The sequence below is a fragment of the Muscardinus avellanarius genome (assembly GCF_963383645.1).
Source record: "Muscardinus avellanarius genome assembly, chromosome: 5".
NCBI classification, from domain to species: Eukaryota; Metazoa; Chordata; class Mammalia; order Rodentia; family Gliridae; genus Muscardinus; species Muscardinus avellanarius.
In genome coordinates, this window is record NC_137790.1 from 744,248 (window position 1) to 814,743 (window position 70,496).

Below are 70,496 nucleotides of genomic sequence, written 5' to 3' on the forward strand. Positions count from 1 at the left end.
TTCCTCTTAAGGGAATAAGTGGGTTCTGCCTAACTCAGAGGGTTCTGACTGACTGACTGCTGTAATATCCGGTATACCGGTATCCTCCAGTTCTTCAATCGTCCAGGACGATTGCGAGGTGTGTAAAAGAGAAAAGAGACGTCTTCTCTCTGGCACTCCTACTCTGTACCGAACTAGGCAGGGCCCTGGGACGCTGGAGTTTCCTGCCTTTGTTCTCGCCCACTTACAACTCATGGGGGAAGTCAGCCATCTAAGATTGAGATCGATTCTCAATCCCCGCTGGGCCGTGTATTATCTAATCTGCAGGCTCTTGGATTCTCAGGGGAACTGTCCCCAGAGAGACTTATTTCTCTTTGTACTAAGATCTGGCCGACATATAATTTAGCCAATGATAATCGATGGCCTGCCATGGGCACGCTAGACTCTAGGACGCCGATGGCTCTCAGTGAATATTGCACGCGTTCAGCAAAATGGTGTGACCTCGAGTATTTACAGCCCTTCTGGCGGCTGCATTTTCTGTTTTCTCCCTCTACCGGCTCTACTGCTGCCCAGGGCATGCTGGCTGGAGTATCCCGCCAGCCACAGCCGCCATCTTGGACACCACGTGGCAACTCACAGGCGCCACCTGGTGGCCATTCTGGGTCACAGGCTTACAATTCTGCGGACCCACAGCAGCCATCTTGCAATAAAACATGGGGGCCGGGGTCTGACCCAGCTGGGTTACAAGCCCCATCTTCCTCTCTCCTGGCCCCACTTCGCGAAGTGGCTGGAGCAGAAGGGGTGATACGGGTCCATGTTCCTTTTTCCCTTCCTGACCTCACTCAACTGGAAAAGAGACTGGGATCCTTTTCTACCAATCCTTCTGGTTTTATCAAGGAATTCCAGCATATTGTGCAGGCATATGATCTAACGTGGCGGGATTTGCATGTCATTCTAACCTCTTCTCTAACTCCAGACGAACGTGATCGGATCCTGAAGGCAGCCAGAGAGAGGGCTGACCAGAGTCATTTAACAGATCCAGGGCTTCCTATTGGTACGGCTGCAATTCCATCTGAGGAGCCCCATTGGAATTATAATGTAAAGGAGGGAATAGAAATGAGAAATTATATGATACAATGTCTTCTTGATGGTATGCAAGATGCTTCTCATAAGGCGGTTAATTATGATAAGCTCAGGGAAATCACCCAGGGTCCAAATGAAAACCCAGCAGTTTTTCTTAATCGGTTACGAGAGGCCCTTACACGCTATACCCGTTTAGATCCATCCTCTGAGGCAGGCTCGATCATATTGGCCACCCATTTCATTGGGCAAGCGGCTCCTGATATAAGAAAAAAGCTAAAGAAAGTTGAGGATGGCCCACAGACTCCTATTCGAGACTTGATGAACATGGCATTTAAAGTCTTTAATTCCAGAGAGGAACAGGCCGAAGCGGAGCGTACTCTCCATCTTCGTCAGATGGCGGACTTACAGTCCCAGGCCCTGATTGCAGCCCTGAGGCCGGAGGAGGAAGGTCAGCCCTCCGGGTGGCAAGCGCCACCCAGGAGAGGACGACAGTAAAAACAACCACCTCCAGGAGCCTGTTTCAGGTGTGGAGTATATGGCCATGGAAAGGCGAATGTCCTTTAAAAAGCGGTGGACCTCAGGTACCTCACTACAGGGGGTCTACCCTTCTGGACAAGGACCCGCCGCTGGCCCTATTTGGTCTGACCAAGGACTGACAGCTCCTGGAATCCCTCGTCCTCCTTCCTCCATCTTCCTTGCTGGCCCAGGGTAACTGCAGGTACAGGGTAAGCCAGTTTCCTCTTTGGTGGCCTGCTCGATCTTTCAGGCCTTGGTCTCCTTCTCACATCTCGGTTCAGGGTGATGACGGCAGGGACAAATTCTCTTGCACGGTGTTGGGACCCACTAAACTTTGTTTCTCTCGACATAACTCTCTTTGATGTTTATATTTTAGCAGGTCCACTCGTTTACATACTATGGTGCTCTCCCTCCTCGGATGCCAAATTGCCTAAGTATTAAACTTCTAAAATGGGTAACTGATGCTCCCAAGGCAGTGACAGGTGTTTGACCAGACAAATCCATACTCACTCAATGCTGAAAAGAGTGGTGTGGGTCTGCTTCGGGAGTTGCTGCTATTAATAACTCTGGTCTAATGAAAAACTGCTAAAGGGGCGGTAGACGTTCTCCTCAGGAAAATGCTGCTATTTAAGTTAGTAGATCTAGTGACTGCCTTGTGTCTAAAAGGGCTTCTGCCCAGCCTGGGTTCCGTTCTCACAATTTTCTTTTTCTTTAATAGCACCTTGCCTGTTAGTCTCCTCAAAGCAAACCGGTCACCGAGCTCTCCAGGGTAACCTCCAACTCTCGCTGCAACCACAGCCACCTGCTCCCTTCCGGCGGCTCAAATTCCGACTTCTCCCGACCTGGGGCCTTTGACTGGGGCCCTTGATTGACGTCGCCCAGTCTCAGCATGAAGCCGCTAGATGAGCAAAAACCACGCCCTTCTGCACCCCCTTAGTCAAAGCCCTTCTGCACCCCTGAGTCAAAGAGGTCGGAATGTAAAGTTGGGGCAGGGCTGGAAGCTAGGAGGCGGAGCCCTGCGATTCCGGGGACCAGGCCTCCCGCCCCGGAAGAGAGAGTTCAGAGAGGACCCGGAGAGGGAGGGAGGCATTCTCCCGCTGGCCACCGGCCCCCGCGGCCACGCGGGGGCTGGGGGTTGACCCCCCACGAATAAAGCCTCTCGTAACTTATTATGGATCTCGGCGTGTCTCTATGCTACTGGTGGGGCACACCGCATTTCATTTAATCTTACACATAGCTCTGGTGTGGCCTTTGAGATTAAAAAGGGTCGAGGCAGATGTCCTCCGCAGCCCGGCGCTCTCTGCTCACCTGGAGAAGTCTGATCTTTTCTCTAGGCTAGGCTTTTCCATCTACTCTCAGCCTTGCTTAGCTCTATCCGACGGCAAAACCTCGAGTGAGGGTTGCAGGAAAGTATGCCGGGCACTGAATAAGAAGGCAGGGGACGCTGTGGGCAGTCTGGACAACGCATGGCCCTCGTCCTTTCCTGTTGGGCCTCCGGTCACACTATGATCCCACGGTGGACCTTGGGGTACGTGGCGGAGCTTCTGCTGATGACCCCGACGTGCAGAACATCTGCGGACCGCAGCTGTGCCCCTCCAGAATGTGTCTGCCTGTGGGGACTTAATGACCAGCCAGGCCTGTGGGCAGCTCGTATCCTGACAAGCAGAAGTCAGGCCCTGTGGGGATTAGAGATTCCCAGGCACCCCATCACTCCCAAACAGTCAGACCTCAGCACCACCTACTCTGTACTGTGGAATAAAGAGGAAATTGCCGGAGGCCTAAGCCGTCTGCCCAGCACCCCTCGGCAGCACCCCTCCTGGCTCTGCATGAACCTGAGTGGGATGATGACTAGAAAACCCGGAGCATTCGCTGCCACAGCCAACTCTACCCCGCAGGCCGCCACTGCCTGAGCGCTCCTCCGTGATCTCTTGATGAGGCTGCCTCACAACTGTTTAGTCCTAGACTGAAAAGAGGAAAACTGATTAACACACAGCTCGATGGATCCAGGTCTCAGTTTGCAAGGTTACATGAGACCCACTGACATGACCTCTGGAAGGAAGAGGCGGATGGGCCGTGGCTGCCGCAGGGTGACGGCCACGGGCAGAGCAAGGGAGCTTCTCAGGTGGTGGCAGAGCTGCCTTGAATCTTGAGAGGTAGCGTGTTTGTGGAAGCTCACAGAACTGAGCCTCACAGAAGCTGGGGGTGATGACGCACACACCTGTAATCCCAGTACCTGGGAGGCTGAGACAGGAGGATCCCAGGTTTGAGGCCAATCTCAGCAATTTAGAGACCCTACTTCAAAATAAAAAACAAAACAGGACTGGGGGTAGAGCTGAAAAGTAGAACGCTCCTGCGCTCAGTCTCCAGAACCATACACATACATACAACAACAATACCCTAAAATAAAAGCGTAAGCAGTCCATGTCCGGGGTGCGGGTGGGGAGTGGAGGGGCCGCTCTGCACAGCAGGGAATAAGACGTAAAACACGGAGCAAGTGTGAGCCTCCATCACATCCCACTTCCGAAGAGCACGGCTAACCAGGACGTCTGTGAGACCCCGGGGAGAGTCGGGCGTGGGCTGGACACCATGGGGTCGCCAGATTCTTAGCTGATGACAGTACTGTGCTTTTGTAAAGGAGTACCCTCCTTCTCAGGACAGATTCGCACAAGATGTCCTGCAAATCCTTCCAGAGGGGGCGGGGAGGGGAGAAACAGGCAGGAAGGACAAAAGCAGATTTGGTATGGAAGGCATATGGGTGTGTGTTGCACAACTTTTCAAATTTCCCATATGTTTGAAAATTTATAGTAGATAATGTATTAAAGTACCATGGAGAAAATAACTCTAGACACGCCTCCAACATCTGGGACTAAACTTAAGATTCTTAATCCTTGAGCCAAAATAGCACACGTTTCCAACCCTTCCTTCTGAGCCGGGAGTGTGCTCCTGGCTGACGGCACGGCACCGGTTGGGACGTCTGGAAACCAAACCCACGAAGAGCGCTCTGCTCCCAACCCCGCTCCGCCCTAGAGCTGCAGCGTGGGGCTGTGCCGGAGCTCCTGCGGGGCAGTGAGGTCCGGGCGACACCTGGGCAGGGAGGGACGGGGCATCCTAGAGACCGCGAGTCGCTCGGACACTGAGCAGACCCCTCCCCACGCTGAGCGGTCCCGGGGGCTGGGCGGGCACTGGGTGGACCGCTACGCACCACCTCCCATTTGAAGACCCTTCAGCTGGCTCTCATGAATCTAGGATGTTTTCCTTTATTTTAAGTGTTGTGAAAAGGCCAAGGGCTGGGGATACGGCTCGGAGGTAGAATGCCCCGGGTTCAATCCCCAGTACTTTGCTTCACCGGGAAATTGGGCCCAAACTTCCAAGAGTGCGCAGCATGGCGCTGTGGGCACAGGAGGAAGCCCACGCGTCTCACCGTGAGTGTGGAGCTGACCGAAACGTGGCAGAGACGGTGCCTCCCTGAGGTCCAGGCAAACCCTGCAAAACGACGTGGAGAGCAGAGGAGAGAGCACTGAAGGCACCAGAGCCTCGTGCGAGCTCCGTTCAGAAAGAAGGCCGACTCCATCCACAGGCCAGAGCCGGGCCCGCTCCCCGCCCGCGGCCCTGCACTTCTCCCGTGCACCTGCCTGACTGCTGCCAGGGCGTGCGGCGTGGTCTGAGCGGCATCGCCCAGAGGCAGGTGGCGAGGCCCCTGTGGTCTTGACCCCAGGGTGAATTCCTGGAGGCCGACCCGGATGCTCTTCTCTCTCTCCATTGGGTTCCCATTTTCCTGTGTGGTCCCTGGTCGGGGATTTGGCGCAGGACTCAGGCCCCGGGGCTGCGGTTTGGTCAGTGGTGTCTTTCGAGGATGGCACTGAGATGAGCCTCTGTGCTCATGGCAGAGGTCCTGGGTCGACCTGCGCGAGCGGCTTGTGAGCAACCGGGCTAGAGCTTCCTCCGTGCTGGCATTAGCTAATGGAGCCCAGAGCCCTGCGTGGAGCAGTGGGTACAGGCTGAGGGGTCTACGTCTGCTGCAGCTACAAGCACATGGCCATCAGGACAGCTCCAGCAAGCCCACGGTCTGAGGCGGGTGGGGTGCTGGCAGAGGCAGGAGTGTCCTGGGCTCAGGCACCCACAACTCTCAGGGCTGGCACCCCTGTACCTGGCGCACCTGTCCCTGCACTCAGAGGACAGCAGGGTGGGGTGGGGACCTGCTGCCTCCTGGCCAACCTCAGCTGTGCAGATGCCTGGAGGCAGTGGGAAAGGGAGGAGGGCATCCCAGGCAGCACCTGGCTATAGCATCAACAGTCTCCCGCAGCCCTGGGAGGCCCAAGGGGAGCTGCCGACTCCACCCATAAGAAATGGGGACTGGGGTGCTGTGGCTCAGCAAGGGGGACCCTGGGGCTTGTCTTCCTCCTGGGCAGGGGCTCTGGCCTGGCAAGGATTCTGGACTCAGGTGAGCCCACGCAGCAGGGCAGTGGTCCAGCTGCTTGAGGCTGTTCAGGCAGAGGCGGGGTCCACCTGGGTTGTGCGGGGCCGCAGACGGGTCTTGTTCTTCCACCCCCAGGTGGCTCAGGTCTCTTGGGAAGAGCAGGTGCATTTGTCTGTCCCCATGCAGGGCCAGCTGCTAGCCTGTCACCTGTTTGACCTGCCTGGGCCTGGGGGCCCAGCGGGACTGCAAGGTCTGATGCTCCTAAACCTAGTCCCTTCTCTCCTGGCCGAGCCCTCGGCATGCCTAGTGGACCCTGCAGGTCATCCTGTCCAACTGTGAGGACGGTCTCCCCTCGGCCTCCCTCCAGCCTCAGGGACCCGCCAGTCCTCAGATGCGGCCTCTGCCTCCCGGGGAGCCCCCGCTCCACTGGCCTTGCCTAAGAGGGAGGTGTACGTGTTTTCCTTCTAAGCTGTGGTGTGGAGAATGAACACCCCTTCAGCACAAATCCAGGTTACCTGGGAAACTCACAGGAAGCGGGAATGCTCCACAGCAAGGCATGATCTGAGCAAGTCTGCTGTGCAACTATCTGCGCTGATCAGTACACAAAGCCACAAGGAGCTGGGCATGGTGGTGCACGCCTGTGATCTCAGTACTTGGTAGGCTAACACAGGAGGATTGCAGGTTTGAGGCCAGCCTCAGCAACTTAGTGAGACCCTGTTTCAAAATAAAGCATAAAATAAAATTGGGCTGGTGTGTAGGCAGGGGTAGAATGCCTCTGGGTTCGATCCCCAGGACCCCTCCCCCCCAAAAAAAAAGTCCAAGCAAGGGTGCTGGCCAGAGGGCAGGGCAGGGTGCAGGACAGGACCTCAGAAGTGCATGCCACTGCGCGCCTGCACACCTGGCACACTCTTGAATTCAGCAGGGGGCACAGTCCTCCCTGATAAGTCTTTGTGGGCCGTGGGCAGCCCAAGGCCACACACGCTCAGGGCCAGGCAGCCTTCCAAGATGTCCCTACCTCATTCTTCCTTAGAGACAGCTCTCTAAGGAAGGATCACACCCCTCATCCTACAAGGACGAGCCCAGCCAAGCACTGGGCCCAACACAGCGCTCTGAAGGGCGGAAGCAGGCCCAGGTCTGTGGCTTCTTCGGGGCCCCCCTCCACACCAACAGCCCTCACGTCCGATGGGCTGAAGAACAGCCGGCCATCTGGCCTGACACTGACCACTGCAAAGGAGCCCCCCACGCCTCCTGCTGCCTCCCCCTGCTGGCAACGCGAGAGTGGACTGGACGACCTCCCAGGAGACCTTGCTTCTGGGGTCAGTAGGGCCTCTGGCATGAGGAAAGGACACACACCCGAGAAACTGGGAGGTTTTTTAACAATATGAAACAAGAATGCAAAACTACGATAAACAGCGGCCATAACTAGTAGCAATGAAGGTACTGAGCGAGGCTGGGGCAGCCAGGGGTCAGGTGGAGGAGACCAGAGAGAGGAGAGGACACCTGAGGGGGTGCGCAGCAGAAGGTGGTGAATCAACGCCCAGCAAAGGGCCTCAGAATGGGAGATGACTGAGACTAAAGGGAATGGCTGGTTAAATAACAGAAACACATGTCCAGCTACAAAAAGACAGAGGAGCCCTCTGGCCGAAAGTGCGCACAGGAGGCCGAGTCAGGAGGCCAGGGCACCCGCCTGGATGCTCGCGGGGCCAGGCAGATGTCAGAAAGACCAAGAGGTCACTCCAGCGCTCCTGAGAGAAAGATGGGCCACCAGCAGGCCTCCGCAGGTCGCAGCAGGGGACCGTGAGCCCTTCTCTCAGTTCTGAACTGGAGCTCCATATCCAGCCCGGAGTGTGGGGGACACGTTCTGGGGTTCATAGGGCAGGGAGGATCTCCCAGGAAGCCAGTGGGGACCCAAAGGGAAGCACTCAGTGGGAAGGAGCCTCAAGAGATGGGAGCGCGAGGGTGGTCCAGCAACTTGGAAATTAGCAGATTCTAAAAATTTAGACAAAGAAGGAAAAAAGAATACATTCATAATAATCAGAAGTAAACTGCAGACATTCCTAATACATTGTTGTGGGAGAAGGACTGGGCGTGGGAATTTAAGAAACCAGTGGGAATAAATAAGCATTAAACTTAAACTATAATACAGTTAATGTGTAGCCAGCAATGTGTATTCTATTACTTGAGTGAAAATAGGAAACAGAGGGCGGATAATAATGGAAATTTGAAGTGAAATAAACCAAATAAATTCCAAAATCATAATCGCAATAGACATGTTAAGCTTTCCAATGAAAACATTGACAAAAAATAAGGTCTGATAACTGGTTTGTCAAAATTATACAAGCCATAAAAAAGAGAAAAATTGAAAATAAAAGAATGGAGAATTAAGTTCAACACACTCGTGTCGAAGGCCCTCTCCCATTAATCAGTGTTGAAGTGCTGAGACCTTTCAGTCCTGAGTCTGAGCTCCCTCTGCTGGGGCTGACAGGGATGGGGTGTCAAGCCAGGAGTGGGACCCCATTACCTCCAGCCATGCAGCCGCACAGTTCTTCCAATGCAGCCATTGTTGCAGCCCCCAGGAAACTCCCCGCACACCTGTGCTGGTATGGGTGGTCTCCTGCGTCACCCCACTCCTCCTGGTGAGTAAACTGAGCCCAGAGGGATAATCCAGGATTGTTGCCTGATTTTTAAGGTCAGCTGAGCAGAAATCTTAATTAATTTGCAACCTTCATCTGCCTGTAATGTAACATGACACATTCATGGATTCACCCAAAACAATAAATATTATTAATAGCAAAATCCAGAGGTGAGAGACACCTTGAAAAGATTAATAAGATTATTGATTTTGACAATATTAAGCAAAAAAAGGGGATGATTCAGAGAGACTGAAAAAAGAGAAATAACTATGGGCAGAGGATAAATAAATCCACAAGGACATTATGAGCAGCTATATTAAAAACTTTGAATTCCAAGATTGGTTAAACCCCCTCACACACACACTGTCTGAATTCCTAGGAGGTTTGGCGCTGAGGAGCCCCAGACACGACGCGTGTGAGCCCGTTTCTGTTTTACCATGGCAATGCATCCTTTAACCCCACAAAGCTTCTTCCTGATCCTCTGAGCATGGAGCTTGGCCCTGTCCAGGTCACTCATGCTGTTTTATGACGTTGCACACCTCGGCTCAGACCTGGGGACGGACCTAATTATGGCAAGGGGCTTTGCAGTGGGGTAAATAAGCCCTTCAGCTCTGTCTCAGATGAACATGAGGCCACTCGGGTGAGTAGCAGTACCCGTCCCGGCTCCTGGCGGAGCATCGATGGCCACGGGATGGGCACCAGGGACTGTGCCGCAGGGCCCTCCACCCGTGCTCAGGAGGGGAGGAGTCTCGCCTCACGCCTCCCCGAGTCAAGGCGAATTCAGCCAAAGCGTAGGGAAGTGGAACTGGCTCCTCAGGGGAGGAGGCTTCCAGCCTCCTGCCAAGCGCCCCCCACCCAGTGCAGCCCAGAGCAAGGCGCCCCCTGCCTGACTCGCTCTCACGTGTGTCCCTGGTTCCTCGGGTCAGGTCAGGCTGATGCAGAAACAGATTTAATTGCGTCTGAGGGTGCTGCTTCATAACTAGCCGGGGATGTGCAGAGCATGCCCCAACTGCCTTTGGTCCTACAAGTAGAAACATCTAATACCCAGAAACCCAAGACAATACTTCCGCAAACTGCTAGGCCCCCAGAAGCTCCCCTGCCTTGCCCTCCTCCGTGCCCCTCCACGTCCCTGGCTAGCAGGACAGCCCCTGCTCACGCACGTCTTCAAAGAAGTCAGGTTGGAGTGCCCATAATTACCAAATAAAGCCGCCTCTGACCAAGTGCGTGTCAGACCCAGGGCCACAGGAGGTCTAGCCGGCCGGGGGCAGGGAACTACGCTGTGAGCCCACGACGCTGATGCTCTGACACGGCTGCAGCAGGAAGGGGCAGCAGTTGCCCACAAAGCTGGGCTCCCTCCTGCTGCTTCTCTGAGTGCTGTTGCCATGTGGGGACGGGACCCTGTAGGCAGCTGCTGGAGCCCTCAGGTCAGTGCCCAAGGTCAGCCTGGCTGAAGTTTGCAAAGGGGGTTCCTTCTGGGAGGCACTGCCCAGACAGGAGCCCGGGTTGGGCCGCTGTGGTCCAGGCTATCGGCAGCTGCTGGGCCAGGGACTCCAGACTCTCTCTTAAGAAACAATGCCAGGGCACCGGGGGCCATGTCCCCCACCTCAGGGGTGGTGTAGACAGTTCCCCAAGCAGGCGGAACGTGGACCCGCTTCACATGGTATAGCCAGGGCCACTGACCTGGCTTTCTGTGACGCCACTGCAGCAGCAGGACAGGCACGGCTCGTCAGCTGGAAATGGCACTCGGGTGCCTGGGCCCAAAGCCAATTTTGTTTTTGTCATTTTAAGGAGTTGTGGACTTGTAACAAGAGAAGAGCTTTTGCAAGTAGTGAAAAGAGGGAAATATTAATCTATGTGTGCAGGACCTGGAGATGTTCTGACCAGCAGGCTGGCCACAGTGCGGTTTCAAGGGCGGGTAGGGGCGTGGGGGGACAGAGATGAGTCAGAGGCGGTTGGGGGTGGTGCACGGCATTTATTAAACTTTAACAGGTGCAGAGGGGTTTCCTGGAGAGTCAGTGCTCTCTAGCTACCCTGGAAGACGCCTGGGGTCCCAGGAGTGTCCCTTTGCGAGACACTCCAGTGAAACTGGGGCCCCAGCACCCTCTGCCACCCCACCCTGCTCCTCAACACCCCAACCCCTCCTCCCTGGGCGTTCCTGCAGGCTGCAGGACAGAAACCCCAGTCCAGCACATGACCCGGGGTGGAAATGTGAGCTGAGACAGCAAGGGCTCTGAGGGGAAACTGAGTCAACGTGACAGGTGAGGGGAGGGTCTCCAGGCACAGGGACAGCAGGTCATGGGAACTGTTGCCAAAGCATCAACCAAACTTTAAAACAGGGTAGTCACACGACACGGAGGAACAAAGTGCTACGATGTCACGGCCGGAGCGCCTGAGCATAAAGTAACGGGCACTGCATGCCAATGCACGGAGCCGGGCGCAGGCCAAGGTGGCCGGGGCATCGGCAGAGCCCGGGGCGCGCAGAGACGGAGCTGCTTTGGTGTCTACCACAGGGGTCATCTCCGTTAGTAAAGAAAATGCTCTATTCATATTGCGAGGAAGGACAGGCGGTCTATACAGAGTGTGTGAGCCGGCGGGGCGTGGGCTCAAGCGGTCAGGTGCACGGAGTGGAAGATCTTGGGTAGGATTAGAGCGCACCCATCCCGGTGACCTCGGACGTCAGCCTGGAACAAAAGCACAAAGGGGCACACGTCACGGTGTTCCTAGAAGACAGGTTAGAGAGGAGGCAGGCTGGGTGCTGGCAACCTCACAACCTGGATGAGCACCATTTTGCATGGTGACCTGCTTGGGTCACCGTTCAGCGGCTGTGAGCTGGAGTGCACACAGCACGGCAGGAGGCAGGCTGAGCAGCCCTGGCCTGCCAGGCTATTATGCCTGCTGGCGATCCTGGCTTTGCCCCCTCTATCTGAGAAGGGCTTCACAGTTGTCATGGGAACAACTATGACATGGTCAGAGCCCTTTGGCAGATGGCAGAGCTCCAGAGGGGGCTCGCTAATGCCACTGGGGAGGTAAGGGGCAGGCACTGAAAATTCCCCTGAACCTCATCCCCAGACTCCCAGGTGAGCCATCACTACATCCTGCCTGGCCCCTACCCCGCTGAGGCAGTAGGGCCACAGGGATGGAAAGGGCCCTGGCCCTGAGGGGGTCAGAGGGGAGATGGAGTCAGGGTGAGATGCCTTGCCCAGGCAGGGGCCCCTCAGGAAGGCACCAGGACTGCTCGGGGTTCTCCAGGAGCCCCCTATTTAGGAAAGTGGTCTCAGCCCACAAGGTGGGGTGGCACTGGCTGCCAGGCTCAGCTCTGGACAAGGACATGGAAAAGGGGCTAGCTCTATCCTGTCCCCATCCTATAGCATTCTGAGGGTGAAGAATGAGGGTCAAAAGGCAAAATTCTGTGGCAGTGTTTCTGGCCCAGTCTGCTTAACCAGATCAAGTGGCCCGGGTTTCCCTGGAGGGGCCACACGAGCCACCTCTGCCCTCTGCCCTGCCCTGGCTCCTCACTGGTGACTAGCCAGGCGAGTGAGTGCCCACGCCTATGAGGAGACCACTCTCATCACACTCCACCACCATGTCTGGACCAGGAAGGGGCATGGCCTGGGCTTCCTCCTGAGATGTGGGGCTGTGGGCCCCGGCTGGCAAGCTCCCCGAGGTCCTGCAGCCTGGAGCCACTCACCTGGCATTGATGAGGTACTGGGCAAGGCTGATGTTGGCCGGGGTCCCAGTGATGGTGATCTGGCGTTCTGACGACCCTTCCGTGGCATTGGCGATTTTGATCTGCGCTCCAGACATCTGTCGAATTTCATTGATTTTGGTCCCTTGGCGTCCAATTATGCAGCCTATTAGCTAGAAGAAAGGATGGAGGGGATTTCTTAGAGAAGAGCCCAAGGCAGCACCCTGCAAGGCACCTGCGAGAGCTGGTGAGAACAGTTCTGCCCATGAGCATGAGTGCTAGCCTTGGTCTCGCCCACACTCGAGCTCAGTGCTCCTTGCAGAAGCAGCGCCGCGGAGCTTGTGCTGCACAGGGTCTGACCCTTGGTCTCTCTTCAGAGAGGCCTGGGCTCTGCCTGCTGGTCTCCTACGGCCTCTGCTTGGGACTCCTGCAGGAAGTTCACCCGGCTTGCTCAAGAGCAACCCAGAGACAGGCAGGACAGATGCTGAGCAGGGCCGCCGTGCCAGTCAGGTTGGCATCTCCTGGGCTGTACACTCAGGGGAGAACAGATGCCCGAGAGGAAGCATGGCGAATGCTTGTTCAAGAATGCATGAAGTTCATTGCTGCAGAAAACCCATCTTCTCATCAACTGCCATGACATTCCAGGCATGGGCCTTTCCATGTTGTGAACTAAAGATGGGGAGCAGTGGCCTGAGGCCAAGGCAGCATCAGGAGTGGGGGCCACCTCGGAAGTGGCCCAGGAGCAAGAGTGCCCCACCAGGCAACAGAACAGCAACCTAGAGGGTGAGGCCTTCTCTCTGGCAGAAGATGCATCTGTGTAGACCTCCCAGCCCACCCTGCTGTGTGGCAGGGTCAACTCTGACCCAGAGAAGAATGCTGGCATCACGTGACATTCACAGCAGTGGGAGAGAAACCCCACATCCATACGCAGGCACTGCTGAGTGGGGTGGAGTGAGGATGCTCGAAGGAGGGGGCAGACAGGTGGCTGGATCCCAGGCTGCGTGGGCAGGCGGCCACAGTCCTGAGGCTCCAGCTGTACCTGTCAGCACAGGCGCTGGCTCAGGGTCAGGGCTGTGGTGGGTGAGAGGGACATGGAAGCTTGGAGTCAGATGACAGGCGGGGCTGGGCTGAGAGGTGCTCTGCATGGCCAATCTGTTCCAAAGCCTCGACATCCCCTCAGGCTGCTGGAGGGCACCAGCGCTGCCCTGGCACCAGCCCCCACACTTCTTGCTTTGTACTCTCTCCTCCACGTGGCAGGGTATTGCAGAGGGCAGCACCCTCCCTCCTGGGCTTGCCTCTCCAAGGCTCCAGCTGCTCTGCCTGCCTGTGCTCTGAACCTAGCTCCCTTTCAGAGTGCCAAAGGGAAGTTGACGGGCCATGGGAACATGCCCTGCTCCCACCCCGCAGTTAGAGGGAGCGAGAGGCGGCAGCCCCTCGCCAGCCCTGCCCTGGGTTGGCACCCTGTGTGTGGTGGGGAGGCCCACTCCACTCTGCAGCCCAGGCTGCCTTCCCACCAGCTGGCCTGGACCTGTGAGTGCAGACACGGGGCTGAGCTCAGCCTACTCTCACCTGCGTTCCTCCCATGCCAGCCTAAAGAGCAGCCATGGATGTATTCTCAGGTGGTGTGGCCCCTCATAAGCGGGCATCACCTTACCCCACAGAGCCCTGGACAGCTTCCTGCCTGGCCCCACCTTGGGAGCATGCCATGGGACCTCTTGCTTCCTTTGCCCAGCAGCAGGCCAGGCGGCTTAGGACTGGGGAAGGTGCCCGAGTCTCCGCAGGTGGGTCCTTGACACACACACAGAGCATGGGGTCCCGGGTGTCAGAGCGATCTCTGAAGTGGGTGGTGAAGCCCGTGGTGACGTGGCCTGGTCTGTGTCCCTGAGGCCCTGCTGTGGACCTGTGATGCAGGATCCTTCCCTCGAGCATTCTCTGCAGAGGGGCTGACGCGACCTATAGACGTCAGCACTGTCCACCTGTGACCAGATGGTCTCGAGCAGCAAACGTCAGAACCAACATGCGCTGTACTTCCTCCCTTGTCTCCAGAAAGGTGGCAGGTGGCTGCCGGCTGTGGAACCTTGGCTCTGTGGACTGTGCTGGTGCCTGCAGCCCAGAGCATCCAGAGATCGGGGTGAGAGGAAAGTCTCTGCAGGTCCCTTCCAGGCAGGATGAAAGCATGTGCTCTAGAGGTGCGGGTGGAAGGGAGCTTCCAGCCTTCTGAAGAGCAGGCTTCCCCTCCCTGGGAAGACCCAAAGGCGGAGGGCAGGACAGGCTGGGGAAAGCCCACCCTGTTTGGTCCTAAGCTGGCCACAGAGGACAGGCACACCAGCTCACCAAGAGCTCACTTCAGTTTTAAGAGTGTGTGGATGGGAGCACCTCGCCAGTGCTGGTGAGGCCGCCAGGGGTCAGAGGCCCCAGGAACAGGCCTCCTGGCGGGCGTGTGCTGCAGACACCACCCAGAGGTCACTGGAGCCACACTCAAGCAAGAACTGCAGCGAGATGAGGGTGGTGTGTGAAGCCAAAGGCCCCTTCCTCTAGGACCGCAGGGCCGGTGGGGGCAACCCGTGTCCAGGGAGATGCTGTGCTGCGGCGGCCTCGACAGGCCTCGGAGACGCTGCTGGGAGCTGAAGCCTGGACTAAAGGCTCCTGGGAGTGAGCTCCTCCAATAGCCCGATATGGGCTGGGGCCTCTGCCAGCCCGGCAGGACCAGGAGGAGGCTGGCAGAGGTGTGGCTGCCTGTGCAGCAGCTCAGCCGTGGGCGTCTTTGGACACTCCTGCTACTCTGGTAGCTGCCACCAAGCATGGGGTTACCTCCCTATTCTCCTGGTTACAGGCTAGCCCATGGATTCAGAGAATGGTCCTCCCTCCTCCCCACACTCCCACTCAGCCTGGGGGGGGGCTAAGGGTGCTCATAAGACCATGGCCGCAGGTGACCTGGATCCAGACACACCTGTGGTATCCAAACCACTTCATGTGGGCAGAAGCCAACTCAGAATCCCAGGCCGTGAGGGCTAGGCTTGTGGGCACTGTGCAGAATGCACCTGGGCCACCCAGGGCTCCTCAGGGTCAGCCTGAGCCAGGCAGGGCTCTCAGGGCAAGACCCGTCCCCGCCCCACTGCATCCACCTTTGCTTGGTCCTGAAGTCCCTGCTCCTGTCCTTGATTTCTTAGGCATATGGAAGCTGCACACCTTCATGGGCATTAGACCAGCTTAAAAAGGAGGGAGGAGCAGTGACTGTGGCGGGGCCGTGAGCCCTAGGGCATGCCTGCCTGTCCTTTCATGCAGGGACGGGAGGATGGAGGGGCATACTCACATCATTGGGAATGGTGAGCTCGTGAGTACTGGCCGGAGGACTGGCGTCCAGACCTGGGCACACCAAGGGGACACGGTTAGCTGCTGGGAAGCTTCTGGTCACACTCCCTGGGCTAGGCAAGGCGGAGCCAGAGCTGGCCGGGGCGAAGGCAACACTGCCCAGGGTCCTGGGCACACCAGGGGCCTGACACCCAGCTTCAAGTCCCAGTGTCTCTCAAAAGGAAAATGAGGCCTAAGCACAGCGACATTCCCCTTTTGTCTGGGTGTCATGGCCTCATTCCCATTCTGTTTTCCTGACTGCTTGGGACACCTCACATAGACACCTGCGAGCCCTGGGTAAGGGCAGGTGTCTCCAGGTCTCAGGACTCTGGGGCATACCTGGGCACGGGCCAGGCTAACACTGTGTCCATTCACCCTCGGCTACTAGAGACCTCATTGGTTCAGACCCCAGCCTGTTCTACCGAGACCCAGGCAGCCCTGCCGTAGACAGCCATGATGGCAGAGTGCAAACTAATGACCAACGGCCACTGTCCCACTGGCTGGGACAGCTCTGGCCACTGTGTGGTTCTTGTTTGGAGCAAGGAGACCCAGTGGTTTTGCTGAGTCAAAGCTGAATTGCTAGACCCAATGAAAGACTGCATTTCTGTATAGATTTCCTTTTACATTGAAGAATGAGGAGGACAGGCCTAATCTATTACCAAAACCTGGATTTTACCTTTGCAAGTCTCAGCCTGTACCACCAGATCACAGACAGCTCTGAGTCCAGGGGCACACTCCCTCCCACCTCAGAAACTGACAATACAGCCCCGAGGCTGCTGAAAGGGAAGCCACTGGGCCCCTCCTCTGGGCTGCGTGCTCTCCCTACTCAGCGCTCCCATTTCCTCATCAAGAGGCGGCTCAAGCCTGCAAGACTGAAGTGGGCCCTGCGCTTGTTCTTCTCAGGCTCCGTGAGGCCCCAGGCACTGGTCCCTGCTGGCTCAGACCCTGGGTCTACCCCTTCCAGCTCCCCAGATCTGCTGTTTTACCTACGAATGCTCTAGATTGGGCCTCTCCTGCCCTCCCACTTCTACCCATGCCCCGTCTCATCTCCACACGGCCTCGAGGGGACCCCCAAACAAGCTCAGTGGGCTCCCGCTCCCTCCCAGCACCTTGCCTTCCAGGCTCAGTGTCTCGGCATGTCTCTCCCTCCCCGGCCTTGGGTCCAGTCTCTTGTGGAGTGACCATGAGCACAGGTGTCCAGCTCAAGAGTCCAGGTGGTAGGTAGGTGGTGAACGAACCAATTGATGTCAAATTGTCACTTTTCTTTTGCGTATCTAAACCTGGGGTTTCTGTTCTTTATAGTCTTTCTTTTAACAAAGAATTTTCAATACAACTATTTGGCTATTTAACTACCTATACACATTTGATAAATGGTGGCCTCTAAAATACCACTTAAAACATCATCTTAGTCCCCTCTGAGTCCTAGAAAAGGGTTCCTGGACTGCTCAGGATGAGCCTGGAGCAGCGGTCACACCTGTTTTGACTGAGGGAACAAAGTGGCAGAATCCTTTTACAAGAGTGCAGAGTTAAATGTGTAGTGGAGGGTCCGTCTGTCTGAAGCATGTGCTCTTTTACCTCGGGACTAGACAGCGCCAAGGTGAGCACCTTCTCACGCAGCGGACTCTCCAAAGCCGGGGACAAGCACAGCCTGCCTCGGAGCCTGCTGGTCCAGCACCTCTCCTCCTGCACCCTGATTGCCCCTGTGGCCTGGAGTGCACATCGCAGGCTCCGGGGCTCTTGGTGTCCCTGCGCGACGCCCAGGCAGCCACCACAGTGTGCACCTGTGGTCCACACAAGGTGTACCGCATCCCTCATAGGGACAGAGAACCTGCTCAGCTCAGCCTGAGCTTCTCCAAGAGCTTCACTCCCAGAGACACTTCTTTCTGCGCACAGAAGCTACAGGCCTCTGCACCACCGCAACATCCAGGAGCAGACACTTTGATGCAGACTGGGAGGAGGTGCAGGGAGTGCAGCACAGACCACTCCTCCCACTAAGGGCCTGCTCACCTCTCTGAGGGCACGTGTCTTTAAAGCACACACACAGGGACTTCTTTGCCACGAGCTCCCATACGCTGTGCCACCATGAGAACCGCTGAGAGCCCAGAGGCCCCTCCTGGCGCGGGTGCGCATGGCTAGGCCACGGGATGAGTGTATGCAGGGACCCAGCCACGCAAAAGGAGCGGGCTGCAGGGAGCCCCAGCCACAAGGCTGCTAAGGGCTCGCAGAGGACAAGCCTGTCCCCGCACTGCGTGAGACTGGACCTGCCTCGAGGACAGCCTACCCTGCCCTGCCCTGCCGCCCTGCCTGGCCCCCCTGGCCTGCCTCCCCCCACTGTGGTCTGCTTTACCTGACGACTGGCCCATCAGATTTTGAGCTTCTTCGGAGGAGTGTAAAGGCAGCTTTTCTCCTGGAGAGCAAAGAAGAGACAGGTTTAATGTTTTGCCCTCAAGGAGATAAGCAAGGTCCCTTCAACTAGGGAAGCTCAAAATATGACTGGCGCTCGCAAGGCTGATGAGCACGGTGGGTTATCACCGGCCATGGCCGCTGGGTGGCGCTGCCTCTGGGGGAGGGCTGCTCCACTGCCGACTGCCTCGCTAGGCTGGGCCACCCCAGAGGCCATGCCTGCTGTGGGAGCAGCTGCCCCTGCAGAGGAAACGCCTGAGGGCCGGCCATGGGGGCCTTCTCAGGACGGCTGTGGACAGCACAGACCTCTCCTCCCAGGCAAGAACACGCATGGCCAATGGTGAGGTAAACTAGCCCACAACGGGGGAGGCAGACCGCCCCCCGCCCGGCCGGCCGTGCCAGCCCCTGCGTTAGCGCTGCACACGCGGCATTCACTCGCTGTACTGCATAAAGACAGTTTCGAAAGAGAGAGAGTCCCCAGGTGAGAAGAGAAGGAGGTCAGAAAGGGCAGCTGGGTACGTACCGGGGAAAGCGGGGTTGGTCTGTCCGAGGGGAGGAAAGGGGGTTTGCTGCATGGCCAACTGGTGGAGCTTGGTCAGCTGCTGGGGCAGGAGGGACATGAGAGCTAAGAAGGTTATTGTCATCGAGCACAAGAACACCAAATCAAAACGGCAGTAACAGCTTTGCACAGATAGAGGGGCCATGCGGACACATGGCAGGCGCATCAGATTCAAGGACTTGGCCTGGGTGAAGCCAATGGGCCCGGCTGGAGCAGCCGTGGGGCCTGGACCAGTGCGCAGGGGAGGCTGGCAGGGTCCAGGGCCGAGGGGCTTAGGAGAGGGCCGAGGGCCACAGAGCGGGGACAGCTGGGTTCCTAGAGGTCCAGACTCACTTGTGCCTGTGGGGTCCAGAGAGGCTTGTCTCCAAACCTTGCCCTGATCCTGCTCATCCCGGCCCTACAGGCCTCTTAGATGAGGTGGCCTGGGGGACCTCCCTAGGGCCACATCCCTGGCCTGCGGTCACCTCCAGGCAGCTTCCAGACCCATGTGGGTAACAGGGCGTGAGCGAGAGTCCGAGGGACCTGAGGGCGCGGCTGTGTGGAAGCAGCCTACAACTGTGCCCAGCACTGCTCCAGGCTGCTCCTCAGTCCCCAACAGCCACACGGCTTCTCAAGGGACTGTGACCCACAGTTTCTGTAGTTATTTTACCTGAGCCCCATTTCTTAAATAAGAAAGAACAGTAGAAGGTAAAGGTGCCTGGCCACATGGCCTCAGAATCCTCCCTCCCTCTGGAGAGTCTGGGGCTCCAGGCCAGAGTGTGCTGGGCTTCCTCAGGCCTGGCTTTCCTGAGGGCCCGCTGCAGGTGCAGGTGTCCAGGATGGGCAGCCAAGCAGAGCACCATGGGCCACTCCAACTCGTCCCCATTAGAAAGCCCAATGTGGTGTCCCAATGAGGGTGCTTGCCACCGACTTGGGCTCTGAGCTGGGCCTGGACTCTTGCTGTCCCTAGGACAAATGGCTGTCCAGCGACTGAGAGATGGCCACAGCCACCCGCAGCAGCTAATGGGCAGGGACACTCGGGGTGCAGAGCTGCTACCCCCAAGTGATGGGGCACAGCTGCTGAGCAGTCTGCTCCATGAACAGAACTAGGGTGACCTGGCCCGTCTTCCTCCTGGAGCTCTTCGTGTGTGCAGGGTACCTCACCAGGGTTTAGCCCAGAGCTGGGTGAATGCCCCTTCCCAGTCCCTAGCTCCACAGGGAGATGGCTCAGGGGCATCTTCCAGAAGGTGAGGGCTGGGTAGGACTGCAGCAGTGGGGCTTCTGGGGTGCTAGCCAGCCAGCTCACCCTCTTCCTGCTTCCACATGGGAGTCTTGACATGAGGAAGCTGGGCCTGTGACCTTGGGTCACACCCTTGAGACAGAACTCACAGATGGATGTGCCTTGAGACTGGGATTCTTTGTGGCGGCAGGGAATGCCTACAAGTTGTCTGTTTCACTGGCTGGCTCCTGAGGGACACTTGCCCCATCAGATCGCTCCCTCTCTTCCCCAGAAAGATGGTGAGTGCTTACTTACACTGGGCATGTATTGAAGGCAGCCGCCCCTCTGCCAGGCCCCTGCAGCATCCTGGCTGTTTGCTGGGCCTTGGCATTGGGGCTGGGCCTACTTGGGGTGATCGAGCCACATCCTAGACTCAACCAGGATGTCCAAAGCAGCTCAGATAAAGGGGTATGGTGAGCTGGGTCAGCTTCAGCTCTCAGAGTCCCCTGGAGAGGCAGTATTTGCTTATAGGGTCTGAAGAGCAAGCAGGGCCACCTGAGCCTGGCATGTCACAGTGCCAGCTGCCAGCCCCAGGTAGAACGATGCTGCTCTCTGCCTGGCCAGCATCTGCCCGATGTTTGACCCTGATGGGCGCATGAAGCTGCCTGAGTAGAAATGCCTGACAAAGGGCCAGGAGAGCATGACCACGAGACGCCATCACCAGGACCCAAGCAAGTTACAGAGGCAGCACTGAGCCTCTCCCAGACGCTGAGGCCCCAGGGGCTCTTGGGCACCTGCATGAGGGCTGTGCAGTCTGCACATGACGTGTGCCACAGAGATGACTGGGGGCTACGGAAAGCCTTGGGGGGTGCCAGGGTGGTGACATGCGTCTGAAGAATCTGGACAGCTGCGCCCAGGTGCTCCCCACCAGGCCCACGCCCCCTCCGTCTGCCCCTGTGCTCCAGAAACTGCAAGGCTGTGTGTTGTCAATCAGGATGGCAGGGAAATAGGATGTGGGTACACCAGGCTAGCCCGAATCAGTCTGATGTGGACTGCTCGTGTGAAGGTGGGGACTTGTGGGCCTGCAGGCCTCGGTCCTCTGCTCTGTACAGGGGCTGATAGATGAAGGGCAGCCTGGGGTGCTGTGCACAGGTCCATGTGGCTGCCTGCAATCTCTGCAGACCTCCTGCTGCCCAGGCATCCTTCCTGCTGAGCACAGGCGAGGCCGAATCTCCACGGGGGTCTCCAGAGGCCCCCAGCTGGCACACACAGGCAAACCAAGCATTCCATGTGGTTGGGTTCACTCTGACATTCTGAAGTTCAATCCTATAGCCCCTCCTGTCTTAATATACTTCCTGCTGTTATGAAGAGATGACATCATTAGCAAATAAAAGCCTCCAGGGAGGGACTGGGCCGGCACTTGCTTGAGTGTGGGGTGGCTGGTGGTGCTGGGTGAGGACAGCAGCATCTTTTTTATCTAGGCTTGGCTCTGCTTTGATCAACCATCACCCTTGGGACTCGGTTTCCAGTTTTCAAAGGAGGAGGCAGGAATAAGTGCTGAGGGAACTTTCACTTAAGATAACTCTGGCAGTAAAAACAAACTTACTTTGGCTCCAGTGCCTCCAAATGATTGGGAAGGATAAAGGCAGGAGCGAGGGATGGGAGGAAGGCAGCAGGAGGAGGGAAGGAGGAGGAGGAAGAGGTAGGTGGTATCACTTAACAGCAGTCTCCTATAGCTATCCCCACTTAACGCTGTATCCAAATAGAAAACACAGGCAAATACTAAATCCGTACGCGCTTGTTAAGCACACACGCCAGCGGGTCATCACTAAATGCAGACACCATGCATTGTCACTCAGGCCGGGGACAGGCCACACGGTGTTTGGATGCGCAATTCCATTTCCTGTCCTGGGAAGTGCTGTGCACAGTTTTGCCCAGTGTTCTTAAGGATTTATTGCTGCCTACTCACTGGGACTCCTGTGTGTTCCAGATGCTTATTCTGTTTCAGCTACGGTCCACTCAGTGGTGTCTAGAGACAAGCGGATTCTAAAAGTGCTCAACACTGAGCTATACCCCATCGTCTATATAAATTTTAAAACACTACGTTAAGTTCCGTGAAAACCATTTTGGGGATTTTGATTGAAATTATATTGCATTTTTATGTCAATCTGGAAAAAAACTGACATCTTTACAGTACTTAGTGTTTCAATCCATTAATACGGCCCTATTTACTTTGATCTTTTGGTTATCTTTTACTTTCAATAAGGCAAGTGTTTTTTTAAGCCATTAGTATGATTTCATACTAATTGCTTTATGGTAAGAGAATACAGCCTATATGATTTCAATTTTGGAAAGACAATGATGACTTGCTCTCTGGCTTGGTGTGTGACCCAGGGTTCCCATGAATTCTACAGCTGTGCTGGGCGTGGCATTCAACGCATGTCAAGTACACCAGGGCCACTCACTGTTCTGTGGTAATTTCCTTATACCTGTCCACATGACCTATCCCTGACTGAGAGGGAAGTATGTTAAGTTCCCACTAAGAGATCTATCAAATTCTCTACCAGGTTTCTTTTGGTCAGTATTTGCCTAAAATGTCTATTTCATTCTTTCAATTTTTTAGGTCCCTATGTTTTAGATGTAACTCTTGAAAGAAAAAAAATTCTGTTCTTGCAGTATGCTTGTCTATTTGTTTAGCATTAAAAATAGTCTGAAAGCCTTTGTTTCTTGACTGGAAAATGTAATTCTTTTCCTTTGAGCACAGCTACTCAGGCATTTAGATCACTGCATCTTACTCTGCACTTTCTAGTCCTGTTTTCTAGAGTTTTTCCCACTCCTTTTCTTTTGGATTGTTTTTTCCCCTTCACTCATTTTCTCCTCTGTATTGCTACAGAGGTTACAGAACTGATTCCCTTTCTGTTTGCGCTCATTTTGAAATCTTAACAAGTGTACTGAAGGTTTAAATCCCATATCTTTCCCTACAGTGCAATGATACAATGACCTACCCAATGTGTCAATGCCCCACCCACATCCTAAGCGCATATGTTAGTATTGTTTGTGCTCTACCACCAGCTGTTATTATACTTCATTTAAAGGTGGGCTCTTGCTAAGTTATCACCTGCTGATCTTGAACCTATCTCGGCCTCCCTACTACTGGGAATGGTAAGTGTGCACCACCGCGCCCGGTATTGATAACAATTTTACAGACTGTTGGTGCTTTTTTCCCCAAATGCCTAATATTTCCTTGCCTGGCATTCCTTCTGGCAAGTCTCCCTTCCTCTGGGATAACTTCCTTTCTTCCCTAAGGGTCATTTCCTGTGGGCCTAGCTGCTTGCCTGCAAATGGTGATATTTAACTCCTCGGCAGATCCTCTGGAGATAGAATAATTGTCCTTCTGTTACGCCATCCTTGGCTACCATCATTGCCGGTGAAAAGCCAACCAGATTTCTTGCTGTTGTCCTCTGTAATATTCTTCTTGTTGCTGTTTATTTCTAAGATTTGACTTTGGCCTTAGTTTTCATTTTTAATGGCTTCTAGAAATTCTTTTTGTTTACCTTGTTTGGGATTTGTTGGGATTCCTTAATGTGAAGATTGGCTTCTCTACTAATTTCAGAAAATTCTCTGGGAACATTGAAATGGAGGGCTGCTGAGAAGAAAAACTGTTCCCAGCTTGTGCGGCACCAGGAAAACTACAGCTGAGTCTCTGGTTAAACATAGCTGAGCTAAATCTACATATGTACATGACTTGGCTTTTTCCCCTATAAGTTGTAATCACTTCTACCCAATTGCTTTCCCCCAGTTTGATTAAACTTTTTCTTTTTAATATCATTTGCTTATTTCTTATGCGGGTGAGTAGTTGAGTCCAGCCAGGAGGTATGGCCAGGCTGCAGGTACCAGTAGCTTAGTTTTCCCTCCTTCCTGTTATTTCCTGGGCTCCTCCTGGATGCATCCTCCCTCTCCATCATCTTTATGGGTGTTCCTCAGAGTCACGCAAGGGCTTGTGAACATTCAGCCTCTGCTCTGGAGAAGGGGCAGGTGGAGGAACAGGGCTCCAGAGCCATGCCACTGAGCATCTCAGCTGAAGAGGGCGCTGTGGGGAGGTAAGGTCGGACTCCAAGCACAGTGGACTCAAGGCTAGTCTGGGCCTCCTGGTCTGGGAGGCTCTGCCTGGCAGCAGGTAGGGCCAGGGGAGTCTCTCCAGTGCTTTCCTCTTTTATTCTGTGAGGGGAAAACCCCTCATCATCTCTCCACTGGGTTCTAGAGGGCGAGCCTGAGCAGACTCTGCAGTGCATGGGGTGACTGCTCCACCTGAGGCGCCGTGGCAGATACCCGGACAAAGGCATGTTCTCCGCAGGTCTGGCTGCGCGCCCGCCCACAGCGCCCTTCACTCAGACACCTGCCCCACCACTTCCTCACCGCGTACTAAATAACATGAGAATTCCTAGCACATCCCGGCGCCTGTTTCCTTCCTGAGGCATTTGGCCGCTGTGCCGCTCCTGCTCACCAGCCTGCAGCTCTAGGGAACTCAGAGCTGCTTCCTCCGTGTGGAGCTGCGGGTCCGGAGGTGCAGGCCACTGGCTGTAAAGGCGAGAGCACAGGTGGCAGGTCCTGTCGGTACTCACGCGCCTTCTTTCATTTCTGCCTGCTTCAGGGGTGGGGTTGGTAAAGTAAGGGAGGGACTTAGAAACTGTGAAGACCTGAGGTCAAGACTCATACACATGAGGGTGTTTTTGAGTCAGCTACGGACGGTTTCTGACTTACAATACTTCAACGTATGAGAGGCTAAAGCAATATGCATTTAACAGAAACTGCACTTCAAATTTGCGTCTTTTCCCAGGCTAGTGATAGCAGTTAACACTCTACTGTAATTCTGGCAGCAGTAGCAAGTCACAGGTCCCCGTGAGCCCCATGATCATGAAGGTAGACAGCTGACACTCGACAGTGCGCTGTGCTACTAAGCCGGGTGTTCAGTAGGCTAGATACCTCACATGCCTTCTCTACTTAGGGTGGGTTTACCGGGATGTGGCCCCACTGTATGTTGAGAGCATGTGGAATTTCTTTCAGAAGAAGGCAATTTCTTCCTGGTGTAACTGGACTGCTACATGCAACAGACACACAGGATGAGAGGGCGCCGAGCAGCCCATCCCATCCCATCCTCTGCAAGTCTGTCTAGGCCCAGCGCACCCTCCATCCCTGTTCTGTGTACCAGTATGCGGTGCTGTTTCTCTTTCCTGTTTCTGAAACCGCACCTGGCCTGACCCTAGCAGGACAGGAAGGTGCAGAAACAGTTCCCAAGGCTGCCGATTGGCCATTGCGGGGACCTTGGTCGGGCAGTGACTGGCATGGCCGAGTCCTTCCTGCTATTCAGCAGCACGCCACACCTCCTCACAAGGCCCGAGCCTTGGGGCTCAAGGAGCTCCCAGGCATTTGAGTAAGCAATGTGGGTGGGGTGCAGAGAACCAGAGGAAACCAAGATGGTTGGGAAGTGAGGACAATGCTTAAGAGCCAACTGGAAGCACTGCTTAAAATCAGGTACGGGAAATGAGCGTGTTCTAGCTAGAGCTATAGAGATGCGTAGATCTAAGGAGTGAATCTTCTGGTAGTCTGTGTGTCTGATTTATGGGTTTGATAACCAGGTAAGGAATCAAGCTGTTAAAGGTGTAGTCTATGCCAGTCACTTTGGTAGAAATAAACTTTCTATTCAATTACACTAAAATAAAACAATATTTCCTGTAATTATATTTGCATTCTGAGAAATCAAAGCTTTAAAAATTCCTACTAAATACTAAATTCAGATAAAAATCATATCTTGGGGTGGGTGAAGTAGCACATGCCTGAGTACATGGCTGAGACAGGAGGATCACAGGTTTGAGGTCAGCTTCAGCAACCCAGTGAGACTCTGTTTCAAAATAAAAAATAAAGTAGGGATGGAGGTGTAGCTCAGTCTACCCTCAAACCCAGGGTAGACTGCCCCTGGGTTTAATCCCTAGTAATGAAAAGAAATTTATTTATTTATTTTTTGGTGGTACTGGGGTTCCTGGAAGCCCTTCTACCTCCGGGCTACACTCCCAGACCTATTTCTACATTTTTATTTGGAAACCGGGTCTCCTGAGCCAGCGCACGCGGCTGGCTTCGAACCTGCGCGATCCTCCTGTCTCCGCCTCCCGAGCGCGGGGATTACAAGCGTGCGCCACCACGCCCGGCATGAAAATAAATTTTAAAAAATTGCATCAGCCAGGAGTGGTGGCGCACATTTGTAATCCTAGTAATTGGGAGACTGAGACACGAGGATCACAGGTTCACAGCCAGACTCAGCTACTTTGTGAGGTTCTCTGCAGCTTAGTGAGACTCTGCTTCAAAATAGAGAATAAAAAATAGGGCTGAGGGTGTAGCTCAGAGGTAGCTACACCCAGATACCCCTGGGTTCAATCCCTAGTTCTGCAAAAAAGAAAAAAAGAAAAAGAAAAAGAAAGTTCCATCTTGGGCTATCGTCACTTCTGTTACTAAACGATCATTTTTGTTTTAGTGTGGATTGCCTGAGTGCTGGAGTAAGGCTTCAATTCTGTGTATCCGAGAGAAAGGTACTTTTGAAAGCTGTACTCTTTGCTCACAAGTAACATGATTTTGCTATAAAAATGACTTTCACAGAAAGCCATTTCTTGATAAATAACAAAGTGTTAGATCACTCCTTCTGCTCTAACAAAACACCTTAGATTGCAAAATCTGTAAACAGCATGGATTTACTGCTCACAGTCATAAAGCCCAAAAGGCCAAGGCCAACGTGCCCGTAGGTCCCTTTCTGCGTGTCTGGCTGGGGGAGAGCTGCAGGGGAGGCAGCTCCTGCAGCCTCTTCCTAAGAAGACTCACTGCAGTCACAAGGAAGAGCCTCAGGCCTGGGGATTTCACAGAGGCCTGCCCTCTAATGCCATTCCCTTGGAGGACGTTAGGTCTCCACATGTGAACTTGGGAGGGACATGCACATTTAAACCATAGCACCAAGAATTTCAAGTCTCACCACACACAACAGGCAATTCTAGACAGTTATACATTAGTTTAAACTAGGCTGAAATAAATAAGCTGTAAACAATCATTAAAGAGACACTCAGAAAAGCCTATGGGGAAAGAACACAACAACCAATAACTAGGAAAGTCAGCCAATGCATCAAGAGCTCTCGTGCTTACATGGGTGTGTGCCACACCTTTGTGGACCTCAGGCCAAGCACCTCTGTCAACGCCAGTATCAGGACGAGAGCTTGGGGCTCCTCGGTCACAGGAAACCCACAAGGAGCCCAAGAGTTCCTGCAGGTCTGAAGGTCTGACTTAAAAGCTCTGCCTGGGCAGGAGCAGACAAGCCTTCATCTAGCAGTCAAGGCTCTCAGGCTGCAGGCCCTGGCGTCCTCTGATCTCAGGCTTTCGGATCTGTAATTGCACACGTGCATCTCCAGGCATATAGGATGTCCACCGCTGACTCCAGGAAGATCCCGCACCCTGTGGACTGGCCGGAGCTGCCTCCTTCTGCCCTCAGAACGCTCTATCAGGGGCCCCAACCTAGCACCCAGTGGCCACCCTGCTCCTGCAGGGGTGCGCACGCGCCCTGCTTATGCGGCACTGCCAGCGAGTGCAGGACGGAGGCCCCAGAGCACATCCTGCTCGGGAGGAATGCACATGTGGGTGCAGGGTGGCCCGCAGCCTCGGCCTCCTGCATGTCCACGGTGGATGGCCCGAGAGCAAGACACGGCCAATTCACAGCCGGAACGGTACCCAAAACAGTCTAAAGCCAGGAGCCACTAGATGTGCCTCTGGAGTGACTGCGCCTGGGACGGACTCTTCTCATCTGTCTCTCATTTGCTGCTTTACTAAAAAGCAAGACAATGGCATTTATTTTCTACTTAGTAGAAATTTACCTGCAACAATAGTTAAATGAATCTATGTTTCAAGTACTTATTTAGTATTAGTTAATTCTTAAAAGCCCTCCTTTGCCCCGCCTTCCAATCTTGTCCAGATGAATGGGTCTTGATTGTCTCAAAAAAAGGGGAGCCGCACAGCACGCAGCAGCTCCCCACACGCCGCCCTTTTCACTCTCCTCTCCTCTGGCTTCCTCACTCCTGCTCTCCCAGTACGCGCTGGCCACCCTGCTGAACGGCATGTCTGAGGGTGCTGGTGAGTACTCCTCTGCTCACAGCTGTCCCCTGTATCTTGTGGCCCTCCCTAGCACCAGTGGTTACCTCCTCTGCACCCAGCTCTCTTTGCAAGAAGCTGCTGGGTGCGGCTCAAGAAGCAGACGAGGCTCTTCCTCCCAACGAGTCCTTCAGGATAAAATCATCCTCCAATCTCAGTTGTCCATTCAGACCGTCCATGACCAGATGTCCAAACAGACCTCTGTCATGAAGTCCATAACATGCCCAGCTCGAGTGGCCCAGGTAGGAGCCCAGGGCTCCCGTGCCCATACCTGGCATCCTACTAACTCTGGAAGGACGACGAGGCCCCCATGGCTTTCGGCACTTAAACTCTGTCCATGAGTGAGCATCTATGCTTCCATCTGGGCTCTGAGGGGCATTCAGCCTTAGCAGGCACGGGAATGCCCTCTCCAAAGTACCTCGGGAGACCCGTCTTGATAATGTCGCCTAACTCCTCAGGTGCACACACGCACGGTGCCCACCCCAGCCACCGGTGTGAGTTTGCAGCCTGGCACTCGAGCCTGGCTCCTGTGGGGCCCTGCGCAGGAGGGAAGCCCTGGACTGCAGCAGTCAGTCGAAACAATTTGACAACAGGCCAAGTCCTCAACACAAGCAGAATTAGTGCTAAGGGTTAAAAGGTTATTCAAGGTCATATGGAGACAACACAGGTCAGGAACACTGAGAAACGGATTAATATTATTGTGTAATATTAATATTAGTAGCAGTTAACAGCAGCATGCAGGTAGGTAGACAATAAGAAGAGAAGGGAGGAAGGAAGACGAAGTAAAAACTCACATCCGGGTGGGGGATGGCGTACTGTCCCTGGATCGTGTAGGCCTGGAGAAAGAGAGAGACACCTTCAGCTCGGGATGGGGTGGACTCGGCTCGGCGCTGGAGACCGTCCCCAGCACAGCACGGGCCCTCTGGGTGCAGTGCCTCAGTGCGCCTCCACCTGCCCACCCCCAGCGGACAGCCCCCAGCCAGGCAGTCGGCTCCTCCCTGAGCTGCGTCAGCAGAAGGGAGGGCAGTACCCAGGCCCCCTGTCCCCAACCCTCCTTCCTCAAGTTTCCTAAGCGACATCTAAGGATGATCTGTTTAAACCCACTAGAGGCCCACTGACTGTAAGTCCGTCACCAGAGTAAATGCTTTGGGAAATATTTACCCAAGACATCTAAACAGAAAAAATAAGCTTTAAAAGGTGATCAAAACCAGTTTTGCAAATGCCAGATTAAGTAGGAAATGGGCCATTCAGTCACAGGATTGGCCCAATCTGTTGTCTTTATTCCCAAATTTGTGGTTGCAGGCCCCAAAGATGAGGGGGCACCCCTCCCAGATGGCTGGTAGGGGGTCCCCAAGGCACTTCTGGTTTCATTATTTCCCTTGATTCGAATCTGTGACTGAGCCAGCCGCAGCAACCCTGCAGGTTCTGGCCCAGCCTCACTCTGAAACTATCAGTCCCCTTCAGCTAAAATGCCACCCGCCATTCAGAAACTCCCGCCGGACAACACACGAGCACATGGAGGCAAGGGAGAGCAGGACCAAGGAGGAGCTGTCTGGACGTGGTGTGGGGCTGCCCCGCCTGGCCAGGGGCACGGGGGAGCACCCGGATTCTAGTGCCTGGCTGGGTGGGCCCGCCATTCCTTCAGATTGGATACCCTGGGAGCCATGCCGCAGAGGAGACCATGCATCACTCTTATGGACCCCAGACATTCTGCAGATTTCTAATCTGCTTAGAGTTTCATTATAAACAGCCTAGACCCAATAGGGACCCAGACAGAGCCCAGCTTTGAAGTGGACTCAGTCCCCAGTGCAAACGGGTAGGAGTAGAATCTTATCAGATCGAGCAGCCTCCCCTCTGCCCTGAGAGGCACTGGGTCTGCACGCCCAGCCCTGGGTTGTGTGAAGTTGCTGTCAGGGTGTGCTCCGGTGTGTCACCTAATGTAGGACCCTGCTGTCTGCACAGGCCGGGCCACTGGGATGCGCAGCCTGCTGCTTTTTCAGCCCCATGTCTGAGCTGAGCTCACCTCTGAGGTCAGCTTAGGTCAACTTTGTCCTGAGCTGGCTCATGGGTTTGTTCACTTAGATTGGGCCAATCCCATGACTATAATCTGCACCACTCCCTCGGGTGCTCGGGCGATGTCCCCAGGGCTACTGAGTACCCTTAGTGGTGGCATCTTCATCGCCCTGGCTCACCCCAGGTGGCGGTGCCCAGGCCACCTGCTTGCATCCTGTCGTGCAGCCGACTCCTGGGCACCGGGGGTCTGTGCACTGGGGGATCAGGGGAGTAGCTGCTGTCTCAGGATGACCTGCACCTCTGAGTTTGTATTTGGACTTCTTTCCCGAGTTCCCTGTGCTCAGAAATGACTCTGATGGGACTCTGTCCCTCTGCACAGCAAGGCCACAGCTGGCCAGCCTAGACTGTCCTAAGGGCACACAGCATGCACTAAAAGGAACCCTTTCCAGTGGCAGCCTTGGGCACACACTCCATGGAGGTGCCACGGTGGCTGGAGAGGCTGTGCTGCTACCCACTACAAGGCTGTAAGGTGAGTGGGGCTGGGGGCCAGGGCCACAGCCCCCTGTGGAGGCCCACCCCTCAAACTGGGGCTGAGACCTAAGTCATGTAGTTTTATAGACACACTTCTGTCAAGTTTTCTTCCCTCTGAATAAAACTCTACTTTTAGAGTAGGGGTACTGGGATTGAGCCCAGGTGTTCTACCTCTGAGCTATACCCAGCCCTTTTTATTTTTTACAAACAGGGTCTTGCTCAGTTGCTAAGGCTGGCCTCAAACCTGCCATCCTCTTGTCTCAGCCTCCCCCCAAGGACTGGGATTACAAGTGTGTGCCACCACGCCTGGCTAAACCCTATATTATACCATGTGATGTCATCGTGGTTTGTCTGAACATTATGGCAGAGTCCACACGATTCTTGACCTGTCCACCAGCCAGACTGGGTTTCCCGCAGTGGAGCTGGTGGGAACAGGCGATTCTGCTGTGCAGCTGGGTAACCCGTGCTCCTGGAGTCACAGTGCACAGGTGGCCCTGTGCCCATTGCCTGGCAGGCTCTGGTTGTCTGGCCTGTGACATGGGGTGTCCCACATGCCGGGCTGTGTGAGGAGGCACGTGTGGGGAGCTCCCTGCCTCGCTGGCTGCTCGGGAGGCCGTGGGTCTGCTGGGTGCAGGCCTCATCCCCGTGGAGGTAGAGCATGGCGCTGGCTAAAGGGAAGGAGGCGCAGGCGCCCTCTCCTTCCACCTAACGTGGGTCAGTCACTAGATCTGATAAGATTCCTTCACACGCGAAGAAGGACAGGGAGTTTCCTTTGTCTTTCTTCACTTTTTACTGATGCAGTAAAAGCCCTCACCCACTCTGTATAGACAACTCTGGCTCAACTCTCCCTTGAACAAAGACAGACATCGCGGCCGACTGGACACAGAGCTCTTCCAGGCCAACCCCGGCGGACATGCTCACAGGGGCCACAGTGACCTGAGGGACCCGTGGGGAAGCCGGGGTGGGCCCCTCTCCACCCTTCCCCTCTGGGGACTCAGGGACGGGGCCTGTGAATGTGGGTGCTGCTTGCGAGCTGCCTGGGCGGCAGCTGAGGGACAACTGGGGAGGGCGGCTTGCCTCCGCACGCCGGCTTCCTCACACGTGTCACGCTCTCAGTGTGTCATGGTCTAGAAGCCCGAGTTCTGGGGAAATGGGGCCCTTGTTCCTACAGTCCTAGCTGCTTCCAATATGAGCCCTGAAGCCACTCGGGACACTCCTGCCCTCTGCCCATCAGGGCTGCTCACTAATATCCAGGAACCAAGGTTAGCAGGTGCTGTCCAGGCAGCTCCTGGGTGCGCCCAGACCCCACAGCCCTCCCTGTCTCGCCCGGGCCCTCCTTGGCCATGTGTCTAAGCACACAGCTCTGAGGCCGCTGCATCCCGCCCTGCCTGCCCGCTGCCTGGCGTGGGCCGGGGGAGCTCCGTGTCCAGCGCGGCGGCGGGAGACGTGCACGTGAGAAGGCGAGAAAACCTGAGCGCACTAACGGGCAGCGGCGGGTGCTGCAGTAAAAGGCTGAGGTTGGCAGTGGAGGCCGCGAGCGGGTCGGCTCTTACCTGACCACCTGCAAAAATGACAGGGGTGGAGGCGGGCTTTGGGCGGTAGGGAATGGTGGCACCTTTCGGTGGGGACTAGGAAAAGGGACAGGAGAGGGAGAGAGAGAGTTAGAGCAGCCTTGCTGCTGGCCACGGGCCGCTTTCCCAAGCCCGCCCTCTGTGCAGACCCCAAGCCCCAGCCCGGGCCTGGGCAAGGGCTCTGCAGGCCCCAGCACTGCCGGGGAGACTAGCCCGCCGGCCCACACGTGTGGTGGCAGCCAGCGTCCTCACTGCCCGTGTCCTTGGATGGGCTCCTGCCAAGCTGCCCGCCCTCAGCAGTGCCCCACACGGTGTGGCACGTGGCTGTGGAAGGCAGCAGGCAGGCTGCCAGCTCTATGGTGCTTGCTACTGCTGCTACGGCCTGTGTGGCCCTAGGAGACCAGGATGTACATGGCACAGACAGGGCGGGCATGGCCGTAGCTTCACAGATGGAAGGAAGCTCAGCGTCCTCTGACAGAAATACTCTCGGCTTCTCTGGGAAGAGCTGAGCCTCGCATACAACCCCTGGTGGGAACTCAGGTCCAAGGCCCTGAAGGGCTCTGCTTGTTGTCCCAGGAAACTCTGAAACATTCTCTTCCATCATTAAAAAAGAAGCCATCTTATTAAAATGCTTGCAGTTGCCAAATGAAATATTTCACAATCATGATGAGGTTTGCTGTGATTTTCCTTGATTATTGTGTGTCCAAAATACAGGAGTCTCTTCTTAGGTGGGGCATTCTCAGGTATTAAGTCTCCCTCTGCCCTTCAGCATGGTCAGAGGCGGCTGACTCTCCCTGGCTCTGTGTGGCTGTGTCCCCAGAGAGCAGGTCCCAGGGATGGGCCAGGTGGCACCACTGCCAGCGAGGCCAGAGCCAGCAGGAACAGCCTGCCCTGTGGGGAGTCTGCGGCTAGAGCACACTCAGGGCCGTCAGGTGTGACCTCGGAGTGTTCCCTACTTTGGAAGTGCGTGGCCCCGGGGAACATGCCCCTAGGGCAGGCGGCAGCATCCACCACAGCCCAGGCCTGTGGGCCTGTGTGACCTCGCTATGGGGAGGGCTGAGAGGGGCTGGGCTGGCAAGGCTGGCTGAGGGAGGCCCGATCTTCTGCCTCTGTGGGGTCCTGAGCAGGGGCCTCTGCAAACTGGGCTCACTGAGGTCTCACCGCCAAACTCCAGGTTTGTTGGGGAAGAAACAGGCCCGAGAGCCAGAGCTGGCACCTGTACTCTGCGCTGCGGCCCAGCCTTCGCCTGACTCTCCCCCACTGAGGCCAGTGCCCGTCCCTGGCCCCGTGCTGAGGCCGCAAGGGACTGACTCCCAATCCTGTTCTCACCCCGAGGGAGGGCTCTGGGCATGTGCTGCCGTGTGCTGGGTGCAGAGGTGCTGGTGGGGCAGGCAGCCCAGGTGGTGACGTGGTGTCCTTCGCAGGCCCCACACAGGCACATCTGAAGTGGGGCAGTCTCTTCTATAATTTTGGGGGCAAGGCACACCCATAGGCAAGCCCTAAACCCTCTGACTGACAAGGATGGGCTTCAACCATCTTTTGCTTTTATGTCTACAAGCCTTCATTTAAAAGTGGGCCCTACTGTTTCCAACAGATGAGTCCTCCTCCCAGGGACCAGACACTGCTCCCCGCGCCTGGGGCTATGTGACCAAGAACAGGACGTGCTGGCCAGGCCGGCGTCCACCGCTGACATTCGCTGTGGGCATCTGCACTTCCTCGCACCTCGCAGCATCGGAAGGGGACGGGGAGGTTCCTGGCATGGCCCTGGACACTGGCACCCACAGCCCACAGACTGGCAGGTCTCTGAAGGGGCAGAGGAATGGCAGCCTGCCTGAGGACTCCGACTGGACTGCGTGCTTTCCCGAAGAGCTGCGACTGTTCTCTGGCCGCGGCCACTCCAAGGGTGCCTACTGTGTGAGCAGAAGGGTGCCTCTCACCTCCTTGGGGTGTTCCAGCATAAGAGCCCTGGGCCCTCCTGGGGAGCCTCGGCAGGCCTCGGAGGCTCTGGTGACTTGGACCAGGATGGCCCTGTCACCCTGACCAGTGTGAGGGGAAAATTTCACAAGAATATTTTGAAAAATATGTTTAACCAGGCTGAGTAGTGTACACTGTAATCCTAGTACTTGGGAGGCTGGGATAAGAGGATCACAGGTTCAAGGTTGGCCTCAGCAACTTAAGAGTCTCAGCAACTTAGCAAGACCCTGTTTTAAAATAAATTAAAGGAGGTAGGGATATAGCTCAGAGGTAGACTGGCCCTGGGTCCAATCCCCAGTATCAAAAATATATAAAAGGTATATGTTTTTGATGACTTCACAAAATATCACACTTCAGGAAAATAAAATTATGCAAAAGTTCCTTTGAGTTACACCTGGGTTTTGAGTCTGGGTGTGGAGGTGCACAGCTGTGATCTCAGGTACTCAGGAGGCTGAGGCAGGGGGCTACAAGGTCAAGGCCAGCCTGGGCAACTCAGCAAGGCCCTGTCTTAAAATAAAAGATAAGAAGGGCTGGGGATGTAGCACTGTGGGTTCAGTCCTCAATACCCCAAACACCCTACAATAAAGGGAAACAAAATCTGGGGTTTGAACACAGAGCCCACCATGTGAAGCGGATGAGCGGCAGCGGCTGGGCAAGCGAGGCTTCAGCTCCACATAGACGGAGATACAGAGGGGCTGGTGGGCTGGCTGGGGGCTGTGCAGCTCAGCCACAGCAGGGAGGGAGCTGGGCCGCCAGGGGAGCCCTGAGAGCCTTCCATGTGAGGGGCTGCTTCAGTGACAACCATCGCTCTCAGCAGTGCCACCAACGCTGCTTCATTCAGGTTTGGACTGGAATTTAAACTCTGGTCCTTTCCCCCAAATGCCGAGAGGCTCTTCTTGCCCTGCCTGTCTTCGTTGCTTGTTTCTCTCTCTTCACACTTCGGGGGTTTTCCTGTCTGTCCTGAGCTCCGCCCTGTGCACCTCTGGGGAACCGGGAGCCTCCTGCTCCACCTTGCTGTGCAGGCACTCAGCCCTCGCCAGGAGCCCGGCTGTGGGTGTCCCCAGTTCTTCATCTGCCCTCCTGGGAGTGTCTCCCCAGCTCCACAGTGAGGGAGAAGCTCACCCCTCCTCCTGCTGACTCCACCCTGCCAAACAACATGGTAGCCCCTGAGCTGGCATTTAGGGCCCGCGGGCAAATGCCAGCAGCTCCTCCCCAGGACGCTGGCTCACATGGTCTGGCTCTCGTTCGCAGCCTGGGAAGCCCAGGCTGAGCCCTGCCCACTCCTGATGCCCAGCCCCATATGCCCCAGAGGACTGAGAGTGCTCAGGACAAAGGAGGTGGCTGTGCCTTGCCAGGGTGCTAGGTGCCACACACAGCGGACCAGGTGTTGGCCACGAGGCGGGTGGGCAGGTGACGCGTGTTGGCCTAGGACACACACTGTACCTCCAGCATGACCACACAGATCTGCTTGACACACTGGATGATGGCGTCTGGCGTCCCTGAGATGGTCACTGCCCGCTCCGTGGAGTTGGGTAGCATGTCCCCGGCCACCTGGACCTGGGCTCCTGTGGACTGAAGAGAAGGGACATTGGAGGGGAAAGACAGGGAGGGTGGCTGGCAATGTGCACAGGATGAGTGGCAACTCGAGTCTCGGGGTGCGTCTAGGGCAGTCTGCACCATGGGGAACACTTTGCACCCCTCTCCCCTCCCGGGCCCCTGATGTCATCTCCTACTCCACTTCCTCTCATGCCCGCCTGGTGCCCCAGCCTGGGTATGGACCCTGTGGGAGCACTGTGACCCCTCTGGCAGATGCCGTTTCATCCCAGCAAGCACACTGGACAGGAGGCCCTGAACCTAAGGAGGGACATCTGCGGAGACATGCCTCCATCTCCTCTACCGAGTTCCAGGTCAGAGAAAGATGGGCCCATTGGGATCTCGATCCAGAATGAAGCAAGGGCGGCTGCCCTCCTGAGTAAGGCCAGGGCTCAGCTCTCCTGGAGTGAGATGTGTGTACCCACGCCTCTTGTGGACCCCAGCAGCGCCACCCAGGAGGCGGGGCCTGGGAGGCGCTCAGGGGCACCTCACAGAGGCAGAAGCCCGAGCCGAGTGCGGCTGAGAGCCAAGTCCCAGCTGCTCCTGAGCACACTTGCAGGTATTCATTGGACCGCCCGCCTTGCCACAGAGACACTTTGGGTCAGCAGCATCTGTGGTGATGGGACTGGTGCCGGGGATGTGAGAATGGCGGGAGAAGCATCCTGGTACCTCCCTGATCTCCTTGATCTTGGAGCCGCCTTTGCCAATCAGGGACCCACACTGGCTGGCAGGGACCACCAGCCTCAGCGTCACTGGGGGCTTGCTGGTGGCAGGGCTGTTGCTCATGGAGTTAATGATGTCCTAGAGAGGAAAGACACAAGTTGGTCCCGCATCAGTGAGTGCAGCTGCGGCGTTCAGGGAGGATCTGAGCATCGCATCTCTACCTGCACTAGCGCCGTGCCCTCGGGAGAGCAGGGAGCCCCTCCCGCACACAGGGAGTCAGGTCTGGCCTTGTCATATAGACCTGGGAGAGTGGCGGCGCAGAGGCAGACACGTGAGGGGTGTGAGCAGAGGGGTGTGAGCTGGGGGCTGAGTGTGCCAAGCGTGTTGTATGTGGGGCTGGGGGGGCGTTCTGGTGTCCAGCCCAGGGACAGGAGCTGAGAGCCGGCTCCGAAGGGCAGTTGCAGGCTCCGCCTGTGCAGTCACCTCATGGCAGCACAGGGCCCTGGCTGCCTGGGCAACCGGTGGATTTAGCTCATGGTCTTGATGCTCAGGAGACACTGGGTTTCAGATTGGGGATGGCGACTTATGGGGCAGGCAGCACCTACGGGCATCAGTGTCTGGGTCTTGAAGCAGCAAGGATCCAGAGCAAGCCCAGAGCCCCACGCAGTGCATCCAGTCGGGAGGCACAGGCAGGCTCTCTGCGTGAGCAGGGGACAGGCGGCCCTGTCAGGAGCCTCCCTCACAGCTCAGAAATGGCGTAGCGCCGTTTCCAAGTTAGGATTTATGTGACACAATTTACTCCCCATCCACACTTGACTCTCTTCTATTTGGAAACAACACCAAGCTTATGGGAAATAGCACATCAGATCACTCCTAAAGTGACACACTCAGGAGATGCAGAGGGTGGAGGAGAGGTGTCCCTGGAGAGCAGATCTGCGGGAGCACGGGGCTCCAGGGGCTTTCTGCCAGCAGCTCAGGCACAGGAGTGGCCAGGAGACTGCAATGCTGGGCGTGGAGAGCCCGCGAGGCTCGGAGGCTTGTTACTCCAGCATCGCTGACTACAGAGGAGGCAGCTGGAGAATGGGGAAAGAAACCAAGGACTAAAAGCAGAGACAGGACAGACAAGTAGCTGTGGCATTCCAACCCACCAACTCTGCACGCACCAGCCCAGGAAGCCACACTTGGGACTCTGCCGCACCAGACCCAGAGTGACCAGCACTTGGCCAGGCTCTGCAGGGCCCTTATACTTGGCAGGACTAAGGACCAACCAGCTCAGCTCAGAATGCGCTTGCTTTCGTTGACTACCAGGAGGTGCAGCCTCCTGTGAGACAGCCCTGCTCCCAGAGACTGCCTGCACTAGATGAGATGTACCAGATGAGATGTCTTCCCAGCTCAGTGCAAACTTCCCTCCGGGTCAGCCACACCCCTGGGTGACAGCTGCTGTAGCCAGCTCTACATGCCTAGGCTCTGCTGCTCCAGTTGGGTGGCCATCTTCATCTCCACAGGCTACAAGCCCCCCTGCCCTGGATCCAGCTCCCACCAGGTTGCAGAATCCCCAGGTGTTGAGCTCCTTGGCTGCCCAGCCTGGGCCTGGGCCTGGGCTCCTGCAGACACCAGCTACGCTCTCTCAGCGTCTGCATGAAAACCACTCATGCAGTCAATAGGCAAAATCTCAACGCGAGAAATAAGCCCCGAGAGAAGGTGTGGTCTCTGGCCAAAAGTACTCCCCACTTTTAGATATTCTTTCATAACTATTATTCTTTTAGTAATGACTCTTTTAACTCTCCACACGAACTGCTCCGGTGGTGTAAGATCAGGACTGTGAGAGAAACTGAGTCCGTGGAAAATAAAGTTTCTGGTAATTTGTCTAAGCCTCTAAACATCCTCGGCTTTGTTCAAATGGTAATAAAATCTAGTTAGAATTTAGATGCAGTGGCAGCATTCCAGTCAGTAATTACAAACGCAGATTTCCCCTCAATCTCTGACCTTCAACCTAATCACTAACTTACAGCAAAAAAGGCCCTAGAGGGGGAGGTGACCCGATGCCTCTATTTACCCCTCTCTTTGTGATCCTGCCCAGATACAGGAAGACAAACGTTGGGTGTGACATCAAAGCAACTTATTTTATGAGCAACTAATACTGCCCATTACAATGGAGCTGAAGGCTAGGAAGATTCTTGACCTTTACACCCAGTATGAGCCCTGCCCAAGATGGGGGAGGCGCCACGTGGCTAAGGAAAGGATATTGCAAAGGGTCTGGGACAGGAATATGGATTATTTATAAGATGAATAGGTTTCTAATAAGCCTATCGTTCGAGGAAAAGTGTCCAGCAGCTAAGGAAGTATATCTGACAACTAAATCTAAAAACTTCATGGTATTTTTTGGTGTTTATCTGCCAAACTGTGTTGTGAGTTTGCTTAAGATTTCAGATTTTAGAAGGCAAGGCGGGCAACACCTGGGAGAACTTTCCACTTCTCCCCATGCCTGCCATATGGACTGAGCCCTAAAGATGGAAAGTTCCAAAAAAGTTAAAGAAGACTCCATGAGAGGCCTCCAAGCCCTGGGCGTGCCCGTTTCTTCTGGAAGTTGCCCTTTGGAACTGCCTGTCTGCAAGATCAGGAGAAGATCTGAGCTAATCTCTTGAAAGCCGGACTAGTTTTTTACCTTTGTTTACATGTTATCCACTACTGTTTTACAGTGACTGCACTCCCCTCTTTTCTCTTATTATTAACTTCACTGGTGAAGGGTATAAATTTTTCTGGGTTCTTGTAATAAAGTGTCATTAGCTCAAGAAGCTCTTGTCCATGTCAGATTCTTTCCAGAAGCGCCGTAAATAGGAACTTAAAGAAATTTATTTCCTAGAAGGGAAAGAATCGCTGCAGATAAGAGGCTGCAGTACGGCACCCTATCCTCACCCATCTTTTCTGAGATTGATTCGATCGTGAGTGGGATCACCCCAATCTCGACTGAGTGGCTTGTGGCAGGCTCCATTGCTGGTTCCCATCTGTTTGCATCTTTGGTGTGCTGGGCTGTGCCCTTTCACCTTGTCGTGAGGAGCCACAGGACCAAACAGAAGCTCCTGCCCGTGCTCAGAGACTGAGCCTGCAGTCCTCCTAGGCCAGCATCCACCTGGCCAAACGTTGCTGTAGGCCACCAGTAAAACTAGATGGAGCTCCCCTCAGGTCAGCTGTTTGTGCCAAGAGCATGGCTTTGATCCGGGAGACCCTCTGGGTCCTGCCAGGGCTGGGCTGAGCTGCAGGCGCGAGGGCACCACAGCCCTCCTCACCACTGGCTCCATGGGCTGTCTGCCTGAGGCTCCTTGTCCTGAACTGCTCCCACTGCAGCCCTGATCCCTTCTGGTGGCAGGCCCCACCAAGCACAACTTGGGCCTTCGATGACCCCCGGGGGGGGACTACGCTTAAATAAAATGGTCCATTCAAGAGGAGGCTTATAGAAGAAAGGGAAGAACACTTCTCAGGCCCCATGGGGTGGCATCTTTTGATTGGTGTGAAGATGTCTCCAAGTGAAATTCTGATTTAAAAGTTGCTTCACTGAAAGTCTTTGGCTAAAGCGAAACAGCAACTTGACAGACTTCAGCAGCAAGCGCGGTGCTCACCCAGTGGCCCCTTTCCTCGCCCTCAACGTCACCCCCACCTTTCCCCAACAATGCTCCTATGACCTCCAAGGCCTAGTGCTGTAACGCCCCCACCACACCACAGATCACCACACAGGAACCTGCAGAATCTCAACTTGAACCAGAGCTGAATTAAGAGTTACGACTAAGGAGCTCTCAAACTCAGACAAGACCAGCAACTGTTAGAATTTTCATTTCTTTTAGTGCACAGAACCCAGGGTTACCTGAGCCATATCAATTTATATCCAAAAATAAACCCAAGGCTTAGAAAAGGCCCCCAGAGATTGAAATCAGAATATGATAGCAACACATGCATATCCATGTTTATAGCAGCATAATCCACAATAGCCACATCATGAAACCAACCTGTGTGTCCACCAACAGATGAATGGATTACAAAATTACGGGCTATACAGACAGTGGAATTCTACTCTGCAATAAAAAACCAAAATTATATCATTTGCAAGAAAATGGATAGACCTGGGGAAGATTATGTTAACTGAGATTAGCCAATCACATTCAGGGAAGGGTCTCATGTTTTCTCCTGTATACAGAAGCTGGGGGAGCAACCGGGGCACAGAAGGACTTCAGATTAAGGAGGGGACACCCAGTGGAGCAGTGGAGGGTCAGGGCTGGGTGGTGGTGGAGGAGGGAAAGCATGTTAAATGATCAGTGCCAAGCTCAGTGCCAGCTAGGGAGCTCAGCGCGTGCTGTGTGCAATGTCCCCGTCACTGTCAACTGCATTATAAAGAGAGGCTGTGATGCACCAGTGAAGTGTATGTCTATGTGTATGTGCACATATGCATATACGTGTAAAGAGAAGGCCACCGGAAGGGCAGAGCCTCCAGAACACTGTTGACCAGCGTGTGCACAGGAGGGGAGGCACAGAGCAGAAGCTGCCTTCTGACAGCTGTCAGGGGCTGAGGAAGGGTGGCTGCAGGAACCACCCTCCACTCCACTTTCTCAGTCTACTCTGCAGGTGGAAACGAGGATGGGAGGAGGCCTTCTGGCTGAGCCACACATCTGGCAGACCGTGGGAGGGGACCAAGAGCACACATGGCCCCAGCTTATGGGGCTCTGCACCCATGCCTGTCCCCAGTGGCCAAGAAGGATGCACGTGGACATGGAACAGAGGGACCCTAGAACAAAGAGGAGTCCATCTTGAGGAAAAAAGAGACAGAACAATCCCTCCGTCCAGATCAGGGAAGAGGGCAACCTCCTGCCGCACTCTTGACCTCACGTCTAGACGGCCCCCCTTCCCTGCTTAGTGAGATTCTGTGGAACCACGCTCCATACAGCTACCCCTGTATCTACCAGCACTGCTGCGGGGCTCTCTGCCCTGCCCTCGCCAGCACACCTGGACAGCAGGTACCTGGACGGCAGGCCCCAGGGGGCACTGAAATGCCTCCTACTTCTCATGGTCCTCAGTCAAGACTTAAGACTCAACTCACATCCCCCCAGGGACTGGGTCTGACTGCAGATGATCTCCTCCCTTGTTCAGAGACCCTAAGCAGGATTCTGTTTCTGGCTCTTGGCCTTGGTAGACCCCGCTGAGGACCCTGACCTAACATCCTAGAAACGAAGCTGGAAGGTGTCGAGCTGGTGGTGGGGCTCAACTGTGCCCCATCCAGGAGAAGCCCAGTCCTCAATGTGACCATCTGGGGACAAGGCCACGGGTGGGCCCTAGCCTCGTGGGGCTGGAGAGACCCTGGGGCTGTGTCCACAGCGGGGACAGTGAGAAATCCGCGTCGCCGTTGAGCAGCCGGGCTGTGGCGCCTGCCAGGGCGGCCCCAGCAGACCAAGACTGCACCCTCACCCATCTCAGCGCTCTTTAGAATGTGGGCCTCTACCTGGTACGATCGGCCGGATGGCAGAACCTGTACTCGGGAGCACTTGTTGACCACCGGAGGCCAGAGTGTGAGCACATGCACGGATGGCAGTATGCTTTTGGGGGAACCCTGACTCCAGGGTGCCCATCCAGCAGGGAGGGAGAGAGAAGGCCACTAGACAGGATTCTGCTGTAATGTAAAGGCTGGGGCCGAGGCAAAAGGGGAACGCGCAAGCTGAAGGAAATGCTCCAGCAGGCTAGTACACCAAATGAGCTGGTTCAGCTAGGACCTGCTTCTAGCCCCTGGTTCTGAGGGGAAGAACACGAGGGCCAGTGCCCCCTTCCCCAGGTGGCCTCTGCTGTTCAAGAGAGCTGGCTGCTGGCACCCCATGGTTTCAAATGGAAATCAGCAGCGTTACCCATGTAACCACTCGTCATGGAGCAGACAGATCAGTCAGTATCTGAAACCAATGCCAGCAGGCAATGGCAAAAGACGTGTGAGGGCCTCTTCGGGCCACGAGTCACCTGTCAGTAACACAATCCTGGAGGAACTGTGAAGGTGACGCTTGGCCCAAGGCCCACAAACTCCTTGGATGGATTCACCAGTCTCCTCCTGCCCTGGAATTGAGGTGTCTTAGTTATCGCATGCCTATTTTGGGATGTGTTGGAACATTTCCTTGTGGACAAGCTATAGCCTTTAAAGTTGCTAGAAAACTGCTTGGTTTTGTGTCTCCAGGCTGAAGCATGCCAACTTTTACAGCAAAGAATCAAGGTACACACTTAATAGGAGCCACTGTGAGAGCACGCTGCCCTCATGGACACTACACTGCCTCACCACCCACAATCTCTGGGGAGCTGAAAGGGGCAGTGGCAATTAAAATTATGAACACATTGAGGACTGGGATGTAGCTCGGAGGCAGAGCTTGTGCTTAGAACCCACAAGGCCATAGGCTCAATCCCAGCAACCCCTGAAAACAGAATAAAGAAAGAAGACAAAGCTTCCAGATCCCTTGAGCTCCTGTGGCCAAGACTGCCGCTGCCAGCCCCATGGCCATGCAGTCCCCTCGCTTGGAAACCTAGGGCCTAGAGACAGGCCTGCTGCTGGGCTCTGCAGCACAGGCAGAATGGTAACATGCTGCGGGAGACCCATGCTGCCCTACGCACCACCAGCACATTAAGCTGCTCCCCATAACCTCTTGAGGACCTTCAACCAGGGCTTTTGCCTACTGAGAGACAGCCGCAGGAAGCGGCTCTGGAAACCCACCAGGAGGCACTGCTAACAACAAATGAGGCAGAGAAACTAGCCAGTCCATCCCAGAGCTCCTCGCTTCTCGCGGCACAGATAAACCATGACTCAGCATTCCACAACTGGAAAGTCGCTCCAGTGGGCTGACACTGGGCCTCAGAGGCCCTCTGGAAGCAGCTACTCTCCACAGAGAGCCCACGCAGCTCGTCACAGCAAGCTGGTGACCTTAGACAACCGACAGTCTCCCAAGACCTCTCATTTGGTTGTTTTTCCATTTTCTCTATTATAATCACGTGCTGTCATTTGCATCTAGCACGCTCTCCAAAGACCCATGTGATAATCTTGGTCCCCTAGCTTGTGGCCCTATTGGGAGGTGGAGGAACCTTTAAGAGGTAGGACCTAGTGGAAGGTTTTGGGTTATTGTGGGCATGCTCTTGAAAGAGATTATGGGGCCCTAGGCTCTTCCCCGTCTTCACAGTGTGGCCATGAGGTAGTGGTTTTGCTAGACCACATTTTCCTCCCTTATGTGCTGCCTACTTCCCCCACTCAACCAGAGGCCTAAAAGCAGTGGTTCTGTCCAATTTGTACTGAAACCTCCTAAACTATGAACCAAAATAAGCCTTTTATCTTCACAAGTTGATTTATCTCAGGTAGTTGTTATAGTAATGGGAAACTAAAACAAAAATTGGTTCTGAGAAATGGAGTTGTTGCTGTGACTATACCTGATGAATGGAAAAGTCTTTGGAATTGGTTTATAGGAAAAGTTTAGAGAAGTTTGAAGAAGCAGACTAGAGAAGGCCTTGAATGCTGTAATCAGAGATTCTTTTTTTTTTTTTGCGGGTCTGGGATGGAACCCAGGGGCATTTGACCTCCGAACTACAGCCCCTGCCCTATTTTTTATTCTTTGTTTTGAGACCGGGTCTCACTGAGTTGCAGAGGGCCTCACTACGTAGCTTAGGCTGTCCGCAAACCGCAATCCTCAGGTCTCAGCCTCCCGAATGCTGGGATTACAAACGTGCATACTGTCAGGACTCAGAAGACCAGAATGAGCCAGGCGTGGTGGAGCACGCATGTAATCCCCGCGCTTGGGAGGCAGAGACAGGAGGATCACGCAGATTCGAAGCCAGCTGTGCTGGCTTAAGAGACCCTGTTTCCAAATAAAAAGTGTAAAATAGGTCTGGGAGTGTAGCCCAGAGGTAGAAGGGTTTCCAGGAAACCCAGTACCACAAAAAAAAAAAAGAAAAGAAAAGAAAGAAAGAAAGAAAGAAAGAAAGAAAGAAAGAGAAGGAAAGGAAGAAAGAAAAGAAAAGGAAAAAGAAAAAAAAGACCAGAATGCTTTTAAGGAATACAGATAGAAAAAACTGTGCTGATGAGGTTTCAGATGGAAATGAGGACACTACTGGGAAATGAGCTTATGGCCACCTATATTACACCGTGGACAAGGATTTGTTTATATTTTTACACTGTGGACAAGCACTTTAAAGGTAATAAACTAGTTTTTCTGGTGAAGGAAATCTCAAGGCAGCATAGCATTCAGACAGCAACATGAGCATCATTGGCTGCTTTTGGCCAGATTTACAATAAGTGGGAACAAAAAGAAGAACATAAATATTTGGATAACTTGAAGTCTGTCCATGTTTCAGTTGACATTCTCACTTCTGTGAGCTAAATACCTGACACACAAGATTTATTATGGCTCACAGTTTTGGAGATTTCAATCTACAGGGCTAGCTCTAACACATAAAAGGCAGCAAGGAGCCTTGTAGAGGGATATGGCTCTCACAGCATGGAGGCGAGAAGCAGAACCAGAGGAGGGGGCCACAGACATAGATAGTCCCCAAGACCATACTCCTCTGGTCATGCCCACTTGCCTGTGTTACCACCCAGTAAGCCCATTCAAATGACTAATCAGAGTTTGGAACCCTCGCAATTCCACTGTTTACCTCTGATCACTTTTGCATTGTCAACACATGAGCTTTTCCAGGAGACATTCTTATCCAAATCCTAACACTCCAGAAGAAGTTTAAAGGCACAGCCAAGGAAGGTAGTTTCAAAAGAGAGCTGCAAAACACACACACACACACACACACACACACACACACACACACACACACACACACACACACTCAAGTGCTTTGCATTGGGACATGAAAGATGCCTGAAGGGAATCTCAGAACTGGCAAGGCCACAGCCATCAGAGGCTCAGAGACAGATAAACACAAAGCTTTGCTTTAAAGCCTTTGCAAGGCAGAGCGATTTGAGAAGAGAGCCCAGAATACCCTGCCCACCTGTGCTGCCCAGGCCAGCACACACTCTGGCTGCTGCAGGTGTGGTTCGAGCAGTCCCAGGCACAGCTCATGCTGGCAACAAACTGTGGTAATGTCCGCAGGGTGATGGCCTGGCAGGCAGGCAGAGTCCGAGAGTACGGGGCCACGGAGGCCTCCCCCAAGATTTCAGAGGAAATCCTAGGAGGCCAGGCGGATCATGGTCCCTGCAAGCTTCCTCCAGTAGTGAGACAGAGGGAGCCATGAGAGTGGAGCTGAAGCTGCGATGGTGACCCCAGGAAGTGAGAAACACAGGAACATGGAGCAGCCCTGAGGGAAACTGCAGGTTGGGAGCACAGCCAGCACAAGAAAGGGGCCGTGTGGGCTGCAGCCAGCAAAGCAGAGGAGGCAGGCCTGACCCTGGGGGCCACCTCCTACCATAGCACATCTGGGCACTAGACCTGGAGCTAGAGGATCTAACCTTTGCTCTGCTGGGTCTGCCCTGCTTTGATGCAGGCTTTCCTTGCTATTTCCCTACTCCTTCCTTTTGGAATGGGGATGCTCGCCCCATGTCATTATATCTTGGAAGTATGTAACCTGCTATTTTGATTTTTACAGGGGCTCACAGTTAAGAGTTTCCTTTTATCTCAAAGTATTCTAGACATGGACTCCTAGCAGTGGTGGAAAAGCTTTTGCATTGTAAGAAGGACTTGAGCCTTTGAGGCCAGGAGTAGGGTGCTACAGTTTGCATCTGGAATGCCCAGGTAACCACTTGGTCTCCAGCCTGGTGCTGTTGGGAGATGGTGGAAACTTTAGAGGAAGGGCTTATGGGAAGGCTTAAGGTCACTGTGAACATGCCCTCAGAAAGGACTGTGGGACCCTGGTGTGTGTGTGTGTGTGTGTGTGTGTGTGTGTGTGTGTGCGTGCGCTGTAGCCAGTTTTGCTATGTTTCTGCATGATATGCTGCTCACCCCCACCAGAAGCCGAAAAGCATTGGTTCTACCCAAGCACAGACCTCCCAAACTGTGAGACAAAACAAGCCTTTTCTCTTTATCAGTGACATCAGGTATGCGTTACTGTGACAGAAAGCTGAGGAAACACAATTCCTCCCATTTTCAGAGGGTTCTTGGCTGTCATCCACCAATAATGGCCTCTCATCAACACATACTCCTTCAAATGCCACAGTGACCAGTGTCCTGGATCTCACTGACTCCTGAATATGCCCACAGTCACCAGAGCCCTGGTGGAACAACTTCTGATAATCCTGGCTTTATCAGTTGAGATGCCAGGGCATTGATGATGTTTCCACTTGCACTAAAATGGACAACGGGGCCTACACAAATTGACCTATGGTTGCTAGGTTCTCTCCCTCCTAGGAAAAGAGCGATCTGTTGACCAGTGAAAAGGTCTATTGATCATGTAATTCTAAATTTAACTTCAACAACCTACATAAAGCAGTGGAAGAAACTGCTACAGATCCCGGTAATGATCTCACCTGTGACCCAATGGGGGCCTTGGTTCCAGCTCTGTTCTGATCAACACCCTGTTCCTGGTCCCCAGGTGCCTCTGCCAGACACTGCTGCCTTGGGGCCAAGAAGCACCAGGTTCTGCTCATACCGTGGAGGAAGAGGGTTCTGAGACCTTTATGTACTGAGAGACCTTAATGCTACAAACCACTGATGCTGGGAATTCTGACTCAGATTCATGTTCCAAGACAATGCCATCGTGACCACTCAGAAACCCTCCTGGGGGAGTTACTGAGCCCTCTTCAGTGTGCAGATAGCAGTGCTCCCCCTAGTGGGAACCACACAATGAGAAAAGGCTGCAGAGGCTCACCACTGGCTCTGGCAAAAGTGACTGAAGACACACCCGTGCCCGCGAGGGACGACAGACGTCTCCACTTCCTGGCACAAATGCTGAGGAACGGTTGCTCACTCAACTCTGTTGGCTAGTCATGGTGGCACCTGTGCCATTGCTAATGAGTATATTTGTACGTGTACTGTGTGCACCAGCATGCAAACACATTTGTGTCCTAGCTCTGTCCATCTACACTGAATGTAAGCTACTGAGGAGCTGGCTGCCATGGTGGTTGTGTGGCCACACCAGGGTCATGCCAGGTGGCAAAGCCAGCGAGATGCTGGAGGTGTGGGCAGAAGCTGAGATCAGGGGCAGCGTGTGCCCTCGAGGAGGTGTGGGTGCTCTGAGGCCAGGCTTGGTGTTCAGGGGCAGGGTCTGAGGACATACCAGTGAGGTGGGCTTCTCCAGCGTGCAGGAGCTGGGAGTGACCAGCTTTAGGAGGAGGGACAGATACTGGCCCCTCACCAGGTCAACAGGGGAGCGAGGGGACCTGAGAGGCAGGAGCTCAGAGGGCAGACTCACAGTGCAGCAGGATGTGCTGGGTAGGCAGGGCAGCCCTTGGTTCAAGGCAGGGGAACAGGGCTGCCCTTGCCTGCCTAGCAGAAGTCTCAATGGAGAGCACATCTTACCTCCTCAAACTTGTAGGCGATCATGGCAAAGGCCTTGAAGATGGCATCTGTCGGGCCAGTGATGGTCACAATTCTCTCTGGACAGTTTCCCTCTGAGATGTTGATCCTGGCGCCACTCTAAGGGCAAGAGAGGAGCAAACACAGCACAGATGCATGCCACCTGGGTGCCTGGGCTCTCCGGGCTGCAGACAACACACCCAGTCCTCACTGCAAACCTTGCCTACACTAGATATTCCTTCTGGCAATCTGTTGGGGTGAGATTTTAATTAGCAAGAGGAATCTAAGCAGTGGCTAAATGAGCCCTTCCTTACAGGGCCAGGCCCCACTACCCCTAGGCCTGGAAGAGGGGAGGGCACAAAGGCTACAGGAAGCACCTCAGACCCTCATTATCAGGCCAGGCCTTGCCATCCCTATGCCCTGGGGGGCACCAGGGCTGCAGACAAAGCCCCAGACCCTCTTTACCCCTATGCCTGTGGAGGGCACCAAGGTTGCAGGAAGCACCCCAGACCCTCCAGGTTACCCCAATGCCCTGGGGGGCACCAGTGCTGCAGACAGCACCCCAGACCTTCCAGGTTACCCCTATGCCCTGGGGGGCACCAGGGCTGCAGACAGCACCTCAAACCCTCCTTACCCCTATGACTGGGGGGGGGCACCAGGGCTGCAGGCAGTGCCCCAGGACCTCCTTACCCCTATGCCCGGGGGGGGGGCACCAGGGCTGCAGGCAGCACCCCAGGCCCTCCTTACCCCTATGCCTGGGGGGGGGGCACCAGGGCTGCAGGCAGTGCCCCAGGACCTTCTTACCCCTATGCCTGGGGGGGGCACCAGGGCTGCAGGCAGTGCCCCAGGACCTCCTTACCCCTATGCCTGGGGGGGGGCACCAGGGCTGCAGGCAGCGCCCCAGGACCTCCTTACCCCTATGCCTGGGGGGGGCACCAGGGCTGCAGGCAGTGCCCCAGGACCTCCTTACCCCTATGCCCGGGGTGGGGGGCACCAGGGCTGCAGGCAGTGCCCCAGGCCCTCCTTACCCCTATGCCTGGGGGCGGCACCAGGGCTGCAGGCAGCGCCCCAGGACCTCCTTACTCCTATGCCTGGGGGGGGCACCAGGGCTGCAGGCAGTGCCCCAGGACCTCCTTACCCCTATGCCCGGGGGGGGCACCAGGGCTGCAGGCAGCACCCCAGGCCCTCCTTACCCCTATGCCTGGGGGGGGGCACCAGGGCTGCAGGCAGCGCCCCAGGACCTCCTTACTCCTATGCCTGGGGGGGGGGCACCAGGGCTGCAGGCAGTGCCCCAGGACCTCCTTACCCCTATGCCTGGGGGGGGGGCACCAGGGCTGCAGGCAGTGCCCCAGGACCTCCTTACCCCTATGCCTGGGGGGGGCACCAGGGCTGCAGGCAGTGCCCCAGGACCTCCTTACCCCTATGCCTGGGGGGGGGCACCAGGGCTGCAGGCAGCGCCCCAGGACCTCCTTACCCCTATGCCTGGGGGGGGGGCACCAGGGCTGCAGGCAGTGCCCCAGGACCTCCTTACCCCTATGCCTGGGGGGGGCATCAGGGCTGCAGGCAGCACCCCAGGCCCTCCTTACCCCTATGCCTGGGGGGGGTCACCAGGGCTGCAGGCAGTGCCCCAGGACCTCCTTACCCCTATGCCTGGGGGGGGCACCAGGGCTGCAGGCAGTGCCCCAGGACCTCCTTACCCCTATGCCTGGGGGGGGGCACCAGGGCTGCAGGCAGCGCCCCAGGACCTCCTTACTCCTATGCCTGGGGGGGAGCACCAGGGCTGCAGGCAGTGCCCCAGGCCCTCCTTCCTGGCCCTCCCACCAGGAGCGAGGACAGCTCTGGGCAGGCCATACTCACCTCTTCACGCATCTTCTTCACGGTTTCCCCTTTCTGGAATGGAGATTCAGATGACAGGAAATGACATCACTGGCAGCTTGAGAACATGGGAGCCTGGCGTGGTCCCCAGTGCTGAAGCCCCCTCTGCTGTGTGGGCCTGTCCCCTCCCTGCTCAGCACACCAACCCCTCCACTCACTGGCCGGACTGTGCGCACAGCCCCGTGGACGTTGTGGATGAGGAAACCGAGCACAGGAAGGCCTGTGCATGCACCCTGCGGCACAACTGGCCAGGTGGGCTGCCAATCTGACTCAGTCTCTCCACTGTGGCCCTGTGAGCGTGGTGCCAGGTCAGGTGGGTGTGCTATGGGTGCCCGTCTTACACAGGTGGCGATGCCCTCTCAAACAGAACAGGCGAGAAAGAGCTGGGGCGAGGAGCAACTGGAGCCCTCAGCACAGCACAGGGGCAGCGGAGGAGGAAAGGGATGCGTGGTTCCCAGAGGCTCAGAATGCGGCACACGGGGAAGGTGGCACATTCTCCCAGCCATCCTCCCTTGCGCACAGTGGCCTTTTCTTCTGTAGGAATGTGTCCTTTGCTTTGGAGTGGAAATGCAAGGAGGAATCTTGTTCTGGAGACTGCTCAGATTATAGGGCCACTGATAGCACAGACAAAATCTACTCTTCCTAAGGTCTCACACCAGGAGGATGAGCTGGCCCCCAAGGTAGAGCAGGAGGAGCTATCAAAGTCGCCAGTGAGGGCCCTGCCCAGCCAGGAGAGAACACTCTCCTGTGGCCTGCTCAGAGGCAGGCCTCATTGTGATGCAGCTCAAAGCAAGGAGGGGTGCTAACCGGGCTGGACGGCAGTGCTCCCCAGGGCCTCAGCCTCTAGACTGCTGTGTGCCTGCAGGGCTGCCCAGCTGCAGGAGGCTGGGTGCCCACCCTGCTACTCAGCACCTAGAACCACCGCCATCCTCACCATCCCCTGCCCAAGGGAGGCAGAGGTCATGTAATAATTACCTTCCCAATGATGCTTCCAACTTCCTGTAAGAAAAAAAATCACAGAAAGATAATGTCATAGAGAAGAAAGGGAGGAGAATGGGGCAGATGCTGTGGAAGCCCACCCACCTTCCTGACAGGAGAGGGCAGAGTTTATCTATTCATTGACTTTTTGTAGTGCTGGGTATGGAAGCAGGGCCTTGGCACACTAGGCAAGTACTCTAGCACTGAGCTGTGCCCCCAGCCTGAGAGAGGAGGATTTAGGCTCCACCATGAGGTGGCATCTATGCCAAGGCATCTGTAAAGAGGCCCCGTGGCAGGGGCCAGAGCTGGTGCTGAGGCTGACTGACAAAGAGGGCGTGGCCGGGGCCTTAGTAACCCGGGAGGGTCACCCTCACACCCGAGGCCTTGGGGAGACCCATGAGAGGGAGAGCCAAACCCCCAGGTCTGTGGCTCCGGAGAAGTGCCGGCCTGTGCTACTGCAGTTGATGTCATGCCACGAAGGCCGGTGGCATCTGTGCGCTGGCTGGCATGGCACAGCATCCATAGGATGCTCCAGAAAGGTGCCACCATGGCATGCCGCTCAAGGCAGGCCGGGATGACTTCCAGCCATGGAGAGCGACATCTTCCCAACTCCAACTTGCTATCCCTATTCAACAGAGACCTCCATGACCGCCATGCTGCTGCTGGGGAGCTGTGTGCAGCAGGGGCCAAGGGGCAGAGGAGCGGGCCTCAGCCTGGCCTCCGTGTCACGGGGCGTGTGGTATCTGGTGCCACTACAGGGAGGAGGCTGGGCAGGCTACTCTCCACAGAAGTGTCCCCTGTGGGGACAGGCCTGGAGTACAGAGATGCCAGCAGCAGAACTCTAGAGCCTGGCCCAGCACCGCCTGTCCTGAGGGGAGACCTCGTACAGACACTGGCAGCTGGGTCCCCAGGGCAAGGACCCAGGAGATGGCACCATGAGGAGCCCTGTGCGGCTCACGGCGTCAACATGGAGGGGCAAATCTGGAGCAAGTCTCTTGGAGTTGCATCTGTTCTGTCTCTGCCTGGACCTCTCGGCGGCCAGGAGGAAAGAGCGCTCCTAGTGCCTGCACCTAGCCTCCAGAACACCGTCATCCACTCAAAAGAGTCTGATCTTGGAGACGTGGCTGATTCTGGGATGGGGCCAAGCAAGGACAAGAGGAGCCAAGTCAGGGAGATGGCGCCGTAGGAATGGCGGGGACTTGTTAGAGGCCTCAGGGTCTGCATCACAACAATCCTAATGGCTAAGGGGAACAGCAGCTCATCAGTTAAGACAGTAAACCCGAGTCCAGGTGGACTCGAAGGCATGGTGGATGTGCTGAAGGCCTGAAGACCAATGGGGATTTAACTGGCTCCACAGACTCCCAGCTGCGACTTCCCAGGCACGGCTGAGGAAGGGCTGTCCAGGAGGGGAAGCTGGGCAGGTACCTTCCACCCAGGGCCAACGTGGGCACCCCAGCCATGCGGTGTGCGACGAGGTTGCTGGGCACATCTGGTAGAGGCAAAGCAAGGGATGCTTCTCAAAGCACTGGACAGAAATGGTCACGAGAGAGGAATGAGACAGGAAAGAGGCAACGAGCTGTGAGCCCTCCACGTGGTCTGTCTGGCACCTCGCCATTGGGGACTTGCAAGCACTGGTGAGCCTGTGGCCCAGGGCGGAGTGTGGTGGTGGGACGCCTGCCTCCGCGGGCCGCTCCGGCACTATACAGCAGCATGTCCTGCTTGCAGAAAACGTCCCGGGGTTCAGTGACAAGGCAGTAGGTTTCCCTTTAGTCTAGGGAAAGTAGAGTTCGTACTAGTGCTTCTGTGTAGACTGGAGACTGTCCAGATAAAGCTAAGGGTACGTGTGCTTCTGTGTAGACTGGAGACTGCCTAGACTAAAGCTGAGGGTATAAGGCGAGGGCCCAGGCAAGGGCCCTGACGGCAACAAAGGCCTTGCTCTCCGTACCTTTCCGTGCATCAGCAGGCGGATGGTCAGGGTCACGTTCAGACCACCTTCTGAAACCTTAGACTCCATCTTTCTCCCAAAATGTGGATGGGGGTGGTGGCTTATGGTGCTGAGGGTGCTGTGAGGAAGGATGGATGGGGTCCAGATGGCGTCACCTGGGAAGAGAGGGCCAGGTGAGCACCAGGCAGATCTCCTGGGCTCCGGAACCATCTCCCAGGCTGCGGGTCCTAGGCTGCAGGGAGCGGTGTGCTGCTGTCACTGCCACAGGCCGGGGAGCTCCCACCAGCTGGGGCCCAGGCTGGTCGTTTCGGGATGGGCCTCTGCGAAAGGCTGGTGGGGTGGGTTCCAGCCCCACCTGAGTGGCCCTGAGGTCCGGGCAGGATTTGGAGGGTGCAGGAGGCGCCCGGGAGCCTGGCCCAGCAAGGCTCACTTTTTCTGGTGTCATTCTGCCCACTTTGCCATCACATGGCGGAGCAGCCCAGGTGCCAGAGCCCCTCCCAGGGCCACTCGCCTCTCCCTCATGCACCAGGAGGCACTGGTGCTGGCGTCCCTCTGGCCCAGGTCCACAGCCCTGCAGCCTGGATGCAAGTGTGGGCTCAGCCTCTAGCCATGGAACTGTGAGCCACAAAGTCCTGACCAACGCCATCGGAAGGTGCTCTGCACGCAGAGCAGGCTGCCTGCGCTGTCATGTGCTTTCTGTGGCAATCATTCGTGGTCAGCCAACCAGGATAAATCAAGGCTTTACCACTTACAGGCAAAGATGGATTACGGGTGGTAAAATGGAGGGGCTCATGGGAAGGGGATGCGATAGCTTCACAGGAGGGGGATATCGAGGTCCCACCCCCGGGTGAACTGCACCAGTCCTCACAGGCCCTCGGGCCGTCCCATCTCAGGGAGCACACGGGTGCACAGAAGGAGGGCGGTGCTGCTAGCCAGGCCCCAGAGAGTATAGGAGAAGCAGAGGTGGAGGCCGAGGCAGAGCAGGGGTGGCCATGGGTCCTGTCCGATCCTAGAAGCCTGGAGGTGCAAGACGCCCATGCCAGGAGATGCTGCCAGGCCTGGGTGGAGAGGGCTGGCAGGACTCATGACCATAGTGGCAGGGGTTCTGATCACTGTGGGGTTGGGTGGCTCTCTGGAAGGGTGGGTGAGTGTAGTCTCCAGCGATCTGTGCTGCAATAATGTGGCCAGCATGGGCACAGGTGTGGGGAGGCGGGTGTCACCAGGGGACAGAGAGGAGCGGAATAAGGCCAGGCACAGGGCCGGGGCATGAGTAGCCCCACAGGACATGAAGGCCTAATAGCTGGAGGGAGTAGCTCGTGGCTGGAGGGGCTGCTGGCCTGCAGCGGGCACGTGAAGCACTGTGGGTGTGGGCTGGGCTACACAGGCCCAGAGCAGGACATCAGGGTCCCAGGGGTCAAGAACTGAGGTTGACCTCCAGGGGCCTCGCATGTCTGCTCAGACCTGCGCCGCAGAGGTGGAGGCTGCCGAGAAGAGGAAGGGTGAGACTGCGTTCCAGGGTGAGCTGGGGAACACGCTCTGCAAGTTCCTCACTACCATCCTACGTGCTTGCCTCACAGGTGTAACCCCCCCCCCCCACCGTGAGTGCTGCCCGAGGCGTCCTGCCTGCACAGATCCCTGAGGCGCTTGCACACCCAGCACCGGGGTGCAGCTGCCTGCATGGCCTGCAGTCCAACTGAACAAGGGAGAAACACATGGGAGGAGGACTAGGGTAAAGCTGAGGCAAACTCTTGGTCCTCACCAAAATGCTGCTACAGGTATCCCGGAAGGAAAACGCAAAGACAAAGCAGCACACTCTGGTGAGCTAGGGGACGTGAGTGAGGTGATCCCTGCAAAGAGCGGCCGCTGGGGCCAGCAGTGCACGTACAAGAGTGGCAGCAACTAAGGAGGCCTGCGGTGATAAAACGACGCGCAGGATCATGCACTATGTCTTAAGAACTGGCTTCCTCAGAAAACACCTTTGTTGGTTCCAATTCTTAACTGTAATAAAAATGGCATTTTAATAGCCAGCCTTTTAACATAGCATCTAACAGGACTTTACACAGCAGAGTTTTTAAAACCTATCCTTGCACATTAATGCTTCTATCTCCACTGTCCAGCCACATGTGGCGATTTAGAACTGAAGATTCACTAGGCATATTTTACGTGTTTAACAGTCAGCCTCCTGTGGCTGTCTGTGAAGAGCGAGACAGACAGGACGCTCTCTCGCCAGCGCACGTGCGTAGTTCCTATGAAATGCCTGCGAAGGGCACTCACAGGGATCTCAGAGAGAGTGGAAAGCACCCAGCTCGAATGGCTGCCATGGTACCAAACCCACTCGTGCCCACAGAGATACCCTGCATAAGCCGGCAAAGCCCTTCTTAGAGGTTCCTGTTTTTGCTAAAGCTGATTTGCCAGCATCAAAAAACTGATCATGCTGTGGCCAGTCTGGGGCTCTGGGGCTCCTTTTTAATTAAAGACATCTCCTCCCCGCCAGTGGGACAGCAGGGCCCTGTGGCCATCTGTTACGTAAATGTTCCCAGCCCAGGGAGGAGAAAGTGGGTCAGCGCCTGCCCAGGGTGCTTCCGGCTCCAGGCTGTCAGCAGCGATCAGTCACACGGGCTACTGCCTATCTTCGCTGGAGCAGGGAGGGAGCTGGCACGGAGGCTCTGTAGACTGTGGACTGGGGAGCTGTCTGTGTGGTGGTGAGGCCACCTGGGTCTCAGGATTTGGTCCTGAGGACACCCCCCGTTCCAGCTCCAGCTCCAGGAGCCAGACCTCTCTGAAATGCAGGGTGAGCCAGCCCCTGGCCCATCTGCTGCTGTCTCTGGGCACCTGTCCTAGGCCCTGCCCCTACCCAGGCCTTCATGGCTGCCAGGGAATACAAAGCCAAGTGGTTCCGAAGGAAATCAGTGGGAAGCAGGGCCTGATCTGCTCAGTCATCTGAAGCTACATTGGCCTGGCAGCCCCTCCAGGGACCCATGTTCCCCTCTGGAGCCTTCTAGAAGCCCCTTCCCCCCATTCCCTTCAGTGCAGGGATTGAGAGCGGTTCTCATTCACTTAACAGGAGGCAGAAGGAGCAGGCAGGTCCCTCACCTGGGCCTGGGGCTTCCCATGCACACGTGCCCGTCAAGCCTGTCAAGTCCATGGCTTAGACGCCACTTTGTACAGACCCTATTCACGATGTCACTCAGCCTGGCACATGCCCCGCACCCAGCCCCCAGGCCCAGCGCAAAAGCCGGGGCCAGCCGTAGATTCTGACAGTCGCTGCGTTTGCTTGTGCAAGGAACAGAGCCCCTGGCCTCCCGCCACCGTCCTTCCGTCCACCCGTCTACCCATCGGTCTCAGCACTCCTCCATCTGACCACTCATCCATCGGTCTCAGCACTCCTCCATCTGACCACTCATCCATCGGTCTCAGCACTCCTCCATCTGACCACTCGGGCCCAGGGCCCGTCCCCTCTCAGCGCCCATCCACTGGCAAACCCCGGAGGCTCCCCTGAGGCCTGACGCAGAGCGCAGAGCGGGGCTGTTCCCTGCCTCCTTCCCCTCTTTCTCCTCCATTTGGGGCAGCCTCCCACGTGCAGAGCCCACTGGCTTTCTGCTCTCTCAGAGCTGAGACTGGTCCACATCTGGACTCAATGGCCACAGGCCCTGGGCACAGTCCCTTCCTTGTTCCTCCAGCCCTCCCCAGAGCCGGGGTCACAGGGCCTCCGGCCCTGCCCCTTCCTGGCCACAGCCTGGATGCCCTTCCTTTGCACTCAGTCCCAGGCTCCTGGCTGCCCCCCCCCCCCACTGTATACCGTGCTGGGCTAGAGGTGGCCCGGCTTTCCTGTGGAGATAGCCACTAACAAGAGAGAGGCGAAGGCAGGTAGAGTACAGTGCCACCAAGAAGAGCAGGGCTGAAGAGCAGGAAGGAGGCCGGAAGGGAGGCCGGGAGACTCAGCCAGAGCATGCTGCTGAGAGAGGCAAGCTGGGGCGGGACCTGGCCGGCTGCAGTGCTGTGACCTGAATCTACACTTAGGAGTAGCCAGGTGTCTTCTCTGAGGAAAGGGCAGGTGCGGTTTCCCCATCCTCTACTAAACAGCTAAAAGGCACATGCTCTTCCCACAGGAGTCTGCGGTGTTTGCAGAAGGCAGACCAGAAGGGAACAGGGCCGAGGGACGATGCCCTGGGCATCCTCTTCGCCTGTGTCTCTCAGACTTGGAAGTAGAGAAGGCAGTGTGCTGGAAATGCAGAGAAGGCGAGCTGGAGCAGACCCGGGCCACTGTCTCTGCAAAGGCTCGGGACGACAGCCAGGCAGGACAGACAGTGCCACGGCATTTCCTCCAGCCCCTCTCCACCCCCGCGGAGGCCAGGTTGGCCCTGGCCGCCCTCACCAGGAGGTACAGAGGTGCCCCACAGCCACGCAGTAACAAGTCCTGGCTCATGGTGTCAGTGTAGGCCACGGGGGAGCAGCACTGGGGAGGCGCTGCCCTCGGAGCCAGGGACCAGTGGGAGCTGGGGCGCCTCCCTGGCCCAACAGCAATGAGCACTCTGCCCTGGTGCCAACAGAGGCCCAGCAGAGAACCTGGGCTCCTGCCCGCCACCCCTGCCAGAGTATGCCAAGGGAGGCCAGCTGGAAAGGAGGGACTAAATCAGACCCAGACTTAGTGCCTAATAAACAAAACATCCAGGTTTCAACAGAAAACCACCTCTAAGACCCAGGAAGAGCCCAAGGTGAATGAAAGACAAAGATGCCACCACAGTCAGGTGCCGTGTGCACACCTGCAATTCCAGAACTTGGGAGGCTGAGGAGGGTCACAGGCTTGAGGCCAGCCTTGGCAACCTAATAAGACTCTGTTTCAAAGTAAAAAATAAAATCAAGGTGCGGGTATAGCTCTGGTATAGCTTGTGTTTGGTTCCTTGTACCATAAATAAATAAGTAAGTAAGTAAATAAATAAATAAATAAAATAGATGCCAACCCTGAGATGGCAGAGATGCCAGGATTACCTGACAGTAGTATAAAGCAACTGCTATAAAATACTTCAGTGACTAATTAGGACTACTCTTTAAACCAAACCAAAATTTTAATGTCTCAGCAGAGAAACAGAAAATTACCACGACACGAATGAAAGATACAGAGACTACATGGAAATGACAGAATTGAAAAGACAGTAATGAATGGGGGTGTCAGGGGAAAGAGCGATGTAGAAGAGGCAGTAACAGAAATACCCAGCCCCAGTGACCAAGACCTGCAGGGCGGTGACAAAGCTTCAGCTTTCATGTCACTGGGCCCAGAAAGGGGCAGGGAACAGGGCTGAAAAGGCATCTGAAGAGATAATGACTAAACTCCCCACATTAGGCAAAAGGTATGATCTATATATTTAAGAGGTTGAGCAAACCCCAACCGGGACAAACCTAAAGAAACCCACATGAACACACACTCATAGCTAAATGTCTAAAAAACAAAGACAAGGAGATACTCTTGAGGGCAGAAAGCAGGGCCGTGCGTGGCGGCAGGCTCCTCCAGCAGCCACGAGGCAGGAAGACATGGTGCAGCTTTCTTAAGGGCCGAGGGGAGAAGGCTGCCAGCCTAGAGCCTCGTCCTTGTCCAGGGAGGGCAGCGCTCAGAAGCGAAAGACACCGTGCGGTGAAGGAGTGGGGGGACCGCTGCCAGCACCCACCCGCCCAGTGTGCCTGCCGAATCCTGCAACAGACGCTAACCACAGGGCACCCTCAGATGGCAGGGGAGAACTCAGGAGGCAGAAACAAGGTAAACAGAATGGGCCTCCGTTTTCCTCTTGAGTTTTCAAAATTATGTTTAATGGCTGAGGCAAAAATTGTGCACTCTCTGATATGAACAGTACAATTAGGAAATATCTGAAACAACTGTAGACAGGAGAAGGTGAAGAATTAAAAGTAAGGTCTCCATCCCTCCCTCAACTGGAAAGATGTTGACAACAGTGGGATTAATATGTCATATAGGTAGATGGATACAGATACCAGTACAGCAATACCAGGAGCAACCACTAAAAGCAAACCTCCAGAAAACTACAGAGGTGCACTTAAAAACACTATCAATACACCAGACTAGAACTTTACAAGTTTAATAACCCACAAGGTGGCAAGGGAAAATAAAACAGGAACAAGAACAGAATAAAAAGTGAAATGGCAGTTTTAAGCTCCAACACGTCCACCAGCAGTTCCTTTAGATGTTAACGATCTCACTAAAGAACAGAGTTGGCGGAGTGGACTAAGAACACGGCCCACTCTCGCGCTCCTACGAGAGGCCATGCATCGCCAAGAACACATCATGGGGAGGCCGGCTCCTCAGTAACTGGCACTGGGACACTGCGTGTCCAAAGAACACATCATGGGGAAGGCCGGCTCCTAGTAACCGGCACTGGGACACTGCGTGTCCAAAGAACACATCATGGGGAAGGCCGGCTCCTAGTAACCGGCACTGGGACACTGCGTGTCCAAAGAACACATCATGGGGAAGGCTGGCTCCTAGTAACCGGCACTGGGACACTGCGTGTCCAAAGAACACATCATGGGGAAGGCCGGCTCCTAGTAACCGGCACTGGGACACTGCGTGTCCAAAGAACACATCATGGGGAAGGCCGGCTCCTAGTAACCGGCACTGGGGACACTGCGTGTCCAAAGACGTGAGGGAACTCGATCCTCATCTCGCACCAGCATGAGAACCGCCTTCCAAGGCTAACGGTTTAAATCTAAGGCCCCAGGCCATAAAACTACAAGAAGAAAAGGAGGGAGAAAGGCGCCAAGCCATCGGGCGGGGCAATGACTGTTTTGGATATGACCCCAAAATACAGGCAGCAAAGGCGAAGCTAGACTAGTGGGATCACATCAAAACAAAATCTGCACAGCGAAGGGGATGCTTACCGGAGCGAAGAGACAGTCTACGGTGGGAGAAAATATTTCCAAACCAAACCTCTGATAAGGAGCTAATATTCCAAATGTATACGGAACTCAAGCAATTCAATATCAAGAAAACAAATAATCTATGAAAGAATGGGCAAAGAATCGGCACATCTGCCATCCCAGCGATTTGGGAGGCCGAGGCAGGAGGATCGCAAGTGTGAGGCCAGGGTGAGCAACTTAGCAAGACTCTGTCTTAAAACAACAACAACAAAAGACTGGGATATAGCTTAGTGGTAGAACTCCCTGGATTCCATCCCTAGTAACAGAAACGGCAAAGGACTTGGACTGACATTCTCAATGGACAACAAACAAGCCAACGGGTTTCTAAGAAAATGCTCAGTAGCACTATAGAGAGATGCACACTGAACTCACAACGATCGCACCTCTTGGGATGCTACTACCAGAAAAGTTAAAGGTAAGTATTGGTGAGGAAGTGCAGAGAAAAGAACCCTGCACTGTTGGCAGGAATGTAAATTAGTATTGCTACTATGAAGTAAGATAGAGGGTTTTTAAAAATAGAACTATCATATACCCCATTGATCCTACCACTGGGTGTTTATACAAGAATATGAAAACAGTGCATTGAAGAGACATCTGCATTCCCACGATCAGAAAAGCAGTAACCACAACACTGATAAATCAACTAAGCATCCATCAGCTGATGAATGGAGAGAGAAAATGTGGTACATATACACTCTGGAATACTATTCAGCATTAAAAAAGAAGGAAATCTGCCACTCATGACAATATGGGAGAACCCAGAGGATATTTTGTGTACGTGAAATAAGACAGAAAAATAAATACAAGGACAGCATGATCTTACTTATGGTGGAATCTATAAAGGTGAACTCACTGAAGGGTGGTTATGGGGGCTATGGTAGGGAGGGATTACTGACGTTCATTGTGTAGCACAACTATCTGGTCAATAATAAGGTATCACAGTCTTGAAAACTGCCCACTGAGCAGCTAGTAAATGTTCTCACCACAAAAAGTATGTGAGGTTATGGATATGTCAATCAGCTTGATTCAATCATTTCATGCACACATACTCCCAACATCAACAAACAGAATCTAGCACTATATATGAAGAATTCTACACTGTAACCATTCTCCCACAATGCAGGGCTAGTCCAGCCTCTGAAGTCCTCAGGAGAGAAAGTCTTAAGGTCACAGCAGTGCATGCTAGAAACAAGCAGCAGAGTTCACTGCCCATTCAAGATCAGAGAGCTCTCCTAGCTGGGCATGGTGGTACACACCCGTGATCCCAGTCCTCGGGAGGCTGAGACAGGAGGATTCCAGGTTTGAGGGAGGACAGACTCAGCAACTTAGTGAGACTCTGCTTCAAAATAAAAAATAAAAGGCCTGGGATATCCTTTGCAGGTAGAGCCCTTCTGGGTTCAACCCCTAATTTTAAAAAAATAAAAACAAAACAAAAAAGAGCAAAGAGCTCTGAAAAAGCAGAAGTAATTCCCCCAACTTGAGAAGGACATCTGCAGAAGAAGGCCATGCCCTGGCCCTGCTGACCCTGACCCAGGCACTCTTAATCTAAGCGGAGGTGTATGCGCCCGATACCCCAGGGAGCTCGTAGTACCCGAAGTCAGACCGTGCCAGCCCTTGCCAGAACCCTGCGGCGCCTTCCCCTAATGTCTTATCTGCCAGTGCCCCTGATCCCTGTACCCCCCATCTCACCTGGGTACATACCACCCGCAGCCCTGGCCCTACTATGATCAGCTAGTATGCCCTTCACTGTGGGCGAAAGTCAGTTGTTTCTGAATTAGTGTTTTCTACTGCTGCAACAAAATATGTGAGCTGATACTTTATAAAGTAAATAGGTTTATCGGTACATGATTCTGATGCTTGGAAATTCTGAATAGGTTCCCCTGGTTTCCATACACCACGGTGGAGTAGTGGAAAGGGAGCAGCTGTGTGTAAAAGGCACTGTGGGCGTGAGTAGCTTCACTTCCTAACAGGCTCTTGCGAGTATCAATTCTTGAGGAACTATGCCAACCCCTTCTAAGGGAGGCCCCCTATGACCTGACGGTCTTATACCAGATCCCACGCAACACTGCCTAACCAGGCTGTCAGCACATGGGCCTGTAGAGACACCTCAAACCATCTCCAGAGCACAGCAGTCTCCTCAGTCACTAGTGAGTCCTCAGTTCCCAGCACCAGTACTGGCCCAAGAGGGGCTGAGTGCATATTTAAAAGTTAGCAAGCCGGGCATGGTGGTGCACCCTTGTAATCCCTGCGGTTGGGAGGCGGAGACAGGAGGATTGCACAAGTTAGAGGCCAGCCTCATTGGCTTAAGAGACCCTGTTTCCAAATAGAATATTAAAAAAGAGGTGTCTGGGAGTGTAGCCCAGAGGTAGAAGGGTTTCCAGGAACCCCAGTAGCATAAAAAAAAAAGTTAACAAAATGAGTACTGAGCCCAACTCCACGTCCATGGCCTCAAGAACCTTGAAATCAGAGTGCCCGTGAGCATCCAAGATTATAATCAGCCTCCATTTCCCCGGGTTCTGTATCTTCAGGTTTACTCAACTACAGATTGAAAATATCCCCACCCCCCATTCTAAAAATCAGTACTTGACTTGGCCCACAGGAGTGAGGGCCTCATCTCGCCAGCACAGGGAGCTGAGCGCTCGCTCCTTCATGTGTGGTTGGCCTAAGATGGCTGCCTCTGTTCTGAACACGCACAGTCTTCCTCTTACCGTCATTCCTTAAGCAATTCAGTGTAACAACTATTACTTAGCATTACGCTTTGATGATTCAGAGTATACAGGAGGATGTGCACAGGTTACATGCAAATATCATGCCATTTTATATACAAGACAAAAACCAGGGACTGGGAGGGTCCTGACCCAGCCCCCAGGCTGTGTTGCCAGGTCCTCAGGCCGCTCCTTGGTTACTCCTGTGCTTGATCACTGCACACCTGCAATTTGTGGGCTCACAATGGAGGGGCATAAACCTGCAACGTGGGGGCTCTGTGGGGAGACACCTACAGTCATGACAGGATAAAGCCCCTATGACTGGGCCATGGCACCCCAGGCCCGCTTCTGCTGGACACCCGGGGAACTGTCCCCATCCCCTGGTGACCATCCTTTCTGTCCACGACTCACCCAGGGGAGGGCAGAGAAAGCCCAGTCATAAAAGAAACAGGTCTTCCTGAGGCCAACAAACAGGAGGAAACAGCGCTACAAGAACTGAAGAGGGCCGCACACCGTAAACACATACCCCTAAGACCAGCTAGGCAGCCAGGTCCTGAGCACCTACCGGCGGAGCTCCTCCTTCGCTCCAGCTGGCCCACGCGAAAGGCACTGTTTGGCCCTCTTGTCCCCTCCCTCTGCCTGTTCTGGTTTTCTTCTCCTTTCCTGTGTTTCTTCAGGTGGCAGTCGAGGAGATGGTTTGACCACTCCTCTCCAATGCGATATTACATGTTGCAGGTTCTAGGGGCCCTGGTCTACTTGATTCTATAAACTTAGATACACTTTTTTTTTTGTTCTTAGATCAGGGTATCTTCTAATTTCCTTTACTACTTCTTTGACTAATGGATTATTTAGGTGTGTGTTTTAATTTTTAAATACCTAAATTTTCTAGTTATCTGTGGTTATTGATTTATAGTTTAACTCTGGCCAGAAAATGTATTTTGCATGATTTTGATTATCTAAATGTTAGGCTTTTTTTTTTTTTTAAACAAAATATGTCCTACTTTGGTGAGAGTTCCACATGCACATGGGAGCCACATGCACTGGGCCAGGCTGCTGAGGCCCCGTGTAGCCCCGTGTCCTATGACAATTTGGGTCACTGCTGCTCCTCTGCATGTGCCTACACCAGCCCCATCACCACCGCTGTGTGATTCAGTCCACACAGCACATTCCTTATTTCGGTCATTAGATTTTTTCGGGTCTGAAAGCTCCATTTTGTTCTGTTCACATCTGCTATTTTCTGCTGAGACAGCCTGTCTTTCTGCTCATTTTAAAAGGAGGAGCCCTGGCTCTGGGACGTGGTCATGGAAGCGGCTCTGAAGTCGCTGGTCCCCAGGCTGGTCAATGAGCATCTTTCCCTTCTATGAGGTAGAGATCCTTGGTTCTTCATGTGGGCTGGAGATCCTGGGTCATCCCCTGGAAGATCTGAACATTGTCACAGGACTCTAAATGTTGTGTAAACCTTGCACAGATGTGTTAGTGGCAGCCCCGTGGCCGCCCGTGCCAGCTCAGCACTTCTGCAGTGGCCCAGAGTGCAGCGGGGCTTGCAGCTGGGTCTCTGTGGCTCTGTGGAAGGCCCTGCTGTGTGGGCCACTGTCACATGCATGCATGCAGAGCTCGACGTCACATCTGCAGTCACACCTGACATTACAGGGCACTCCTCTGGCTCCCAGTGCCTCCCCGTCATTTCCTTCTAGTAGAAAGACAGGGTCGGGTGGCGAGGGGGAGCCTCCCTCCTGTCTGGCACTGTCCCTTCAGCGCCCCACAAGAGGCTCCAGGCTGGGCTAGGATGGCAGATGGAAAAGGAGAAAGAAAACACTGGTGGGGGCTACCCACTCTTTCTACAGGGTCCCCTTCCCTGTCCTCAGAGAGGAAGGCAGGGCTGCTCTTGGGGTGCTTCCTGTCCACTCGTGGCCTGCACGTCCCAGCTTGGGCCTCTCAGAGGCCCAGCTTCACGGCCGAGCTCTGGTTTCCTTCTCTGTCTGTCTGTGGCACTGACATAAGCCCTTCGGGAGTACTCCACACGTTCCACCCAGAAGGCCCATGCCCGGGTGGTCAGTGGGAGGGGCAAGGGGGCGTGAACTCCATTTTGGCCAGAATCAAAAACTCTTGTTTAATTTTTATTTGGATTAAACTGGCAAAATCTGTTCATAGCTAGTACTACTACTATAGCAGTTCTGAGAAAACATATTTGTCAGTGATCAGATCAGAATTTGTCAGATTCTTTTTTAAAGAATATTCAAACCAATGGATACCAGTAGCCACGCTGGTCATGGCAGGGATGGTGCCGAGTCCGCACGGCAGTGCAGTAGGCAGATGCAATGCACGAATGTTTGTGCACACATGTTCACTGTCCTAACTAAGCAGGGCAGTGCTGTGCCCGTCTCACAGGTCAGCAATAGGTGCGAAGGAAGTGAACCTCCGTAGGCTGAATCCAGGCCCAGGCCCTGGGCACCACCAGGCAGACATGGCCCTGCATTCATGCCTACAAGAGCCAAAAGCCATCAAGGCGTGGCGCGGCCTCAAGGGCCCTGAGGGCTGATGAAGGGCTTTCCTCTGGGGACGGCGAGCAGCCGTGGTGCAGAAGCACAGTGGCTCCCTGGTGTCAGGATTTGGTAGCATCTCCCACTTCTGCTGCATTTGCAATGCCAGCAACCCCTCTGTGCATGCCCTCTTGCCTGGGAAGGGAGCAGAGTGCTTCCAGCGGTGCTGTGGTGGCCGTGCAGCTGCGGTGAGTGAGTGCCCGCCCGCACGGCCTGCGGCTCTGGCCTGCCCCCATTAGCGGAGCTCACACCGGGCTGCACCCGGGGCCTCAGCTGTCTAGAAGGGGCATGGGGGTGTGAGGGGGCGAGCGCAGACTTGACTGATTGTGTTTAACAGCTCAGTGCCCGCATCAGGCTGCATGAAGCCACGGCAGCAGAAACCGACAGAGCCGATTAGCTGCTCCCTTCTTGTCAGAAACTCTGGGCGCATACTTGCTCCTCGCGGCCATCCAGGGCAGGGGAGATTTCTGCCATGTAATTTTCTTGCCAGGCCCAGTTAGCATTAGAAAGGTGTCTAGGGCTTACACCACCTTGACTTCAGTGAGCCTCCTAAACAGCCCACTGCGTGGTCGCTCAGGGTCAGGAAGGACATGAAGCGACAGAGGCGTGGCCAGCGGCTGCCCCTGCTCTTCTGCTCTGGGCCCAGGCACCGGCTGATTGGGAACCTAGGGAGCTGTTCCCTTTCTGGTGCTGTGCCAGGCTTCCCTCACTGATGTGGGTGTTTCTCAGCCCCACCTTTGGGAGAAAGTGCCCAGGGTCCAGGAGGTAACCCATGTCAGTGTGTTTCTCACAAATGTCCTGAGTTTTCACACAGCTGCTTCAAGAGTCACAAGGCCCTCCATGTGGAGCCAGGGCAGCCCCTAGGAGCTGGGCTGAGTCCTGGCTCCGATGCCATTCGACTCGAGCTGTAGGTCCCTGGCAGGTGGTAGCCACAGGAGCACTGCCTGCTGTCTGTAACCGACACCCCCCATAGCAGCATCTCTGCACGTGAGCCACTTCGTTGCTCCTCTGGACATAATGGAGTCCACCCCAGCAGGGCCTTCACCGGCTGTGACAAGGGGTTGAGGGGAATGTCTGGACACCTCACCTTCCACGGCTCTTTCCGGACACCAGACACACAGAGTGGATGGCACAACCACAACAAAGCGGCTTACAGTGTGGGAGGAAACCAGACTGCAGGACAGATGACGACGTCTGGGTTGAGATGGACACTGGACCCCACCATGCAAACACACGTGCCACGTGAAGTAGCCATCAGAGGTGGTGGGTAAGGGCCACTTTCTCAAGGAAGCCAGGAAGGAGAATGCCCTAGCTTCAGGGTCCTGAGAGTGAGGGAGGAGAGGCTGGGGCAAGCCGGCCCTTTCCAGGACCCGGGAGGACATCAGAGATACCCATCTGCCACTCCGCCTAGCCTGGACAGGGAGGGCAGGAATGTGGGGGCAATGCCAGAAGCATCTGAAGCCCACCTACTACTGTGCTCTGGGGTCAGTCACAGTGCAAGACCGTGATGCTGTGACCTAAGCAAGCGCTCAGTGTGTGGCTGATGATCCGGGCACTGTAATGAGCCAGCGTGTGCATGATGGCAGCCAGCCAGGCAGAGACGCCAGGCCCTCCTGACCCTGGACAGCTGGGGCTGTGTGTGGCTCCTGGCAGGGGCCTGGGGATAGCCCGGAACTAGGTAGGGGACTGACTGGCTTTCCTGGGAAGGTGGGCACCAACACGTTGACTCACTTGAGATGGTTCTTGGGGCAGCAGAGTGCCCTGCCTTGGCCTGGGTGGCCCCCTAATGCAACTCTAGGTTTCCTATAACCTCGCGGTTAGGAATCCACAGACTCCATTGGGAATCTGTACTCCCCAGACTTCTGGGCCTCTACAGTCCTCTTCAGAATGCACAGCGAACACACCTCTCAACACAGACAAGTCGGAGGCCAGCAAGGAGGAACAACAGCACAGAGGACTTGGTGGCCACAGGAGACCCAGAGTGACCTACAGATGAAGGTCGGAAGGGACAGCACCTTTCCATGCCAGCAAGTGTTAGAAGACAGAATTTAAAACAAGATACCATTTACAAAAACATAATATGAATTCAGAGTTCAGATAAATCTAACAAGATACATAAAACCCCTAGGTCGAAACCCAGAAAACATTATTGAGAGCAACTAAAGGATACCTATGAATTAGAAGATATATATTGTTCCTAGGCTCACATACTTAAAAACTTAAGGTATTACTTCTTCTAAAGTGATTCCACAGACAAGCTTATTTAAAAATATATGTGACAAATTTGTGAAGAATCGCCCGAGGAAAAGAACAACATGAGAAGCCTTATTTGCCAGGGATCTGCACATAATAAGCTACAGCAAGTTAGCTTGTGAGAGGCGGTGTGAGAACAGACAAGCAGACCAAGCGGACGGGAGTAGGAAACCAGCACTCAGGGCACGGCAGCGGGGGCAGTGTGCAGTGAGCAGCGCTCAGCCAACCGAGCAGGCACGGAGACAAAGTGAGGGCACCTCCTTATGGCGTCCAACCTCAGGTCCATCCTGGGTGGCCGTGTGCCCAGGCGGGAGTTCAGGCAATGCCGCCTTAGAAGGCAACTCAGGGTGCTAGCTACACAAGCTGGGGAGAAGGGCAGATGCCTTAGACACACAGACATACAGCATCTACTGTTGAGGAAGAGACGGAGGCGAGGAGCCATGTTGGAGTCAAGATCTTCTGCATGTTAGTGGACACTGCCAGGAGAGAGAGCAGCCCACAGAGCGGAAGACACGTGCAGCTCACATAATTGCTAAGGGCACCTCCTCGCCAGGGAAAGGAGGGACGAGCCTTGAATAGGTGCATCCCAGAAGGGGCTATCCACATGGCCTGTAAACACAGCGGGCCCTCTGTATATGTGGGTTTGAAATCCATCTAACCATGGTTCGAAAAAAAAATCTGAGCAAGAATAATGGCATCTGCACACAACTTTTTTCTTGTCATCGTTCTCTAATATTATATAATGATGACCTACATAGGATTTGTGTTGTATTACATATTGTACGTCACTGAGAGATGACTTGAAGTGCAGCGGGCGTCCATAGGGTACATGCAGATGCTCTGCCATTTTCCATAAGGGTCTCAAACAGCCACAGATTTTCATAGGGAGCTCAGGAAGCAGCACTGCAGTGGACGTGGAGGTATAACTATATCCAGAGGTAGTCAACCTCATTAGTCAAGTTTGAAAAAGCACGCTATGGTCACAGTTCATGCCACTACATACTTACTTGAATAGCTAAAACATAACAACGTCATGTAACGGGAAGTATGGGGAGCAGTGGAGCAACTGGAGAGCTCCTTCACACTGGTCTGCATTTCAGCGGGTCTGTTCACAGGGGAGAATGCCTGGCGTGACAATGAGGAGAGCCATAAATGTCTCCTCAGGCCCAGCAATTCCAGCTTCTCACGAGAAATCTGATACTCTAAGTGAAATGCTAACAATCAGAACCTGCAGTCTATAGAAAGACTAAGACTATGCAGTATCTCAGTGAAGTCACTACTCAAGGCAGATGGGAAATGCAGTGTAGGAATTCTGCTCACATAACCCATACATTATGGGACTAGCTAAGCAAACATTAGTAAGCAAAACTTAACACCGCGGGGTGTTCACTGCGTGCTGGGCCCACGGTGAAGGAAACTGCGGGTGGCCAGCAAAGTGCCACAGCCATCCAGTCCAGGGAAGAGGCCACCTGGTTAGCTGCCTGCTCACCGCACGGGCGGCTCCCGCACAGATGCTGGAGAGGCCCTGGCTGCGATTCACAGCTTCACCGATCAAATCAAGCCGAGTCGGAATATAAGGAAGCCGCTTAAGTTAGGTAAAGGTAATTTACCAAAACACAAAAGCAAGCACCATGTGCTGGATGTCAAGCCCGTGTCCTTGTTACCACTTTGACTGGAGTGGTGCTATAGGTCCCAGAGCTCCAAACTCCACCTTTTGTTAAAACAAGGGGACATAGATGATAGTTCAGGCCAAGAAAATGTGGAAATCAGGGAAGCCTTTTAGATAAACGCAACAAAGAGGAGGCTGACCCTGTACACATGAGAAGCGAACGAGGCTAAGGCGAGGCAGGAGGTGTGAGGTGTTTAAGGAATAAACTCACCTGGTACGAAGAAAAGGGCAGTGGGCGGGACCCACGCTGGCCTACGTGGACACCAGCTGGGCCCAGGAGCTCGCCCCAGGGGAGACTCACCACGACCTGGGAACACTGGGCAAGGAGTCTCATGCCAGATGGGGACAAATGCTTTTTATAACCTTTGGTGTGCGATTGCTGTTGTATCCACATGGCACCCGAAATCTGAAATCCCACCGCTCTTCCCAGGGTGTCCAAAGGCTCTGCTCCAAACCTGCGGCCCCTCACATCTCAAAGGGAACTGGGCCTCTGGCTGGAGGTGCCACTGTCCTCGGAGTTGCTAAGAAACGCGTAAGAAGCAGGCTCTGGGGGATTGGAGGACTGCAGGGCAGGACCGCCTTTCCTCTGCTCAGTCCACGCAAAAGGAGGGGGTCCTGACCCGGGAAGTCCACACATGGCAGGAGGCCGTGTCACTGACCATCATTGTCAGGGGCTGGGATCCCTGGCCCTGCGCTCCCTCAGGTCCAGCAAGGGCTGAGGAGTAAGTAGCTCTGCTTGCTGGGCAGCACCCACAGGGGTCCCGGCCAGGGGGCCTGCTGCGGGAGGATCTTCTCACTAGGGGGTCGTGTGAGCTGGTATGAGGGTACAGGGAAGCCAGCTCTCCTGGGAGCTGGCCGGGCTGTGTGCCCGCCCCTGCCACTCTCCGGTTTCTTTAGGGTGTGTGAGAAGCTGGCGGGAATGGGTAAGAGGTGTCTCAGGTGCCAGTGGTGTTTGCTGAGAGGGTGGGCACACAGCCATGGTGGGGACAGAGACTGAAGGACCCTGCTGGCACACTGCTAACTGCACAACACAGACAGGGATGGAGGGCCCTGGCTCTCCACAGTCCTGGTAGGCAAGGTGGGTGTGGGCAGTGGGCAGCAGGTACAGACATGCTGGCAGTCCAAGGCAGCCAGGCCTAGGCTCCCCTGCCAACCCTGCAGTGTGTAGGCCTAACACTGCCAGCCAGGCTAGGCTGCTCCCGGCTGGTGCTGAGTCGTCTACAAGAAGCCGGCAGTGGTGGCGGCATGGGCTGCAGGTGTGAGGCTTCGAAGCTCCCAGCCTCCCTGGGTGGGCCTGGGTAGGACTGGCAGGCCCCTGGGCTGCACAGACTAGTTAGTTCATCAACACAGGCAAAAATAAGTGAAAATGAGCCGGGAGTGGTGGCGCACGCTTGTAATCTCAGCATTCGGGAGGCTGAGACTGGAGGATCATGGTTCGCGGACAGCCTCAGCTACTTAGTGAGGCCCTCTGCAACTCAGTGAGACCCTTTTTCAAAATAAAGAATAAAAAATCGGGCAGGGGGTGTAGCTCGGAGGTCAAATGCCCCTGGGTTCCATCTCTAGACCCGCAAAAAAAAAAAAAAAAAAAAAGTTAAAATGAAGTTAACAGGTAATTTCTTTTAGCATTTTAATATCTTAATACTAGCAATACTTCATTATATTGCCACAAAAGACAATGCACTAAAATACAGTAACAAATTTTTTTTAATTATAAGATAAAGCAACTATAACCATTAAGAATCTGCCTAAATGAAAGAAAAAATTAAGAATAGAAATAAAAACAATGTGAACAGAACTATATAGA

General features: G+C 54.8%; 1 protein-coding gene across 8 annotated transcripts; it reads right to left on the reverse strand.

Annotated features, from left to right (window-relative positions):
• Window positions 1-11,272: 11,272 nt before the first annotated feature.
• Window positions 11,273-52,751, reverse strand: PCBP3 (poly(rC) binding protein 3; the record flags this gene model as incomplete). 8 transcript variants are annotated; one of them, XM_080695671.1, is made up of 13 exons in its annotated part: window positions 52,602-52,751; window positions 50,654-50,677; window positions 49,661-49,693; window positions 47,807-47,923; window positions 36,354-36,485; window positions 35,535-35,663; window positions 32,100-32,174; window positions 28,797-28,838; window positions 18,591-18,666; window positions 18,012-18,071; window positions 15,627-15,679; window positions 12,317-12,486; window positions 11,273-11,309 (listed from the first exon to the last, which is right to left on the reverse strand). In XM_080695671.1, exons 1-13 carry the CDS (start codon window positions 52,668-52,670, stop codon window positions 11,273-11,275), a joined length of 1,017 nt encoding a protein of 338 aa, XP_080551797.1. In that variant the 5' UTR covers window positions 52,671-52,751. The 8 variants fall into 8 exon arrangements, with proteins under 8 accessions (XP_080551797.1, XP_080551796.1, XP_080551794.1 ...); XM_080695670.1 differs by having other exon boundaries at window positions 18,591-18,669; XM_080695668.1 differs by having other exon boundaries at window positions 32,031-32,174.
• Window positions 52,752-70,496: the final 17,745 nt, after the last annotated feature.